Source organism: Candoia aspera, chromosome 1 (assembly GCF_035149785.1).
Source record: "Candoia aspera isolate rCanAsp1 chromosome 1, rCanAsp1.hap2, whole genome shotgun sequence".
In the NCBI taxonomy this organism is placed as follows: Eukaryota; Metazoa; Chordata; class Lepidosauria; order Squamata; family Boidae; genus Candoia; species Candoia aspera.
This window is the reverse complement of record NC_086153.1, coordinates 276,522,952-276,582,425: the sequence shown is the minus strand read 5'-3', so window position 1 is coordinate 276,582,425 and position 59,474 is coordinate 276,522,952. Positions and strand designations below refer to the sequence as shown.

The 59,474-nt window shown below is 42.6% G+C and overlaps 1 protein-coding gene across 1 annotated transcript; it reads right to left on the bottom strand.

Moving 5' to 3' along the window:
• Positions 1 to 1,381: 1,381 nt before the first annotated feature.
• Positions 1,382 to 38,302, bottom strand: TTC9 (tetratricopeptide repeat domain 9). Its single transcript, XM_063289838.1, has 3 exons — positions 37,481 to 38,302; positions 12,248 to 12,430; positions 1,382 to 3,583 (listed from the first exon to the last, which is right to left on the bottom strand). The coding sequence occupies exons 1-3, from the start codon at positions 37,905 to 37,907 to the stop codon at positions 3,504 to 3,506; spliced, it is 690 nt and encodes a 229-aa protein (XP_063145908.1). The 5' UTR covers positions 37,908 to 38,302; the 3' UTR covers positions 1,382 to 3,503.
• Positions 38,303 to 59,474: the final 21,172 nt, after the last annotated feature.

Sequence of the window (59,474 nt, the reverse complement as noted above, 5' to 3'; positions counted from 1 at the left end):
AAACACTGTAATGACTCACTTCTGTCTTTATTGGTAGCTTTGGCAGAAAAAGAAAGAACTTGAAAAAGTAAAAATTAGATGAATAAATTATTCCAAAATCTATTTTAGGACAATATTTTCTATGGCCAACAAATTGTCACCAAATAATATGCAAGCTTTTCAGGTCTTCAGAATTTGCAATCAGTTTAGAAGGTTAAAAAAAAACCCACTATCAGCATCTGGCAGAGCTTAATTTGAATGTCTGTTGCCTCCCATATTCTGCCTTATAACTAAACACAGACATTATGGCACCAACAGGCACCTGATTTCCTATCCTTATCCCATTCCCCACTTTATTTACCACCTAGCTGATGAAGAACCATGGAGGAATTGCACAGAAATTTGAACCAGTAAAGAAATATGTATTCTGCAGCATGGAACCACTGTTTAAAGATTGGGAAGGAACACTCACATGCAGTATTCAGCAATCACCTTCATTTTTCCAAAGCTTGAGTAAAAATTCATATCTCTACCTGTATTGTTTTTGTTGTGTTAACTTCTTTTCAGTGCTGCTTTGACTTGTTTTCCATTATCTTCTGCTGAAGTTTTGGTTTGAAGAATGCCACCCTCACCTATATTCATTCATATACATGGGATGGAGAGTATTCATTATTGTTTGGGGCATGTTGTTTCATTGGTTATGAACCAAACTTGTTTGTATAGCCCTTATGCAATCAACAATATCTTCCTCTGCTTTTCTTGTCAAATTAAACTTTCAACTTTCTTAGTGAAGAAATGTTTTTGTGGGTGCTTGAAAAGCTGTCTGGGAAAGAAGGTGGTGTGTGCAAGTAGGCAGCCGCCCCCACATACCCATCCAGTGGAGGTCTCTTACAGAAATGTGCTTGTGTCCAATAGCAAACTTGAAGTGAGTGATATTATTATATCTCCAGGTGTTCTTTCATTTCCACCTACAGTAAATATTAATAGAAAAAGCACCATGTCACATAATAATTGTCTGCATTTCAAGCAACAAAGCTTCCTCCAGTTCTCTTCTGTTCTTTTGAAATCATTAGGGTTTTTTTTTCACCTGGATATTCTTCTGAGCAAGTGAAGGAAGGTAAACTTTAAAGTGGCCATTTGGCAACTTTTCCAATGTGTAATTCCATCTGATAACATGAACAAATTCTGAATTCTACTTGTTGCTTTAGAGAAGGAGAAGTAGAGCCTTTTATATTTGCAAACTGCAACTTTCCAGGCCATTTCTTATGTTTAAAATTTCATAGCAATGGCAAGTTTTCATCTCTCCATGTTTCTGTCTCCAAATGTCTTCAGCCTGGCTCACGCTGCAGTTTTTGAATAGTCGTTGGCTGTTTGAAATGCCAGTGTGGTGGAGGATGTGTGACCGCTTTGGGAGATTTTACTGTGCAATTCACAAAGCTGTGGCTCTTTTCCTGGGCCTTGAGTTTGAGGGCAAGGGTTGCAGTGGCAGGGTAAAGAAGGCCCTTAATAGCTCTGATTCAGATGATTCATAACATTTTAAAACTTTGGCTAGATGATTCTAGCATGTCAGTTGCAGCATTTTGGTGCCTTCTAGATATGCTGAACCATTCACATCATCCTTAGCAGCTAGAGAATTAGGATTAGAGAATCTGAAGTCCAAGTCCCAGTTTGGAATTTTACTTGAAGACATATTTACAATATTTGAGGAAATCACTGGAAAGCATTATGGTTTAATTTTCTTTTAAGGTACATTTTCCAAATTCATATTAGTCAGAAACACAACATATATGAGAAAATCATGGGCTAACTCTAGGTCAGGAGAGACTTGATAGTTATAAGCCTACATCCTCTAATGTATAGATAAAATTATTTATTTTCCTTAGTTTTGATAAGACTTGCCCTAAAAAAAAATCCCTGGATTTGCTTTTCCAGAAATCCTGGAAAAGGATTTCTGCATAAAGAAAATGCAACCAAGTGCCTAATGACTCATTGAGTCTGGAAATTAATATAAGTTCTATGGAATTTCATTCTAATAAAAATAAAATCCTTCACTTACCACAAATGAACTTCCAGGAGCAAGAGGGTGATCAAGACCTGCCTGAGATCACACTGCTAATATGGAACAGGAGGCATCCTAGCAGCCTCCAAAAAAGAGGTCACCCAAAGAGAAGATTAGAAAGGCGTGACCTACAAAATGGAGGGTTTGGATTTTCTCCCCTCAGTAATGGGAGAAAATTATTTTAGACTTTTTTTCAGTTGCATTCACCCATTGACTCACTTGGAAACTCTTTGAAATGAAAATAAATTTCTGAATGTGATTCGAATGCCTAAATCATGCAATTGCAATACAATTGAAGGATAATCACCCACTGGAGAATAATATGGCACTCCTCAACTTCCATCTAAATTTTATTGTGTGGGATTAAAAGAACCTGTAATTCAGTAACAAATTTGTGAAATGAGATATTCTGGGCTTAAGAGGCAGTTTAGAAGCTTCATCTACTAAAAATGGGTTTCTGGCATTTGAACAGATCATGCCCTAAAATCCTCCCTGGCTTTTGAAGGATGTTTGGACATTGCTACCTGCTTTGTCTCTATTGGATGAACCAACGAATGCCTTGATTTTCAGGATTATAGCCTGATCTCTGTGCAACCTTGAGTTAATAGCAATGAATGAATAGAAGCAGGAAAGTACTAAGACAAGATGTAAGGATTGCAAGCTTAGTCCAGTGTACCAGTAATATTATTTAGCACTGTACAAATATTAGTTAACAAATCCTCACAACACCCCCTGTGAGGTAGGGAGACAGTTTTGTCCCCACTATACAGATGGAAAAACTGAGGCACAGAAAAGTTAAGGTGTATATCAAGATGGTGGCAAGCCCATAATTCAGTGCTTCAATTTTCTATAATCTGAAACTAATTATAAAATCATGCTTTCCCTTTATGTATTAGGGCCCAGCCATGCCTTCTAAGAAATAATATGTAGGATTGTTGCCTGTTAAACAATGTATTTTTGATATTAAGTAATTGTTCCAGTTTTCTTCCCCCAATAGTACAGCATCTCTTCACATTCTGATTTAGATTCTATCCCATGCCCAAACTCTAAACTTTGTTGAACATTCTGTTCTGGATTTAGGTAAAATGGACTACAAGGGAGTCTCATTAGTATTTCTTCCTTCATTAGCAATTGTCTTCACATTTGAAGAGAAAAAGAAGGAGGGCCTCTGGAAGGCTGATGTGACAAAAGTAGCAGAATATAAGCACAAGGCAAAGTGAATCCTTCTCTATTGCTCTCTTCATCCAAATTCCCGGAGCAATTGTGCTAGAGGACTAGAATGTTATCACTATGCCAGCAAATAGCCAAAGCTAGATCCAGGATCTGTTCTTAGATCAAACGTAACGGAGGCTGGGAAGGAGAGAAAACCTGTCAAACTACTGTGAAGCCAATGGGGAGGACAATTCACCCGGTGATCATTTCTGGGAGGGCGTGTCCATTCAGGCCCGCAGAACTGGGTTTCTTCTTACAACGTTTCTTTTTCCCTCTGGGAACATCTGCTAAGCTTCATTTCTGTCAGCTGGATGTACCGTACAACATTGGTATCTGCAGGGAAAAATGAATAAAATGCATCTACTTAGTATAGCTTTCTTCTTGAAATCTGCCACAACTACATTTGTAGATCATACTCTCAACTGCTCAGAAAATAAGCTAGGGAAGGCTATTGTAGGGGACATCAGCAACCAAACTGAACATGTGGCTAGTTTTACAGCACTTCAACTGCTTTCTCTCATAGAACTCAAATACCAAGTCAAGATATTATGCTAAGCTCAAACCAGACAAACCTATGATGACATTAGGTGAGGTATGTATAATTTCCTTGTAAGCCACCAAGCACTGAATGTATTCCAATCAGCATAGCCTCACTCAGTCATCTCTACAATGTCCCCCAGCCTGTATTGCCCACATAGGCAATGTGTATGAAATAACCAGAATGGCTGTGCTTTATATATATTCAGAGGAAATAGTGTGATTGTAAATGCCAATGGTGCCATAGAGATCAGCTCAAAGTATAGGATTTGTCTATCAGTGGGTATTAGCAATGACAAGAAGCTAGCCATTGAATTTTGCCTTCCTGGAAGTACTTGATGAGCTTTAGTTAGGCCAGATGGATTCTTCATCTGATCCAGTTGGAACTTTAGGAACTTACAGTAGAGAGCTGCCTCAAACTGATTGAATCAGCATTTGCTCAAGCTAGCCCAGCATCGGCTATACTAGAAATGGATCTCCAGGATTTCAGACAGCGGCTTTCCCTACCCCACTTGGAAACAATGAAGGCTGAGATTAAAACGTTCTGCCTGCAAAACAGACATTTCCACAGAGCAATAGTTCAGCTTCCTCTGTGGTACACCTCACTTCCTCTGGGAGAGGGAAATGCATGGACTTCGGCAACTATATGTGAGGCTCAGATTGTGGGGCACCAGATCTTTGCTGATAGTCCAGTCCTTGAAAAACATGAAGTCACCTGCCCCTGATCTAAGTTGGCAGATAAATATGAAAATTATGGAGATATTTAATTGCTACAATAACACTGTAGTGTCACGCTCCTTCAGTATGTTTGCAGCAAATGTATGAAAATGGGCTTGATTACTGCATCTAAGCATGAGTAAATACACTTGCTCAGAAATAATGAAATTTGACTCCCTAGTAGCTAACTCTTAGAAAAATTCACAAGAAAAAATGGGTGTGTGAGAGACAAGGACTAACTCAGTTTTCAATAATGTGCAAGCAAGGAACATCCATATAATCGTTCTTTATTTGAAGGGTCAGCACTATGTGATCCAAGTGCAATTGGGGATTACATAAAATATCAGAGGAAGGGAATCTCTCACCCTCAAAATGTTTCTGGACTACAACTCCCAGCAGTCTCAGCATAGACAGCAAGTGAGAATGGTGGGAGTTGTAGTTGAGCAGCATCAGGAGGTCTATAGGTTGCCTATCCTTACCTGAGAAAAAGATACATATTCTACACATTCGAAGTATAAGTATCTCTTGTTTTAAAGTCTCCTATTTCTGTTTTAATGCATATATAATTTGCTGTTATGTTGTCCCCTGTTTTTATCTTATGTCATGATGAACCCTTGGACTGATCGGGAAATCCAAAAGATATAGTCAATAAATAATGAAATATAAATATAATTTGGAGAGCAGCTAGGAAGCTGCACATTTCACCCAGCTTTAATTTATCAGCTCCCTTCAAAGCATTTTTACTGCTTGCTTTAAATAATCAAAGCTGAAAAATGGAAATGCAGCTACTTTATATATTGTGCATCATATCAGTCATAAAAGGCCAAAGAAACCCTAACCTTCACAATAACTATAAATGCCATCCTTGCTATTAAGACAGTGTTCAAACCTTGTAATGTGCATAATATATTCTCTGTCACTTGAATCTCCCCCTCTTGGCACAGATTTGAAACCTTGAATGTATGCCCAGTGAACATAGAGTGATAATTACCTAGACAGGCTTAGAAATCACACATGCTGAAGCTTGCGGAAACCACCAGATGAATTTCTAAAATGGTGGGGGAAGAGATGTGTGACAGGGGGCTGGGCAGGGGGGCTAAAGAACCATATATAACATGCCAAGTAGAGATCATGCTTTTTTGTCAGCACAGTAGGAAATGGAGCCAATGACCTGTGGCATAAATTGATGTATATGAATAATTTCGCAAACATATTTTCTTTTCAAGATCTGGGGACAGAATAAGATTAAGATTTCCTTAATCAAGGAAATGTCATAATGTTTCTTAGCAAAAAAAACTCAGTCAACTTTTACCGTGGATTCTTGGGCTTGAATATTACACCAAAACCCTAGGCAAGGGATTCTTCATGGAAACAATTTCTGCAAATCTTTACCCAAGCCCGTTTTTCTAAACAATTGCACTAATGGAAATGCCATAAGCTAAGTGTTGTTGTTTTTATCTCTTTCTACACATTAACAAGATTTTCTTAAGTGATAGTGCTGCAACTACCACCAAGAACATGGATTCAGTCATTGTGCTAAGCCATCCGTAGTTCGCATGGATTTGGCTTAACATGATGTTGCCAGCCATTGGGGTTGATTTAACCAACTATAGTTAAAACGTTCTCTGGCTTAGCATGATTATGAACACCAGCATTTTAAAAATGGTTGGATTCAGACATTGTTCTAAGCTGTGCTGTTGAATTTTGGCTTCCCATGATGTGTGAACCTATCCATGTGGCTTATTAAATCAAAGCGCTGTTAAACAAATGATGGCTTTTATTTCTTTCCCATTCTTTAGCATATTATGTGATGTTTTCATTTTTTTTAAAACAATGAAATGTCTTTGTGGATGAATGACAGTTCAAGAGTCTTTGCTGATCCAGGGATGTGCACTGAGAAGCCAAAAAATATACTGTAAGTATGTTGCATGGCAACAGTGAATCTAAGTAATGGCAGCAACCAGGATAATTTCAAGCTATACTGCTATCCTCGGAAGGGAGGGGGGTTACATGTCTTTTTTGTTGCATGTGGGAAATGGGTGGGTTATAATCACCACTCTATTACTGTCCTTGTTGTGGCCATGTACTGTAAGATTAAAAGTCAGTCTAGCTGAAAGTCTTCCCTATTTTTCAAAATTTTGGGGGGTGGGTGGGTGGGACGATTGTTTGCCTAGAGGTTTTTCTCCTCAATCTCACAATGGGACCAGCTGGTCTCTGAAACAGATGGTTTTATGGATCAGGGATAGGTCATCTGTTAGTGCCAGGGGCACACAGGGCAATTTGAGGGCATGTAATGGGTGTCTTCATAATATTATTACCATGGGAAATCAGCCTGTTCATAAAATAGTTGCCATAGGAGGCATGGCCAGTCACAGAAGTGCCATGTAATAGAATAGTCATCCAAGCAGCTCTCTTGTCATTCCACTTGGGCCTTTCTGGGACTTTGCTTTGTAGAATAACAGCTTCCTGTTTACCTTTTAATTAAAAAATACTTTCAAAAAGTCAGGTGAGGCAGGCAGATGTCTGGGGGCACAGTAGTGCTCATGGGCAACATACTGTATACCTCTGGCTTAGGTAGCATCCTGACATTTAATCTAGACTCTCTGTGTTTCTTATTTGGCTGGAAGGACTTTGCATCATGAAGGCAGAGAAATAAAACCATAGCCACAAAGAGAAAAAGAGCACTTAAGTGGAAAGAGACTGCTGAGAATTTTCCCCCCAGTGCAGATTCCTCTCATTTGTGAAATAGGCAAACTACCAAGAAATATTTCCAAGAGATGCTGTACAGGGATGATAATGTTATGGCCATATACTGTCATATGGATTAGATCTCTCAAGTAAGGAATTATCCTGTCACCACTGTACTTCCTCAGTCTAAGATGGCAGAAATGAGGGGATTCTCCATATGATATGGATACCCCATTTAAAAATGGGCAGGAGCTGACAGACTATGCTTTATACAGAGGTGAACTCTGTGCTCTCAGAACTTTTACCTAAAATCATGAATGGCTTCTGCCAATCAGCACTGTCTATCAAGCTACTTCAATCAAGCAGTTTCTTATGTGGAGGACATGGCGGTCACTTTACACCATAGAAATGTTTTTCAGCAACCACCATATTGTTCCCATTATTTATATGGGTCAAAACCAGCTTTTTCCAACAGCAACTTCCAGTCTCCCTTCTCTAAATCATCACATCTCAAAAGTTTGGGGAGAGCAGACAGGGCATTGGACTTCTTCAATTATTTCATGCATCAGTGAAGATTAGGAACACCAACCAACCTCCCAATCTGATATCCTGGCAGTGCTTATCAGGAAGCCCACCTGAATATCTTCCATGGCCTCATGGAAGCCTCTTGCATCTTTCTTAAAAGAGGATGGCAATGAAGAATGACATAGTGTTTTGGAAATTAAAAAATGCACCATATATTCCTTAATTATCAAAATGACACAACCCTTCTCTTTCCTCCCCTAAGTGCTTTGAATTGCCTTCCAGGATTCCCATGATAGCACTTCCCTGCTGCCTTCAAATCTTTCTTCAAGCCTTGTTTTTTTTTGAAGCCGTAGCATATCTACTTCAATGCCTTGCTGGAGTTGTGTCTAGGCAAGCCCCAGTGAAGCCACCTATGGTACTTCCCTATTTACACTTTCGTAGATTCCTTTCCTTGTGCTGTTTTCCCAGTATCATCTTGTAAGCACTGTGGAACTGAGACTTGCCTGCTTGTCCTCTGGAAAGCCCCACGTACGCCATTCATGGAAAAGAAGAACCACCCCAACAGACCTGAATATGAGGGTCAAGCCAATTCTTGCTCCCTTTGCTTAAGGGGGGAAAATGATTGGCATTTTATAATAGCAAGACTGAACTTGTCTGAACAGAGGAATCCTCACAAAATAGTCAAGGCAACTTTTTCCTTAATCACATCGTATGTGTCTGGCCTATCACTTCTGAATGGTCTCCTGCCCTACTATAGACTGCCTATTCTAATAAAAGAATGGCTCAATTATCTCAGATTCCTCTCTGTTCCTCTTCTGATTGAGGTTAGGGGGTAAAGTTAGAATGTAGTTCAGGCAGGTTAGTTTTCAGCATTGTAAGCTCTTGGCAGAGAAATAAAGAGCTTTAAAAGATATGCTTTACCAGCAGCAGCCTTTTAGAACAGAGGATTCTTCTGTGAAATACATTCCTGCTTGCTCAGTGAAGTGAGCTTCCACTGGCTTGTGCTAATGGATTCTTATTAAATTCATCAAATTCTTATGTACCCAAGCATGTAGTCTCCCCCACACCACAAGAAAAATGACATTATTTCACAGAATGGGTGTGCACAAAGGAGGGTGGTGGCAGCTATCACAAATAATTTATGTAATGTTTTGAGGTTCAGTTTTGTATCAGCTTCCAAATATAATAGTTTTACTTGATTATACCACTCTGTCCTCAAAACATAGAAATTCGTTAAATGAACAAGCAAACAGAACTCAAAAATACCACTTTGGAAGCAGCAGCTTACAATAATGGGTAGGTTACATGTTATAGATGAGTTTGTCAAAGATGGATTTCAACAATTCACCTGTGTGAGAGCAAGACGGGAGAAAAATCAGTGGAGCTTGGCAGATGTCTTACTGTAGGGAGATGGTCCTGGAGAAACTATTCGGAGATGGTTACAACAAAAACATGCACAAAAACATGCATTGAGCCAGGGAAACAGGAAAAGCGTTAAGGAGAGACCCAGATTAATTCCTCACTGACTCCCTGGGGTATAAGAGGGAGGGAAGGGAAAACAGGTCTGCAAGATTCTGTTAGTATAACTTATTTCAATAAAATGTAGTTCTAGTCATCTTTGGAGTCTGTTTCCTGATCTGGTCAACCTCGAAGGGCTGCCACTTACTCTGACAAAGCCATATGCCCCCCAGGGCCTTATTTAGAGCAGGTATCATGTTCCAAGGATTAATAGCTGAGTCAGAAACAGAAGGGACAGCTGCCAGTGCAGCAAACTCCTGAGAAGGTTGGTTTTGAATTCACCTGAGTACTTTGGACTTCTGTGGGAATGAATGGATTTTGGTGATAGGAGGTGTGAGCTTTGTCTGAGGAGTCTCAAATTCTAATTACCTTTAGGAACCTTTGGGCCTAATTCTCTTCCTCTGGATGGCCAACAAAGGGCTTTTCATCAGACTTGGGTCCTATGGAATCTCTGAGGCAAAATCCCACTGTATTGTGCCATCACTGTAAGGGTTCCCTTCTGCATCAGGATCGCCATCCTGGGCACAGAGTAGAGCTGAGTGCAGACCTTCTCCCATTGGCTCTTGTCCCAGTAAGTACACTAGGGGGAGCCTGAGTTATACTGCATCATGAGCTAACCCTGTAAAAATATAGCTGCCATCTGATCACTGTGTCCTGCCATGGCTGGTCTATTCTGATGGGTGCTACCCTGCTTCCTTCAGCTCAGCGTGGGGCAGCAGATAGTGGAGCATGCCCAGCAATCAGTGACTTGGATGCATACATGGGATATCAAGTCCAATCATTAAAACTACTGATTTTTTTCCTGAAAAATATTGAGCGACCACCTTCACTTCTGATACATACCTAAAAAACCAGGTAAGGGGTCCAGAGGGATAGAATGGTCTTTTCCTCTCCCATCTGCTTGTTTGGCAGTTTTAGATCAAAGATCATCCTCCCCCCTACCATTTAAGAGATACTCACCCCAGTCCCTAAACACAGGTGAAGTCAAGCAGTGAAACATGTGAAAGTAAAAATGGTGGCAAAATGTGCAATGGCTGGTAATACTGGTGAGTACTTGAACTTTCCTTGGAGCTCAGGGGGCGGGGAGAATGAAAATACGCTAGTACTCCCCTCTAATTAGTTTTCATTTGGATGAAGCCAGACATTTCCTGTAGTTAAGTGAGATGCAGAGTAGATACGACAGCCTCTAATCTAACCAGGCTGGCTGAAAGGGTATATAAACATATTGGCAGAGCAAATACAGGGTATGCAGCTGTCTGAGCCGAGTGAAGAGTGCTTCAGGCAGCATCATGCCAAACATGACAGATGGAAGCAGAATGTCTTTTGGGATATGAAGAGGACAGTGCAAGGCAAATGTCCAGCTTGCCCTATGAGTGACAGAGAGTGGTTTGTTGAGGCTCAGCACCAAGGTCTCCATAGTTCAACCCTGAGCTACAGATATTCTATTCAAGTGGTTTGTTTGTACATATCTTTTGCTGGAGAGGACCTTGACCTTAAACCAACTTTACATTAGTCTCAATCTATGGAGCCTTATGAGCAGATAGTTCCCAACTCATTAGCTAAGTCTTTGTTGATGTCATTCTGACAGCCATGATAACCTGCTAAGAAGTGGGAGAAATCTGAGTGAAATCTGACATTTGGGTCTTCTCCCCAAGAAATGACTGGCATTCTCCAAATGCACATCGCTACCAATATGTTTTTAGGTAGTGCAGCAAAGTCATCCTGCGCAATCCTTAGCACCAGTTGCTGGAATGAGATGAAGGATACAATCTATTCAAATCTGTCTTTATTCCTCTAGTTTTTGAACTTATGAGTTAGACCCTTGTATTTTTCCGTGCCATTCCCTTGACTCCCATCTGACAAATGAATAGAATTCCATCTCTCCCCCACAGCACACACAACAACCCATTGATCAAAGTGGGAGGAACAGGAAAGAGAATGACAGCTTGATCACCACTGCTCCACATCTTTCCTTTCTCTTTCAAAACAGACATAAGACAGGTTTTATTTCTGAATGCAAAAACCACCTACACACAACAACCCATCAGAATTTCAGTGGTCAGGTCAGACTGACTTCAAGGAAGGACCTTCCCACTTCAATAATAAGGACAAACAGGAGAGCAATCTTGGCACCCACTTCCCAAGCTCTGGAATCCTTCTTTCTCCAGAGGATCACCTACAGTTCCTTCTTCTGGAAGTAATGAATAACTCTTACTTTGATGGAAATGTAGTGGCTGGGGCATTTTTCAAAATGTAGACATGCATACACACAGACATACAATATTTATATGCACCATTTTTGTTTTTACAGTTCTCAAGTAACTAGACTGAAAAGACCTTCTTCTAAGGGCTTTAAGGAACAGGTGGAAGATCTTTTCTTTGTTCTGAACTAAATTCCCCAATGATAATCTTTCAGGGGCCACATTGTGGTGGCATGTGAGGTCAACTTCTCTCTCCCCTTCCACCTGTCCTTATTCTCTCTTTTACTATTGGTCTTATTATTTCTCCTCCCCTCTTCCTGTCCACCCCATAGATAGATAACTCTTTGCATAGATTTGAACTGATAACTGGCTTTTGAAATTAGGGTATGGGGCACAGACTGATGAGTCTTGCTTTAAAAAAAAGTGGCTCCCAAAGTGCAATTACTTAGGTCTAGATTTTTGTTTCAGAGATTCATGTATTACAAAGTACTTCAAGGATGGGACCTAAGAATGGTGGCTCAAAGTGCTGCCCCTTCTTTTTCTGTGCTGAGATCATGATGATGTTGCATGTTTTCCTGCCTCTACCAGCAGCAACCATAGATAAGATGCAGGGAAATATAGGATTGCAGTTCTGAGCAATTGCACTTTTCATATATAGTTCTATGGATGACAAATGTGAGAAGAGGAGCAGAAAAAACTACTAGAGTGTGGACAGAGGAGTCTGTTCTGAACAAAATACATTCTTAGAGAGGAGGAGGAGGAAACAGTGCAGATGAGAAGACTGCAACAGCAAATCATCTCTTGCCAGTACCTGTTGGCTGTCGAGACCTTGCTTCTTTCAAGTAGTAAAGGGCCTTGTTGTAGTCTCCAAGGTGATAGAATGCTACTCCTGACCGGTAGAGTGCCTTGAAGTTCTCTCCTTCTTTCTTCAGTACTTTCAGGCAATATTCTTTGACCCGTTCATAATTCACCAGCTCAGCTTGAAGTAGGCAGGCTACAAGAGAAAGGGAACAGCAGCTACTACAGCGTAAGATTGTTTTAGAGAACCACTCTTTCAAGACCAACATGGAAAGGATGCAGGGCTAGATGAAAAGGTGACAGCTCAAGAAATGGTATCCTCAGCCGTGGCAACTTTAAGATGTGTGGACTTCAGCTCTCAGAATTCCCAGCAAGCTGGCTGGGAATTCTGGGAGTTGAAGTCCACACATCTTAAAGTTGCCACAGCTGCGAAACACTTGCCTATATCATAATTAGAAAGGGACATAAAAGTGATGTGTATGTATGTATATATGTATTTTACAGATGAGCCAGGAATTCCCTGTGTGCCAGGAACAAAAATTGTAAAACCAGGCAAATGGATTTAAACTAAGTGTGAGAAAGTAATACAAACAGAATGCTGATTTGTATTCCGCAGTTTAAAAGAATATTAAAATAAAAAGAGAAGAGTTTTTATGAAAAAAAAAAAAGTGAGCTGGAACTGCAAGGCTGCTGAACATAAGTAATGCTTTATACCCAAACCTACTATAGAGTTCTCTCTTTTAATGGCATACTTTTAACTCTCTGGCTCAAAAACACTTGCACTTTATTTTCTGTTACAATTTGAAGAAATGTTCTGTAATCAATATCCACACAAGATAGTAATAAAACATGTAGCATATATTGAAACTTGAAATGTTGATTTGTAACATTTGCATACCCAACTGCGCATTCCTGTAGTAGTTATAATGCCGCTAAATAGTTCTTTGGATTGTTTAAAATACCTTATAACAACGTCAGTATCTTTTCTATATTGCAAATGAAGGACTGCGGATTTTAATTACTTAAAGACATTTGGTAAAAACATGGGACAAATTGTACTGGACACTCCCAGATCAGCCCCTTTGTCACTAAGGGATACATAACACCTGCTGAAGATACAAACCCACTATACAGGCACTGTGGTTATTTCAGGGCGGAAACCATTTATTATTTATTATTTATTATTTAAATTTATATCACCGCCCATCTCCCCCAACGGGGGAGTCTTACAGGTTCAGGGGACTGACTCACTTGCAGGACTGTGGCTGTGTGCAAAAATTGTCCTTTTGTTTGCATCATGTCCTGGTATCTTCACTTTGCAGAATGATAAGAAGACTGAAAATCGCTGCTGTCAGCAATGGGCTCAACAGACAAAAATCTGGCAACCCCGTCTGTTCTCAGACAGTTCTTTTATGTTCTTTCTTGTCATGTGTTTGGCAAGAGATTCAGCTTTTCCTTGTCATGCCTTTTTTTCTTTCACAAAAACTTTATTGTACTGAAGCCACACAACCCCATCAGTTTTGCAGATCTGCACATGCACAGGCATCTGTACATAGTTATTAGACTCCCTGTGCTGTGAACTCAGTGAAAAATCTCCATGTCTGTATTTTGTGTCAGAACAAACAAACATAGCAAGAACGGGCTCATTCTGGACTTCTCTGTGCAAGTATTTATATCATGTCATTTCCAGTAGAGACTCTTTTCTTCTTTTCACAGTGGTGCCACTGTCACAAGGGCCATAGAATTGACTAGTCCCCTTCCAAAGTCAGACATAGGATCCCTGCTCCCACTTTTTCACAAGCTGGACTGTCTTTTCCAAGGTGGACAAAATCCTGACCTTGAAAGGAAGGGAGAGCAGAAGCAGCCATGGATTTGAAGAATCTGCCCCCCATCCTCACCATAATGTCATTATTTGAAAGACCGCCTCTTCCTGACTACATCTGCCCATCCCATCAGGTCTGGCAGAAGAGGTATGTTGTGGGTCCTGTCTGCTAAGGAGTTACATCTGGCAGGACCCAGGAGATGGGCCTTTTCTGCTCTGGCACCTGCCTTGTGGAACATCATCTGCCCCCCAGGTGAGATTGGCCTCATCTCTGCTGACCTTCTAGAAGTCCCTCAAAACCTGGTTGTGTCAACAGGCCTGGGGTTCACAAGGGAATGATGATCTGATGAGGTGGCTCCGTTGTTCGTATTATCTGACGCTCTCTCCCAGCCTTTAATAATATTAAATTTTGTACTCGTTGAATGAACGTTTTTTAAAATTGTTTTTTATGGTTTGTTTGTATGTTGCCCAGAGTCACATTTTGTAAGATGGGCAGCCATGTAAACATGATAAATATAAATAAGTAAAATAACATCTAGTTGGCAAAAAAAGAAAAAAATGGCTCTTCCTATATTTTTGTCCTGTTGATCTGCAAGCTTGCTGAGGACACTGAGGGTCCTCTGACAGTGGAGCATTCTAACTTGGGCATTGGATTGCCCTGCCAATTTATAAAATGGTTAATGTTTGCATCTGTATACAGATTAAATGCAAGGGAGTTTCTTCCTTCAGATTTAGAATTTTAAAGACGTATAAAGTACGTATAAAGTAAATGGGGAAAGAACAGAGAAACAAACCAGATTCTGTATGAAGGTCTTACAGTAACTACCTTTAGGGGTAGCCAGTTGAACATTCCCACCTCTCTCTCTCCCACCCCCCTCCAATGGCTACATGCAATAACAACAGGCCTATGGGATCCTGGAGCTTCTGGAACAGACCCTGTCTCCATTTATTCATTAATCAAGTGTAGCCAGACATGCTCTAGATCCTTCTCAGATGTGAGTATATGCCTAGGAATATTTTCCTCCACTGTTTTGTTCAAGGGGATCCAGAATTGCAAAACCAAGTGTGATAAACACATATACCCTCAACCTGTTCATAGAACCCCACAAAGCAGACCAAAGGCTGTCTGGTCCAGCACCCTAGTTCTATAAACTGTCCTCTCCCTGTACCTAAATTGATCCTCTAGAAATTTGTGGTCCAGATTATGCTGCCACTGATTTTGACATAATATTGATCAATGTCTATCAGTCATTGACTAAATTCTGGCATGTCCCCATTGAACCAGTTGCACAAGTTAGCCTTGGCAAATTCAAGTCTTGCTGATTTCATGAATTGTAGATACAAAGAGCTTTAGCTGGATTTGATCCATAGGTGCTGTTGCTGTGAGCATCCGTGGAAACCAGTATCAACTTTGCAGTGAAAGAGAGGCATAATTTTAGGGCTGATGCTGTTATGCAGCAAGAGGAGGTGACTGCTGCTTACAGTACCTTCTGCTTCAGACGTACCTTCAGATGGAGTGGGGACTGGGAAAGAGGTGTGATAGATGAAAGAAAGAACAAATGCCTGAATGCTGCAGCAAAATCCTTTCAATCAGTGGCCCAGGTCACCCAACTTCTGTTTTGAACAACAAAGAGTCATAGCCTGATTCTACATGTACTTGTCACATGTGATAGAAATTTGTCACACATCACAAAGCGCACTAATGGGGATTTGTTCCCAATGCAAACAGCAGCCTAAAGTGGCAGATTTTCATCAGGATGGCTGCAGAGTGGGAAAGGATTAATCCTTCTTGACTAAGCAGCCTCACCAATGATATCCCAAACAAAGAAACATCTGGGGACTGGTATTTCCATTCGAAACAATGCATCTTAAATGTACAGAGGCCCAGAATGTAATGTCTGCTTTGATCCTGAATTTATCCTCTTCCTCCAGCAGGGTAGGGGACAGCAGAAGCAGGGTCAGCAGGGATGACACAGTCCAAAGGGAGATTTGCCAAGACATGGTTGTCCAAAGTTCACACTCTCCTTTTGCTTGCATCACCTCCTTTGCTTCCAGATTAATACTGGAATAATCATGTAGTCAGTAGGGCTGGGAGCTCCTCTCTGGTCAAATATAGCTTTAGAGCAATGTTTCTCAACCTTGGCAACTTGATAATGTGTGGACTTCAACTCCCAGAATTCCTCAGCCAGCATGCTAAACGTTGCTGAGGTTGAGAAACAATGCTTTAGAGGGGAGTGGATATAATGGGGTGAGGGGTGGGGGAGAGAGATTTCAACCTATACAAATAGTTGCTATCACCATTGAAAAATTTACCCATTGGCTTCAAAAGCAACACCCCCTCCCTTTTTAAAATTCAGCTATATTCCCTCCTGTCCCTGCTTCTAATGGAGCTTGAAAGGAAGGCATCCACTCCTTTCTGTCTTCCACCCCCACTTCTCTTCCTATCTCCACACTTTCTTCTTGTTAAGGTGTGAATCTGAAGCTAAAATCCTTGACAGCCCTGAGACTGCAGTTCTATATTTATCTGTCAAATAACAGGTACAGCGGTAACAGCAGTTGCCCTTTGCCCAAGAGTTTTGCCCAGTACAATCGGGGAGCAACCTCTTTGCATAAGGTGGCCTCAGAATGATGCATAACAGTGGCTTAGAGGGATAAATTACTGAAAGCGTGAAGGGTAAAAGACAGCAAAGGCATCTGCAGGTTTAACATTAACTGCCTCACAAGAAGCTGCCTTTTTCTGAATCACTTCACTGACACACCTAGCGCAGAATTACCTCTACAGTACACTCCTTGGTAGGAGGAGAGTATTGTCCATGCAGTTACTCTGAGTCCAAACAGACTCAATGGCATCTAATGCCACAGCAGTTCTGCAAGATTTCAGACAGAAGCCTGTCTCAGCATTACCTGGAAGCTACAAGAAATTGAATATGGACCCGTTTGTAAACAAAGCACATGATCAAGCACTGAGTTATACATTTCCTTTAGAGGCCAGTGTATCATTCTGATCAATCAGTTAATCCCATCAACTTCATCAGATCTTTGCTCATGAAGTCATGGAAATTTCCCCAGTGTCCTTCATCACCACATCAGAAGCATGTTGATCTATGTAATGAGTTTCAGTCTCAGGGTGAAAGGTCTGCCATTCATTTCTCAAGCAAGCTAATTCTTCAGGTGTAGCAATTTATGAATACTGTCTTGATGGTCCAATTTTTATGTAAGGAATCTTCATGTATTCAAATGAAAGCTGTATCACTTTCTTGCTATGCTTTATGTGTCCTTTCTTGTATGATTTGTTAGAGATTGCTGGAAAGTGTTTGGACCGAGAGATCAGAAAAAACACACACCAGGCATTTCTATAAAAATAAATGTATTTACAGAAAGCACAAAAACATATTTACAAGCTTATGCATTCACATGCACTCTGAGAGGACTGGGAGAAAGGCTGTGTAGAATGGAACCTGAAACTAACAAGCCCAGGGAAATTTCTTCCAGGTAATTACCTTATATGGTCATTCTTTTCACACCCAAACTGAGGATACTTAAGTTTGACCTGTTCACCCTGCCAGAGTGATTTGTTACCATAGTAACATAGTGGCTTGGTCCTTGCAAAACAATCAAATGCCAACATGATTACTAGCATGTTACTAAGCATTCAGTGAAAATATCCTTTCCACCCAAAAATTACTAACAGTGGAAATGACTTCATTGCATCTGTCTGTGAAAAAGTGCCCCACTTCTACAAGTTTGCACACAAAGATTTTTCCACAGCCACCCTCTATGTTCTTATTCAGGGACAAAATCTAGATTTAAGACCAGAATTCCATTGATGGCATCAAGTTTCTGAAACTTACTATAGCTTTCCTCTCCAAGAGATAATATAGTACAATTAAGGTTTAAATTTAATAAGTCAAATTGTTTCATTTGACAAATTGCAGAAAATTATTTGTACTTGCTTCTTGTACTTTTACTCATTTAGGACTAACCTTTCCTGGATTTTGAAGCAAGCTTGGACTTGGTTAGTGCTTCGATGGGAGGGAATATCATAGCTAGACTGGGAAGTATTTTTAAAAAATCCCAGAAGAAAGCGAACAGTTTTCTTAGAATACAGTGTCAAGAAAATGACGTGGATGTGTCACCAGTTGAAATGTATGTATGTATGTATGTATGTATGTATGTAGTATGTACTGCTCTCACTGTTGACCACAGGAAATAATACAAAAAGAGTAGTCAACAGCGAGACATTTCTCTGTATTCATGGACAAATACCACTTTGATGAATGTCTTCTGCATCTGGCATCTAGCCAATCTCATCTTCCTCTGTTTTGTGATCAGAGATGCTTCTTCTTTCTTTTGGTTGTTGTTGTTATTGAATAAGTGGTTAAAAGCCCTGGAGGGTTTCCTCTTTTGCCTGCGTATCTTTTCTTTTTAATTTCCCCAGTAATCTTTGACCCAGCTTTTATATTTCAAAAGCAATGTGTGTGCTCTGAACCTCCAGTAGCTCTTCCTTTTCATTCTTGAATTATGTTTTTTCCCTTCGTGAGTTATTCATTAACTGGGAAAGCTTATTCCGTGGCTTCCCCTTCTGCTCCTTCCCTACTGCTCTTTCTTAGCAAGCATCACTCCAGACCTTCCTGCCTTCCGGGGGCTCTCATTTCTTCTCAGCAGAAATTGACCCTGCTGGCAAAGGGGCTTCTCTCCAGAGACACTCCTGCACTTCCTAAATGTGTTCTGGGAGCCTGGGGGGATTCTTGGGAGCAGATCTGAAGGAGCACATGGTAGACCAAGGATGGAAGTTTCTTATTGGGTAGAAACGAGTGCAATTAATTACTGATTATTTTCACCAACTTTTACTATGAATCTCATTTTATAAAGTAGATTTCCTCTATCTGCCATTGTCACATGTTTCAAACTGCTTTTATTAAGCATTTAAAAGAAAGATGGGCTTTTTTCCTAAAGGAAAAGAACCTTAAAGTAAAAGAAAAAGGCAGTATAATCTGCTGTAAAAAAAATAACAAGATAATGCATAACATAATTCTTAAATGATACTCTGAGAGTACTGTGAAAAGATTCCCAAATATGGCATACAAGTAAACAAAAACTTATGCCACTGACAACTAACATTTAAAAAGTGACTGTTCTTTGTTGCAATAAGTTGTCCACATCTTGCAAAAATTGACTTTAATCCCAAGAATGTATGTCACAAGCCAGCCTACATAGGGAATTCATCTTGTAAGTCTAATCTGGCCCTCAGAGGTTCCCCATCCAGCCCATAGTGAATTTGGGAGGTTTTTCCCCAAGAACTTAAATAAAGTGAAGGTATTTATGATAATCTGCAGGTCAGTGTTTCTCAGCCTTGGCAGCTTTAAGACACGTGGACTTCAACTCCTAGCATGGCTGGCTGGGGAATTCTAGGAATTGAAGTCTACGCGTCTTAAAATTGCCAAGATTGAGAAACATTGTTGTAGGTTGTCAGAATTGTTTTGTTTTTATTGCAACAGGACTAATCCTGCTCTTACAATAGTATCCATAACTATGGACCCCGATGGTGTGATTGCAGGGACTCAATCTCAGCTTATTCCTTTTCACCACAGCTCAATCCAGTTGATGACTTTCCCAGTAGCTTTGTGTAGATGTTAAATAGCAGAGGAGATAGAGATGAACCCTGCAGCACCCACAAGTGGGCATCTGTTTGGATGACCTCTCCACCCTAACCACCACCAAGTGGCACTGCCTACTCAGGAAGGAATAGAACAACTTCAGAACAGTGCCTCCAACTCTCTGCCCTTGCAGGCAGAAGGGTTCCATGGTGATGGTGGCAGAAGCCACCAAGAGGTCTAGAAAGGTGAGAAAGGATGCATTCCCTTCACCCAGATCCCAATACTCAGGGCCGCAACTAGGGGGGGCAAGAGGGGCATGTGCCCTGGGGCACCATGCTGGGGGGGCGCCAAAATGAGCACGGGGGGTGTCAAAATGGGTGCAGAATCCATGTTTGCCGCGGGATGACACAGACCCTAGTTGCGGGCCTGCCAATACTGGTCATCCACTAGATGCCTGGTACACTTTCTATCCCAGGCCCGAGCCCAAATCCTGATCCAGCTTCCTCTAAGGTGGCCTTAGAGTTCCACCGCTTTTTCAAAAACGTTCCCTCTCATTGTAATACAATAAGAAAAAGTCCTTTAATAAAAGGGAGATGATTTGTTGGCTTTTGTAAAAATAGATATAGTTTGAATGGAACACTTTTGAAATATAGTTCTGAACCCTATTATTTTCAGTTTGGAAAATGTTTTGAAGTAGCATTTCAGTTGGGCCCTTGCTACACTAATCCAAAACAAACAAGCAAAAATAAATCTGAGGAAGAAGATAGTTTTATAAAAGGAAATTGCAATGTACAGTCCAGATGACCAAGATATAGAAACAGAGGGATTCCAGACTTCTGGTATTGACTTTTTATATCTTGTGAAATAATTCTGTTTTTCCCTTGGTGATGTAAATGATGGATAGCCAACCAGTAAATACAACATGAAATGTAATACTTACAAACACAGTTTGTTAAGTATTACTTCTAACTGCTCTTCCTTCCATACATTTATTTAGAATTGTATTGGCATAAAAGATGGATAAGACTTTTCTTTTTATGCATTTGAAATTAATCTACGCGTTATATCCATTGGATCTCCAATATGATTAAACTGGAGGATAAATGTTATCCCTTGATAACAAAGTACCTTTCCCTACTTGTACCTAACCACAATGCAAACACGCCCTAGTAATCTCTCTTTTCCCATTATGTCCCTATGATGCTGTCTTCATCTCCTCCCCAGCTGCTGTCATTTTGGACCATTAAAAAAACATTTCAAACTTGGGAATGCTAGAAAAAGATGTCAGGTTCAGAAGACATTTCTGACTGTTGATGTAGATCTAGAGATCCCCTGTCAAGAAACTGGCAGGCAAGCACTTCCTGTTTCTACCATGCAGAGGTAGTATTTATGTAAGTAGCGTTCATTTGACCAGGCTATGTGTACTGGCCATTATCAGTACCCTAATAAAACCTGGAAACCAACTACATGATTTTGGCAAATACAGAAAGGATTTTATACCCTAATGCCCCACCTGAAGCATGAGGCAGACAGCCAAAGAGCATTTCCTTCTCCAGCTGGCTGTTCTCCAGCATCCTTCTGCTGGGCCAACTGGCACCACTGCCATGTGTGAAGGATTTAAGGGTTTCAAGGGAGACAGGTGCAAGTAAGTCCAGCACTTGCTACAGCAGAACTGTCTCTTCTCCCTAGCCTTGACCCAGGCCATCTATCATCAATTGCCCAGCAGGAATGGTTCTGATGAGCTTAAAGAATATATTTTCATTGTAAATGTATTTGTGTTGCAGTGAAGTGCCTTTTGAATTTATATAGAGTAAAAATATTTGTAATACTAGTCATTTATTTATTTATTTATTTATTTATTTATTTATTTATTTGATCAAATTTTTATCACTGCCAATCTCCCCCCACAAGGAGGGACTCTGGGAGGTAATGATCCAAAAAAAAAAAGAGGATCCTGAACCTGCAGGAAAAACACTAGGAAGAAGAAAAAATGTCACTGTTCTGCCTGTTGCAGTATTACCATTTGATGTTAAATGTACTTAACTGTTTTATGTGCTGTGGTTTAATATTTTTATCATTCTTCAATCTAGCATTATCATTTGCTATGAGAAGATACTTTATCCTGAAATACAACGTAACCTGTAACATCCATCCCTTCATTAAATGAAAAGGGGCAGGTGCCAATTCAGAAGTATGGCTGACTATTTTCAGACCAGGTGGTAATGACTCTTGATCCCAGTTCCTGGATCTAATGGGAGGACTCTGTTAGTGGCTGTTGGGCTGACAATGCTTGGCCTTCTAGGTTTCACTTATGTAGCGCATCAGAACCAAGTGTGTGAGTTTGGGAATTTTGGGACCACACCAACAATTCAAGGACTAAAATACATCCTAGATAAGGAATGTAGCACCTGGGAAACATCAGGTTTCATTGAAAAAAAAACAAACCAATAGATCTTAAGCTGCAAAGGTAGATTTCAGAAGGCTAGTTCTCATGAGATGGGTGAGAATGTTGAATGCATAGATTCAACAATGGGAAGTGGTATTGGGTTATAATCTCCATTTCCTGCTCTCCCAAATTCTACTTATCCATCTAAGGTTGTAAGAGAACCTACATATGTGCATACTTCATATATACAATGTCAGCTCCAATGTAATCTATTCAGATGTTGCAGAATTTGGTGCTGAATTATAATTTTTAGTGCACCTGAAAGGAAAAATGGCAAAATATATGAGTAATAGTATTAATTGTATTTAATTCAATTAATAGTAATTCAATTCAATTTAAAACAAATAAAATTTAGGTTTTGGCCCAGACAGTCCATTCAATGGCCCACTTCAGCCTTCAGTCTGAAAAAGATTGCATACTCCTATTTTAGAGTGTTTCGATTTTCAATCAGATGGGAGGAGTCAACAGTAGAGCTATTTAGGCAGATTTTAACAGGAATGAATCAGATTTAAATGATTTGACATAGCAAGCTGGATCCAGATTTGGGTACATGCAACTAAACTACAGTATGGAAGTGCCTTCTTCTCTTCCCATAGTGGTAACTCCTCCAGGATCCGGGGGAAAAAAAAAACTCTACAAAACAGTAGGTGCTTCTGCCCAGTTTTCAAGGACCTGCTCTTTGCCTTCAGACAGATCAGTGCATTTAATAGGACCCCTCAATGCCCTGTGTAGCATTTCTAGGAGACTGGAGAAATAGCTTTAGGGAGCTGGAAGAAGGGAAATCTACTTTCACCAATCCAGCTGCATGCATCTAAATGTAAATTCACCCGACAACCTTCAGATTAGGATGCAGCCTTCAGCCATATGGAATACAAAGACTTCCTTGAATTTAAGCACAACTACTGCAATATGAGCTTAGAGTACAGAAGGGGAAGAGGCTTAAAAAGATTTGTCTTGGTAAGGAAAGTAGATGTTTGGCAAGAACAGGCTGGTGTGTTCTTTGTTTACTATGCTCTAGGGATCTACACAGATTGTGTCTTGGGAGTAGCATGGCAAGTGACTCTGCTGAGTGTTGTTTTCCACGCATTTCAGCAGGTAAACAAACAGCTTTTCACAAAGACACCACAAGGCGCCAGTACTTTTTCCTCTGATAGAAATTTCATCTAGAAATGTTGGTCAAAACGTTATATGTAGCATATGAGACAAAAGTCCACTAGTAGCAGTAGCTAATTACTATTGAGCAGTTGCTTTGCTTTAACAAGACTGTCCATTTAAAGTGTGAATGCCATCATTAGCTTGTTCTGCAAATGAAATCATCATCTGTAAGTCAGATGGCCAGTATCACCACAATGGTAGAATTATGGGTACAACATGTCCGCCACAGTTTGGACAAGCTGCAAAGATCACTTTTATTGGGAATATGGCAATTATGGAAAGATCTTTGCTCTCCTTTTGGAAAATGACACTGTTTGAGTCTTTGCAAATGACTACTGACAAAGCCCACTGTCTGAATATATAGCTTTTATCTCCTCACCTTCCAGCAACATTCCCCTATCCTTTTTCCTATTTTTTTTCTTTAATCGAAATAGCTATCTTGCCAGTAATAAAAGGACATAAGCCGCAAACATCATGAGTGATGAACAGCATCAAGGTGTCAAAACTACTTGGGGAGATGCTGCTGGTTTGGTTTGAAATGGCCCTCTTACTTTTTGGAAAATCTTATCCTCATGACTATGCTACATAGATAGAAATGGAAATGTGCTGTAGGTTCTAGTACTGTACCCATTGCTGATCCTAGGAAGACCTCAGCAGGTTTCAGCACCTGCCTGACCTTGGCTAATCTCAACAGAGACCACCAAGAAACACAAAACTATAGTCTAGACAGGGAAGGCAGCAACAGCAAACCACTTCCATACTGTTGCCAAGAAAACAACTTGGATATGTCCACAAAATCCCTAAGAGTTGAGTTCAAGTGGAAGAAGACGATCTTTAATCCTAGAAATAGAATGGTTTTCTCCCATTAAGTAGGCTGAATCCATAGGGCCATATCTGATAGGAGTGGTTTGATGCAGACCCACCACCACGTTCCAGGGCTCTAAGCTGCCCAGAGTTGTGCTGTTACTCTAATTTTCCCAGGGGACATGTACACACAGTTGACTTGGGCAGTTAAGCATGGCAAATTATTTAAGGGGATTCACCTGTCCTGTGAATTTAGCTACAATTGTAGTAGTAGTAGTAGTAGAAGAAGAGGAGGAGGAGGAGGAGGAAGGAGGGAGGGGGAAGAGGAAGAGGAATATATGTAGATTTCACAAGGTGTTTGGAATAATCAGCATCCTGGGCACCATGAAGATGAACCACAATAAGCTCTTGATTTCACTCTTACAATTTCTACTCTGCATGAGAATCCCACTTCACCTCTAGGCAGTCTGATAATTATGAACCAAGCCACCCCATGATGATGCTGGATAATGGAAGAATAGTTAATTATAACATTCTAATTCTTATAGTATCTAGCTATTACAGTTAAAGAACACTTACATGGATTGCCTCTGATCCCTATCCACAAAAGGGATCTTGCTCCAGGTCTTAGGTAGGACTGAAGGAAAAAGCTGGAGGCCTCATCTTAAAGAATAGTATTTAAAAACTAAGGTTTTTATCTTTAAAAGAAGAAAGTCTTGTGGCATCCTAAATACATGTATTACTGCCTTGCTAACTAGGTATAACACTGATATCCTTGCATTAATTATTTGGTGAACGTAGGTAGGCTGCAGGATAGGCTTACACATGGTAAACTGAACCCTTTTACTCAACCCAATTTTCTGGGTTCACACAACACAGTGAACCATACACTAACCACACAGGTTTATGGCTTATTGTGGGGAAAAATGTAATAATAAACATCAATTTTCTTAAGAGAACAAATAGAGAAAGCAAAAAGAACAAAGATCTTCTTATGGTCAGAGACATACAAGAATCCAGAAAGGGGTGGGGAGATACTTACTACCATGTAGATTATGGATCAAGATTTAGAGGGTTTCTGCCTCACTTTGCTCCCGATGTGTACTATTTAGGGGTGCTACTATCAAGAAGAGGATGAAGTTTATCCTTTCACTCTGAGGGTGGTCATAAAGCTTAATGAATTAATTACATTTGTTTCAATTTTGACTTTAATTAACAGATTAATTTTGCATGCTGCAAAGATACGAACCAGCCTCCAGCATCATCTTTCCAAGAAGGCCTCTGGGTCCAAATGGGCTTCAAATGGGCACCATATGCTTGTTAAAAAATTAGTGGCTGCTGCCCAGTGGTTTATTTACAACAGTGCCCATCTGCCCAGAAATAGGATCATAGGGGATGTTCTGTGGAAGATGGGCTAGAATAGTGCAGGTAGTGTTCTCATGAATTCATGCTTTGTCCCCATAGCAACAATTTTGTGAATGGCAAGTCTCCTCTACCTGCCACTCCCAACAATATCTCAGAATTGTAAAGAAGCTCACCAGGTTAGAAAACATGGAGTCTCAGGTATAATGACTACAACAAGACTTACTGGAAAATTTGTAAATAACTGCTTCAGTGTAAGCTGAAACTAAAGGATTGTCTCTTGGGTCCTCCAGATGAACACCCTCCCTCATTTAATAGCATGGGCAAGCAAACCAAGGAGCAGACAAGCTGGCTCCCCTCCCTCTACCATTGTGGCCACCTGCTTTATTTTTTACAGCCAGGAAACAGACAGGCAGACAGGTATAGACAGGCAGACAACTCCTGCATACAAGGAAGTGATCCTGAGACTATCAGAAGCCCCCATGAGATTGGAATGCACATGTGGACATGAGATTGTGCTAGCCTGTGCAACTCGATTCTTACTTTGTAATTTTAAGACACAAAGGGGGTTGAGTGAACATCTCTTTTATCACCCTATCCTATTTTCCATCTTTGAAATGTTTTTGTCATAGCAGGTGACCTTGGCTGATCTTGAGAAAGCTGAGCAGCATTGGGGTATTTAGGTGGGCAGCCACCAGAAAATACCAGGACTTTGAAGAAAACATCCCAGAACAGATCAACCGAATGTTGGTCTGTTGGTTACGACAGGAATTAATCAACCAGCTTGTCACCCAAGCCTGATGTTGTGGGCTAAGAATGAGTGACTGACCCAAAGTCACCCAGCTGGCTTTCAGGCCTAAGATGGGAGTAGAACTCACAGATTCCTGGTTTCTAGGCCAGCATGTTAACCACTACACCAAACTGGCTCTCAATAACTCAAGCCAGGGAACATATCTAATACTCCTTCCTCCTCCTATTTTCCCCACAGCAACAACCCTGTGAGGTGAATTGGGCTGAGAGAGAGTAGCTGGCCCAAGGTCACCCAGCCAGCTTTCATGCTTAAGGCAGGACTAGAACTCATAGACTCCTGGTTTCTAGCCTGTTGCCTTAACCACTAGACCAAACTGGCTCTCTGGTAATGACATCCTGTTCTCTACAGTTATTAAACAAACCACATGGATGCCTTCAGGTACCACCAGAAGTGAACTCAACTGGAGCGACATTCAACTCACTTACTAGAAGAAACTTTTTCTACATCAGAAAGGAAGGAGGTGGGAGAAAGGCAGTTAAGGCAGTGTTATTTCCTTTAACTTCAGCAAAGGATCGTTACCTTGTCGTGGTGCTGGAGCTTGAGCACCTCAATGATGCCATGAGCTAAACCGTGAAGGGCCACCCAAGACGGGAAGGTCATGACAGAGAGGTCAGACTAAATGCGATCCCTGGGGAAGGTAATGGCAACCCACCTCAGTATTCTTGCCATGAAAACTAAATGGATCAGTACAACCAGAGATATGTCGGTATACCATCGGAAGATGAGACCCCCAGGTCGGAAGATGGTCAAAATGCTACTGGGGAGGAACAGAGGATGAGCTCAACTAGCCCCAGACGTGATGACGCAGCTAGCTCAAAGCCGAAAGGACGGCTAGCGGCCGACGGTGCTGGTGGTGAACGGCGAATCCGATGTTCTAAGGATCAACACACCATCGGAACCTGGAATGTAAGATCTATGAGCCAGGGCAAATTGGATGTGGTTATTGGTGAGATGTCAAGATTAAAGATAGACATTCTGGGCGTCAGTGAACTGAAATGGACTGGAATGGGCCACTTCACATCAAATGACCACCAGATCTACTACTGCGGACAAGAGGACCACAGAAGAAATGGAGTAGCCTTCATAATTAATAGTAAAGTGGCTAAAGCAGTGCTTGGATACAACCCAAAAAATGATAGAATGATCTCAATTCGAATTCAGGGCAAGCCATCTAACATCACAATGATCCAAATATACGCCCCAACCACAAATGCTGAAGAAGCTGAAGTAGAGCAGTTCTATGAGGATCTGCAGCACCTACTGGACAACACGCCTAAAAGAGATGTTATTTTCATCACAGGAGACTGGAATGCTAAGGTGGGCAGTCAAATGACACCTCGAATTACAGGTAAGTATGGCCTGGGAGAACAAAACGAAGCAGGACACAGGCTGATAGAATTTTGCCAAGACAATTCACTCTGCATAACAAACACTCTCTTCCAACAACCTAAGAGACGGCTTTATACATGGACTTCACCAGATGGACAACACCGAAATCAGATTGATTACATCCTTTGCAGCCAAAGGTGGCGGACATCTGTACAGTCGGTAAAAACAAGGCCTGGAGCTGACTGTAGTTCAGATCACGAACTTCTTCTTGCACAATTTAGGATCAGACTAAAGAGATTAGGGAAGACCCACAGATCAGCTAGATATGAGCTCACTAATATTCCTAAGGAATATGCAGTGGAGGTGAAGAATAGATTTAAGGGACTGGACTTAGTAGATAGGGTCCCGGAAGAACTCTGGACAGAAGTTGGCAGCATTGTTCAGGAGGCGGCAACAAAATACATCCCAAAGAAAGAGAAAACCAAGAAGGCAAAATGGCTGTCTGCTGAGACACTAGAAGTAGCCCAAGAAAGAAGGAAAGCAAAAGGCAACAGTGATAGGGGGAGATATGCCCAATTAAATGCAAAATTCCAGAGGTTAGCCAGAAGAGATAAGGAATTATTTTTAAACAAGCAATGCGCGGAAGTGGAAGAAGACAATAGAATAGGAAGGACAAGAGACCTCTTCCAGAAAATTAGAAACATTGGAGGTAAATTCCAGGAAAAAATGGGTATGATCAAAAACAAAGATGGCAAGGACCTAACAGAAGAAGAAGAGATCAAGAAAAGGTGGCAAGAATATACAGAAAACCTGTATAGGAAGGATAACAATATCGGGGATAGCTTTGACAGTGTGGTCGGTGAGCTAGAGCCAGACATCCTGAAGAGTGAGGTTGAGTGGGCCTTAAGAAGCATTGCTAATAACAAGGCAACAGGAGACGACGGCATCCCAGCTGAACTGTTCAAAATCTTGCAAGATGATGCTGTCAAGGTAATGCATGCTATATGCCAGCAAATTTGGAAAACACAAGAATGGCCATCAGACTGGAAAAAATCAACTTATATCCCCATACCAAAAAAGGGAAACACTAAAGAATGTTCAAACTATCGAACAGTGGCACTCATTTCACATGCCAGTAAGGTAATGCTGAAGATCCTGCAAGGTAGACTTCAGCAGTTCATGGAGCGAGAATTGCCAGACGTACAAGCTGGGTTTAGAAAAGGCAGAGGAACTAGAGACCAAATTGCCAATATCCGCTGGATAATGGAAAAAGCCAGGGAGTTTCAGAAAAACATCTATTTCTGTTTTATTGACTATTCTAAAGCCTTTGACTGTGTGGACCATAACAAATTGTGGCAAGTTCTTAGTGGTATGGGGATACCAAGTCATCTTGTATGCCTCCTGAAGAATCTGTATAACGACCAAGTAGCAACAGTAAGAACAGACCATGGAACAACAGACTGGTTTAAGATTGGGAAAGGAGTACGGCAGGGCTGTATACTCTCACCCTACCTATTCAACTTGTATGCAGAACACATCATGCGACAAGCTGGCCTTGAGGAATCCAAGGCTGGAGTTAAAATCTCTGGAAGAAACATTAACAATCTCAGATATGCAGATGATACCACTTTGATGGCTGAAAGTGAAGAGGAACTGAGGAGCCTTATGATGAAGGTGAAAGAAGAAAGTGCAAAAGCTGGTTTGCAGCTAAACCTCAAAAAAACCAAGATTATGGCAACCAGCTTGATTGATAACTGGCAAATAGAGGGAGAAAATGTAGAAGCAGTGAAAGACTTTGTATTCCTAGGTGCAAAGATTACTGCAGATGCTGACTGCAGTCAGGAAATCAGAAGACGCTTAATCCTTGGAAGAAGAGCAATGACAAATCTTGATAAAATAGTTAAGAGCAGAGACATCACACTGACAACAAAGGCCCGCATAGTTAAAGCAATGGTGTTCCCTGTAGTAACATATGGCTGCGAGAGCTGGACCATAAGGAAAGCTGAGCGAAGGAAGATCGATGCTTTTGAACTGTGGTGTTGGAGGAAAATTCTGAGAGTGCCTTGGACTGCAAGAAGATCCAACCAGTCCATCCTCCAGGAAATAAAGCCAGACTGCTCACTTGAGGGAATGATATTAAAGGCAAAACTGAAATACTTTGGCCACATAATGAGAAGACAGGACACCCTGGAGAAGATGCTGATGCTAGGGAGAGTGGAAGGCAAAAGGAAGAGGGGCCGACCAAGGGCAAGATGGATGGATGATATTCTAGAGGTGACGGACTTGTCCCTGGGGGAGCTGGGGGTGTTGACGACCGACAGGAAGCTCTGGCGTGGGCTGGTCCATGAAGTCACGAAGAGTCGGAAGCGACTAAACGAATAAACAACAACAATTTCCTTTAAAGTTCAAGACAATTTAAGAAGAGGAGAATATGATTCAAGAATAAATAAATGATTCAAGAATGGATCAAAGGAGTATGTCAAACTGTGAAAGCAATCCATTATTAAGTCCCACGGAAATACACCAATTATGAGCAAAGGCATCTAGTTCTAACCTACTGACACAGCAATGCTCAAGTTCAGTTTCATTATAACATCAGGATTTGCCATGGCTCCTACTCATTCCCCCTGATTTCACAATTTCATTCTGACTGAGGCTTAAGGAAATCAAGTTCATTGCCAATTCAAGATTATATTCAGTCAAGGAATCACAGCTAAATAGCTGCTTCGAATTCATTTGGTCATAAATAATAGGATTTTATTTTGTAGGAGGGATCTCTCTTTTTAAAATAGTCTGTCCTAACCATTTCAGAAAGCAGCCATTCTGATATTTAGTAATATGGACCAAAACAGCTCTGCAGAGAATTTGATTTTCTTACAAGCTAGGATAGATCATGGCTATCCTAGATTTGACAAAGCCCATGAGGCCACTCTGTGGATCCGACCAAAGATTCCCAGTGATGCTGACAATTGGAAGTGATACCTTATGACTTAAAAGGATGGGGATGGGTCAGGTTCTCCTTTCAAATCATAATTTGTTGCTTTCAATTCACTAATCATCAGATTAAGTCAAATCCAAAATCCCAAAGTGAACTGGAATGATGTAGGATGTTCAGGATTTATCCAAAGCCAAACAAGCATCTCGTCATACCAAACCATGCAATCCAGGGTTTCTAAACTGGCTGAGATCACCCAAAATGCTAAACCAACTGCCTCTGCCAACTCATTTTCAGTTGCAGGATAATTTGCAAATTAAAAATATATACAGGTAGAGCTCGCTTAATTACTGCCCTGTTTAGTGACTGTTTGAAGTTGTGATAGTGCTGAAAAAGTAACTTTTCGACCAGTCCTCTCATTTACGACTGTCACAGCATCCCCATGGTCACCTGATCGAGATTTAGGTGCTATGCAATCGGGAGGCATTTATGACATTGCAGCGTGCCATGGTCACGTGATCACTATTTGCTTGCTTCACAGCTGGCTTCCGAAAAGCAGAGTCAATGGAGAAGCCAGCAGTAAAATCACAAGTCGCGGTCACGTATTTCTCTTCACCACAGGTAATTTGCTTAATGTCTGCAGCGGAAGTGAGGGCATAAACCTGTTGTGGTCGTGTGAAATCTTGCTTAATGACCATGTCATTTAGAGAGAATTGCTGGTCCCAATTGTAGCCATTAAGTGAGGACTACTTGTACTTAGAGCTGGATTTTAGGTGAATTATAGCTTGAGAGGAAGAGTTGTAGCTCCTACCCATCATCTCTGCACTGCCACTGCCTTGTTGAAGTTTCCTTTGGCCTCGGTGGAACCACTGCACCCAACTCAAAGATCCCCCATTTCCCATGGTAGCCCCCTCACCCTCACAAGGTCTATAAAAGTTTACCCTCCCCCCATTTGATTTATAGAACCAGAAATAAGGTGGAAACCTGTAGAAAATAATTAGCTGGCTGACATTCAGTTCTGAATGGAAGCGCACACAAGTTTAAAATGCCACCCAAGTTAATCCCAAAAACACATGCTGGCTTTGCACGAAAGTCTAAGCAACTGCTGTGCTTGTGTGATCTGTTCAGGTTTGCTTAACACAATAGCTTGGTTCACAGGACACACGAAGACAATGGCCAGTTTTCACTACACATGAACCACTACCAATCCCATTTGGGCCCAATCTACCAATTTGTGTGACCCTGTGCCGTAGCTTTGGCAATACAGATGTAATGGGGTTATAATGCTTATATTTTATATGGTATGGAGGAGTAGACACAAGGCAAATAACTCATGCCGTTTGACTGAACAGAAGCTAATTTAGTCTGCTATCTTCAAGATATATCTATGTTTCATTGACTGGTGGATCAGACTATCCCTGCCACTAAGGATATGGTAAGGAACAGGTATGTTGTTCTCTAGCTGGCTGACTCTAAATCCCATTCACAATACCAGCAAATTTTACATACATGCACATACATAGCTATAGTGTGCATGCATGGTATGTGAACACACACTCACGCATACACACACACACAACCCTGCACAGACAGAAAATAAATGATGCGCTGCCAGGTTATAGCGCCCATCTACTGTTATCAGGAAATACTGCTCTTCCTCTTCACCACCAGCACTCCACACTGAAATCCTTTCGATTGCTATAAAATCTCTACTTAGGCCGGCACAAGGGTGTCCGGGAAGGTGTGTGTTAGACAGTCAAGACATTATTGTCACTGGAAGTCAGGCAGGATATAAATTTAATAAATTATTATTATTAACTGTGTTGTCAAAACCACATCCCTTTTTACATGGACTGTGCATGAGACACAGGTAGAAAAGAGTTGGGGTCTTGATTGTCTGATCACAGCCACCATCTTGACTCTTTTGATCTTCCTACAGATGCCCCTGGTCCTGGGCACCTGCTATATAGCAGTAAGGCCTAGAACAGTACCCAAAGGGACGTAATTGCATCCACTCATCCAGCACACAAAATGTGCTAGTAAGGTCTGAATAAATAAGTAGCAACTAAGCCTATAATGTGGGATGCAGTGGCACTGCGGGTTAAACTGCTGAGCTGCTGAGCTTGCCGATCGGAAGGTCGGCGGTTCAAATCCGCGTGACGGGGTGAGCTCCTGTTGCTAGTCCCAGCTCCTGCCAACCTAGCAGTTCGAAAACATGCAAATGTGAGTAGATTAATAGGTACCGCTTCGGCAGGCAGGTAACGGCGTTCCGTGTAGTCATGCCGGCCACATGACCACGGAAGTGTCCACGGACAAACGCCGGCTCTTCGGCTTTGAAACGGAGATGAGCACCACCCCCTAGAGTCAGACACGACTGGACTTAATGTCAAGGGAAACCTTTACCTTTACCTTAAGCCTATAATAATGAAGTCTTATAAGAAGGAGAAATACTGTAGTTTGTACTGTGAAGCAGAAGTTGTGAATACCTGGCTAGATTCTTTCAGCAAACCAGATCTTTATGCAAACCTTTCAAATCTATTTACTTTCCAGTTCTGATTGATTGGTACCACCAGTCTGATGATCATGCATATATTTTCATTTAGCAGTATCCATTCTTCAAAACTAGGGAGCACTTCAGCATCCACTGAATTATTAATAGTAAAGACCTGGCATCTATACAACACCATGTAAGCACTGAAGTGCAATGTGAGATGGAAACAAACCAATGAATGTCAAACTTCACCACCCTTTCTTCTGCCAAATGATACAGAATTACACTTGGATGAGCAAATCAGTGTTAGAACAGGTGCACAAGTACAAGGAAAACCAGTATTTAATGCCACCTGGTCGTCTCCCTCCAAATCACAGCTACAATTGTAGGTTGGAGAATTTTTTTTTATTGCATCTGTTAATGTGTGTCTAAAAAGAGGCTAAACGTTGCATTGGGTTGCCTTTGTGAATATCTCAAAGCTGCATTATCATAGCATCAACAGAAATTCACAGTTCATTGATTGCAACCTGAAGGCATGACTTGGATGCCTGAAACAATTGTTGTTGATCAAAACACTGTCATCTGACAAGCTTCAGAACATCTGTCATCTGAAGAGCTTCAAACACAATTCCTCTCTATAGACCTTGTTCATGTTGTTTTCAGCAGTAAAACATGAAGCAATGACATCTCCATTGATGCACATATATGTGAAGTATAGTCTTTAGTTAAGGCTTTCCAGCTTGAAGGCATTGACCAGTGCTGGACTACAACTCCCATGATTCCTAGTCAGCATGACTGGATGGAGATGATGGAAACCGTCAGCCCAAGTCGTCTGGAACTAGTGGAACAGGTTGGGAAAAAAAAAAACCTGCCTTAAATGTATGGAAAAGCATCATCGGCTTAGAAGCAAAGGAGCATCCCTAGTGCCCTTCCACACCCACATTTTGTAAGTCCAAATTGCAATTCTACATTCAGCAAGAAATGGTTCGTTTCTCCTGAAGAAGGAGTCAGAGAGGGCCGTGGCCCGGCTTCTTTCCACCCATCTTGGAACGACACATTCAGAGAAGGGGTGAATGAGCCCAGCAGTGTAAAAGGAGGTGCTGCAGCAGCTGAGAGACTGCACCACCTTACCAGCACAATAGGCTGAGTCTGTGCTCCTGACTGGGCTTCTGAGCCATGAATCTGCCACTGTGGTCCTTGTCTCCAGGCCCAAATTCTGTTATTAAGTCAACCTCTCCTGAAGCCTTCAGTTGTCTTTGCCCTGCTCAGATTGCTACAGGCAGGTTCTGGCAGATCAGATCTTTCTGGTCACCATCATTTATTATTGATATTTATGTGCATATTGGGAATAAGAAGCCCCCTCTCCTCATCCTGAATGACATCTGTCATATCTGGGGAGGGAAGACTTCTTAGTTCCAAGATGTATATAATAATATGACACTGGGGCAGACCTGGAGCCCATGTATGATGGGACAAAAGCCAAAAAGAGTACAATACAAACACATTTCTCACACACAGACACACAGAAAGAAACGTACAAACACATAACCTCCAGAATTTGGTTGAGCAGTGTAAGAGAAAGTGCTTTAGAAGGGAGATTTAAACAGAAATATATCTCTGCCCCCTTCCCCAATCTGGCACACTGCAAGTACCAATCAAAGTGAATATTTGTAGCTCAGCGCTGAACTGTGGAGTCCTTGGTGCTCTCTCAGCCTTGTTTTCTTGCAGACATTTCATTGCCAGACTAGGCAACATCTTCAGTGCGAGACTCCCTCTTCGCACTGAAGATGTTGCCTAGTCTGGCAGTGAAACGTCTGCAAGAAAACAGCAAGGCTCAGAGAGCACCAAGGACTCCGCACTGCAAGTATTTTGAACTTTCATCACTCTAGGTCTTGGAGCCTAGTCCAGTAAAATTGGAGGGCACCCGGAGGGGTAGATAGCAACCTTCACGAATTCTTAATGTTTCAGTGCTCTGTTATTACAAAAAGTGCTGTGTAGTTCTTGGGTCTCCATACTTGAGAAATATGCAAGACATGGAAGAGAAACTTGTATGGCTATAACTTAAGTCACACAGAGAGAGATGGTGGTCATACCACACGGTAAGACATAATCTACTTAGCCATCATTTCGTGAATAAACCACAACTGGCTGAGAGCTATAAACAATGATTTAATAGAACAATGGCTAGGTTCATACAACACACTAAACCTATAAGCAAGCTAGCACCTATCCAACCAAGCAAAAGCAAAGATCCATTTAGTCCCAAAAGCATCTGTTCTGAATAATGTTTTGCCTCAGGTCTGCTGCTCAGTTTATGCATTTCCACACCTTTTCCCCTCCCAACATATGGAGGGTCATGCTGGCTGGGGAATTCTGGGAGTTGAAGTCCATCCATCTTAAAGTTGCCAAGGTTGAGAAACACTGCTCCAGAGGGTGTGGGATTTTTTAAAACAATTTAAAATATTTCCCCTATGTTATCTCAATAATCTTTAAAGAAACTCTGCAAGGTATGCCAGTATTGTGTTGACTGAGAGACGGATGGGCAATCTTCATACAACAGGCTAAGCCATAGTTTCCTTACCCAAGATATCTGAATAAACCAAAGGTGGTGGGAGTCAAAGTTGGTGGGTGAAAATTGAACCAAGCTCCTCCTAGCTTAGCAGCCAGATTCCTAAATACTAGCATTCTAGTTGCTACTGGCCATGGATAACAGACAAAAATGAGGAGGCTGCCTCTTTCTGGATTCTCTAGAAAGTGCTCAAATTGCTCACTGAAATCAAATTAAGCATATTTCATGCCCACCCAGACTTAACACTGTTAAGTGGCTTTTTACCATCACTAATTCTAAAACAGGCAGCTCTAGCCCATTATAGTACTAATGCCAAACTATTGAACTGAACTGATGATAAACAACTGGAAGAAACAGGCTGAGAAGAAAAAAGTGATATATAATTGTGATAGCCTGATAGCTGTAAAAGCAGAACAGTCTTGGAAAAGGATCTATGGACTGTAATCTCTGGAGAAACAATCAGTCATTTCAAAGTTGTTGTCATCAAATTAGCTGTCCACAGAATTTCAGGCTCCTAATTACATTGCTCTTGAAAGTCACAAAGAACCCAGATTGCTATATAGTTGCCTTGTTTCCAGGTGGATACAGTGAATGCTGCTGTTTCTCTTCCCTTCTCCCAACAATGTTTCTGGAACATTTCTCTCCCCTACTCCCACCAACACCAAGGACAGAATCTCTCCAGATTCCTCCTCTATTTGATGAAACTTCTGGTTTTACCCCTTAGTCTTCTGCTGTTCCCCAAACAGCCAAATCTGCATAGAGATAGATGGATGGATGGATGGATGATAGAATGATAGATAGAAAGATAATAGATAGATAGATAGATAGATAGATAGATAGATAGATAGATAGATAGATAGATAGATAGATAGATAGATAGATAAATCTCCCCCTCTCTGCCCTTCCCAATATTGTTAGTTTATTTATAATTTTACCATTGCCCACAGAGTACATGGACACATATTTCCCTCGGGGACAAATTCTAGAAGGGCAACTGTGTTAGCCTGCTGTTGCAACTAGGAGAACAACAGACTCTTGCAACGTTCTAAAGACAAAGCAACTGATTATATTCTGCTGCTTCGGGAGATCACAAACATGATCAGCAGTTTCGGTAGATCCAGTAGAAGGTGGGGAGATTGGTAGCACTACCTACTGAGAGTAATACTTCACGGATCTGATGAAGTGGGCTCTAATTCGTAATAGTTCATGCCAGAAGAAATCTGCCGCAAGACTTACTTCTTTCACCTATTATCCTTTTCTCTTGAGGTAAACCGGATTGTAAGAGCCTTGGTGACAAGGACCCAACCTTTTGCTTTAAAGTTTCATGCACAGCAATAGCTATTTATTATGCCCTAGTTATTTAGTGATGTAGAAAGGTGCACTGCAGCAGATGTGCTTTTCAGCTGTTAGCGCGCGCGCACACACACAACACACCCTGGAGCAATGACAGAAGCAACCTACAAAGTAGACCGCTGAGAAGCCAATTCATCCTAAATAAATACGGCATATTTGCTGTCTGGGTGGAAGGAATCTTTCGAAACATCTTGGATGCCTCTGTCCCCAGACTCCATGGCAGCAGGCGGCAAGTCCCTGCACCCGATTTCAGCAAAAAGCAGGGTTCCATCCCGTTGCAGAAAGGGGGAGGAGGGAGAGGAAATGACACCCGTCATTGTCATTGTCCCCATCTTGTCACTAGATCTGGTTATCAAACTTGCGAACAACTGCGGCGAGAATAAGTATCCCCGGCCCACTCTCCGCGGCCACCTTTGCCCCTCAGCCTCCAAGACGAAGTTAGTTCCCGAGCGCGGTCCGAGCGGTCCGGGCCAGAGAGCTGCGAAGCGCGTGCCTCCCGTCCCCTTTCCCAGCCCCCCTGCTCACCAGCCGCCCCCCCACCCCCGGCAGAACCCCGAGCGAGACCGCCTGACCTGCCAGGCTGTTGTAACAGTCGATTTCGATGCTGTCTAGCAGCTGCCTCTGCTCGTCCGAGAGCCTGCCCAGGCCGGTAGCCCCGGCGGAGGCGGCGGTCGAGCCGGCGTCCTCTGAGTCTTCCTGGGCCAGCAATAGCCCCTTCAGCTCCAGCAGCGCCCTGTGATACTTGCCGATGGCTTCCCGGCACTTCTTCTCCTTGTAGCACTGAGCTCCTTGGCTTTTGAAATCCAGCGCTCGCCGGATGAGCTGCTCGGGCTCCGCAGCCGGAGAAGCGGTGGCTGGAACAGAGAGCTGGCCGCAGCCGCTGCCCCGATGCTGGGCGCCCGCCGCTGGCCCGCCGCTGCCCTGGGCGCAGTGCCCGTCCCCGGCTGCCCGGCTGCCCGGGTTCTGCTTCCCCGCAGCAGCGGGGCTCTTCCGCTCCATGCCAGCCGCTGCTTGGCTCCTCCTCACGCTCAGGGCGGCGGCAGATCGGGCGCTGAATCCGGAGAGCGAGAAGCTGCCGCTGCCTCCTCCTCCCTCTCCCTGCCAAAGAAATCAAGCGGCGGCCCAGGCAGCTCCCGGCGTGCTGGGGCTGGTGCCACCCCTTGGCTCGGCGCGGCTCCTTGCTCCCATCCTCCAGCCGCCTGGCAAGAGCGGGGCACCGCCGCCGCCGCCTCGCCCCTTCGACCTGCCTCCCGTCGCGCGGGGCGCGTGGCTGCTGGTTCCCGCGCCGCTGCGTTGTGAGCGGGGGGGATTTCGCTGCGGGGCAATTGTTGCTAAACCGAAAGAATCTGCCCGCACCCAGGAGGGACAGGCAGGAGCCCAAACGTTCGCCCAGCCCGATCTCCGTCCGACTCTAAAGACACCGGGAGAGATTGGAGGGGGGGGGGGCGACAGGGGGTTAAGAGGAGAGGGGAAATCTATCAGGTGACGTAGGCAGAGAGAGGGGAAAGCAGAGCGCGGCGCGTCGAATTGGGAAAAAAACCATCAGCTCTTTGCCTGGGAGAGAGCAAGGTATGTAGGCTCTTAAAGGCACAGGCATGCTGGAGCCGAAAGCTGGTCCGGGGAGAGAAGGACGGGCGGTGGGCACAGTTAACTGTCGGTGCTGTACAGTAGTAGACAGTGCCGCTTGAGTAACACCTGGCGCCGCTCACGGTGCACGGCTACGGCTTAGAGCGGAGGACATAATGATGGTGAAACAGAAGTACGACACTGGGTGAATGGGGAGGGGGAAAAAAAACTTCAGTAGCAGGAGAATGGGATTGCTGGGCCCTAAGGTTGGGGAGAGTTTCATCCACCTTGGGGTTTCTTCTACCCTCCCCTACCCCTATCGCCATGGTTTGGAGGATGTGTTTTCTCCTTCCTTTCCCACTGCTGCTAAAAGCAACCTGATCTACAACAGTCACTTGGAAGATGATCCTTTTGCAGACCATTAACTCTGTGGTGCCCCATGATTCAAAACAGTGGTGTGTAAAATCATTTTCCCCCCAACTTCCAAGAGGTGTCTCCTGCCTTGCCGTTCTTTGTTTTCTTACTGTGAATCAAATAGGATGGATTTCCAGAACTGCTGATGAAATAGGACCTATGCAATAGGCAAATGTACACAGCCATTTAGTCTGGTCACCTCCACTTCAGTATGCTGCACTGAGCCCACTCTGCAGACATGCAGTGGGCATGTAGCTCAGGGCCGATATTCCTCTCCTGCATAAATGTAATAGAGTTGTGCAAAATCATCTCTGCAGACTCTGGCTAAGATGTGAAACCTGGGAACTTACAGTAAAAAGTGGTACCTTTTAGGAACACAGGCTTTATGGATACAGTCCACTAAGAAATTGGCCTGCGAGAGCCTTACTGAAATAATTACACCGCTCCCAAACATTTCATTTGAAAAATGGCTATGACATCTTCCAGGGATTGTGCATTATGTCTTGAAAATTCATAGTATAATAATTGAAAAATCTTTGTCCTCCTAGAAGGAAGTAACTTTAGAAAGAAGGGAAGGAAACAGTGAAGCAGACCCAGCATTAAATTAATTTGACATAAGTCTAATTCACACAGACTTAATTTTCCCAGTCTAATTGTGTGAAGATGTCTTGGACTATAATTTCCACAAGGGCTATGTTGAGGTTTTCCTACTAACAGATTAAGCTGCTGTTGTACCTAGTCATTTTGGCCGGGTGAAAAGGTTGCAATTGATTGTCTCCTCTCACGTGCTTCATGCAAATCACCTGGGGGAGGAGGAAACCTGCCTGGACTTGTTCTTACCTCCTCTTTTTTCTCTGCCGGCAATGTAGCCAAGCAAGGCTTGCTCCAAAGGGGGAGCTAAGTCCTTTAAATATGTTTTGCTTTTGTTTTTGCTTTCTGTAAATAAATTATTTTTATAGAAATGCTTGGTGTGTGACTTTGTTGACCTCTCCTGGGCTAAAGGCTTTCCCAGCATCTGCCAACAGGCTAGCCAGCATGAACTAGCGGTCATCCAGTACAAGTGGGGCCAGCTGGAAGACACTTGCCATTATAGAAAGTACCCACCAAGAGCAACTAATTTTCCAGACAGGCAAAAGACTGTACTTCTAGAACAACTTACCAAGCCTTGTTCTACTCCATAGCGTTTGTTGGAAAGGGTTTGTTTTGGAGATATCCAAGTCAGCTCCTTTATTTATTTATTTATTGTAGCTTTAAACCATGACTGGATGGATGGATGTGATTTAGAAACCATGCAAAGTTTTATATATGTGTCTATCTCTGTATCCATTTAAGTCTTTCTGGGTTGCCTTTCAGCTCAAAAAGGCCCCAGAGTGATTTATAATTCAAAAACTTTAAAACAATTCTAAAAACTTAAGACATCATCTCACAAAGAAATTACAGAGCCAGCCAATGCATTCATTTAATGCTGACTTACTGAATAAATTACAGTGGGTTAGCTTATACAGCATGCTAAGCCACCGTTTATGACTTACAGTGGCTGAGTTAATACAGCACATTAAACCCGTATTAAATAAGGCACATTGTGGTGTTGCACAAAGGGTGAACTGATCAAAATGGCCTGGTTTTATTCTTTCCTCCTACAATTATTTGCTTTTATCCTGATTTGTGCTATAACCCATGGTTTGTGACTTCATGCAGCACATGAAGCAGGCCACTCGAGCTTGTTCGAAAAGCCATATATGAAACCAGCCGTTAAATTAAGCCATTAAAGAGCCAGTTTGGTCTTGTGGTTAAGGCTCCAGGCCAGAAACCAGGAGACTGGGAGTTCTAGTCCTGCCTTAGGCATGAAAGCCAGCTGGGTGACTTTGGGCCAGTCACTCTATCTCAGCCCAACTCACTTTATAGGGTTGTTGTTCTGGGGAAAATAGGAGGAGGGAGGAGGAGGAGGAGTATTAGGTATGTTCCCCGCCTTGAGTTATTTATGAAAATAATGAAGGTGGGATAAAAAAATCTAAAAAAAAACCACCTAAATTTCCCTTCAAGTCAAGTTCAACTTCTGGTGACTTCATGGCCAAACCCATGCAGGGTTTTTTTGTTTTTGGCAAGAGTAAAGAAGTGGTTTGCTATGGCCTTTTTTCCACATATTTTTCCAACTCTCAGTCTAGCCCACAGCACTGGGATTTCCTGGTGCCTCCCATCCAAATGCTAACTAGATCCATTCCAGCTTAGGCTTTCAAGAGCAGCCAAGGTCAGATAGGTGCCACCAACAAATTCAGCAAAACCAGCTGTAGCTTCCTGCAAACAGGAATCCTGAGAGGCCTCTGAAGCAAACGATAAACCATAGCATGGTTCCTATGGGAAGAATGTATGTGTGGGTGTATGGAGATATGAGTTAGATTGTTTGCAAATAGTGGTAGGTGTGATTAAAAGAGAGTCAAGGATTGGCGTGTATGAGTGAGGGAGAAACTAAAGACCAAATGTGTAGTCGTATCTCTTACAGCCATCAGATGTGGGTGTCTCACTGAAGTTATGAATACAGAATTCCTGCCAGGTTGCAATTAGTCATCTTTTGGCAACAGCAAGCATTTCAAGTATTAATGCTGCAATCAGTCTCTTTCTGGAGAGAATTTAATAGCATTTTGATGAATTCCAAGCAATAAAACTATGGCTACCATGTCTGAGTTGCAAAACTCCAGGTGATCTCCAAATGGCAAAAAGAGACACAGAAAACTCCATCTAGTGGCCATCTGGAGTGTTGCAGTTTAGGTATGGTAGCCATAATAAAAAGTACTCAGTTTTACCCTGTTACTTTTACCAGAGTTGATGAGGAAGGGAAATGATCCGGAGGAGTTTATGGGCTTTTATTGTCATGGTAGACACCTCAGCTCTGATTCTGCCCACATCTGCCAAGGCAGCCACTAGGAACATATTTGTACATTTCTGGTGGAGATGAAGAAGAAGGCAGCCCACAGAGTTGCATTGAGTTACAGATGTAGATAACGTTAGGTGGACACAGCCTAGAAAAGGAGCTACAGTCAAAATAAGAGGAGTGAAAGCCCGTAAAGAACTGATAAAGAATTTGAGCCCCAGCATTACTAAGAGACTACAAACAAAAAAAGACAAGATGAATTCAGGAGTCTCTGCTTCTTATGTTCTTTGTTAAGCAGTTCTCCAGCAGAGCCATCCATTTCTAGCCAGGATGATGACAAAATGTTGAAACTTGCATTGTGATGTCACCACCCAAGCTCTGTCCTTTCATACTTGGGACATGAGGGGTGGAGTTTCCATTGTGACCCATGTCTTCTCACTTGCCCACTCTTCACTGTCCCTTTGGGCACTGATGCTCTTCATTTAACCAAGAACATTATCAGGTACCAACTACCAACTATAGAAAGAATGAGAACGTATTTTCTCTCCCGGCACTGCCATTCATACTCTCTTTCATGTGGCATTTTTATATGTCTGCTACAGCAGAGGAAGGCCACCCACACCTCACTGGCCATAGGTGACCCCCAGCACTTCAAGATGGCACCACCAACCTTTAAGTGGCAACATGACTGATTGACAGCACTGTGATTTGGGGGGGGGAGTTCCCCCTAAATAAGGGAGGGAACGGAAGTGAGAGGCCTCTTAGTGGTAAACCCCTTCAATTTTCATCCTTAATGGTCCAAAACTGTGCTACTTTTATACTTATATTTGCATCTATATTTGTATTTAAGAAATACAGTTTTGTAGTGTATTTTAATTTGTATTTGTTTTTAGTTTTATTGTAAACCACCCAGTCGCTTTGTGCGAGATGGGCGGTGACGAAATTTGAAATACAAATAAATATAAATACTGAAATGTGGCCATTTTGTAGCAGCTTTAGTAAAAGAAGTCTTTGAATCTAGCTGAGGCTTGGGATCTAAATTCTTGCTTTTGTCATAAGTTTGGCCAGCACCCACTATGGCGAGTTAAAGACTGGGTGAAACCCAGGAGTCTGCCTTACGCCTGTGTTTATTATGCTCGGTGCTGTCTTGATCAGTTGGCTGTGGCTCTACAGAGCTCAGGGAGAGGCTTTTCCCATCGTCCCCTACTTGACAGATTTACTCCCTGGGAGTACTGCCTCGTCCTCTACCGGTGAATCCTTCCTCCACAGAGCTGTGCTGCCTTGTTGTCAGCGCCAATATTTCTCACACATTCATCTACAGATAACAAACAGAGAAAGAGAAATCAGAAAAACTGAGCAGAGTATGAGGCTAGTCTGGCATGCTAGCACAGGGATGATGATGGTGATAATCCAGCATTCTCTAACACAGAGGTATTCGCTGTGTTCACACAACAAACCAGACTATGGTTTATTTAATCAGAGATTACTGCAGAAATTGATTGATTCAATCTTTATTCCATTTCAGTCAGGCTGAGCCTAAGTATCTTACTAAGTCAGTGGCAATTAGCTGGGCAAACGTGACACATTAAGCCCTAAACTTTGGCTTATAGTCCACAATGGTAGGATTCACACGAAGCCAAATCACAGTATGACTTAGAAGGATGTGTAAACCCAGCCAATGGCCAGCTCAAATTATTTGGTCAACTTTGAATTTGATTTCCCTGGTCAGCATTCAGTTAGAATTATCCATTAGAAAATATGCAAGCAACTTTATTACATCATCAACTGCCCTGCCTATGATTAAAAACAATGGTTTGTCTATTGCAGGTTGTTTTTTCTACTCCAACTGTACAATAGGTATTCCCATTTTAATTTTTGAAAATAGTAAGAAATTACCAATATTGTTGTTGATGTTGCTGCTTTCAGAGGGAAGAGGTACTAATTTTCAAGGGCTTGGGTATCTTCCAATATTAGTTGAGTACTGCTGATACTTATTTGCCACCCTTACCACCATTTCTGTCTGGTGAAAGGTGCTTTCTGGGATCTTTCCTCAAACTGGTACCTTCTCCATCATTCCTGTTCCACTTAATGAGGACAACAGGGAGACATTTGAGAGCACCAAACTGAAGAAGGTTGCAGCTTTTACAGGCTGATTGAGCCTCTCTACCTAAATGCTCATGAGTATGATTGCTTGTCTGTCTGTGTCTGGATATACTGAGGTGTGTCTGCCCTAAATCCTTCAGAAGGAAAGTTACCTTGATGCACTTTGAATCACCATGCTTTGGCATTGCTCAGTACTGTGGGGTCTAGGAAGGTTACGATAAACTGTTTCACCTTCTTTTGGCACCGCTTAATTGCACAGGAATCATCTGGCTAGCCCACAAAATGAGAATATCAAAGGTGGAAGTGGCTCAGAATCAAAGAGCTTGAATCAAAGATAGATTCCAGTTTAGAAATATTTACAGTTTAAGATCCTTTACCTCAAGTGCCCCAAGCATACATGGCTCAAGTCTATGAGCTCCAGATTTTATTACTGCACTAGAGAATCACTGTCTACCTTTAATCAGGAGTGGACCACCTTTTTTTTTCTATGGCAGGAGATAGACTCGGAGAAAATAAAATGGGGGGCAGCTGATGGTGGGAGGGGGCTAAAGTAACTGGGCTTAAAGCCCAAAGTGGGCATTTTTTTTTATTGCAATGCGATTTCATTTCTTTCTTTCTTTCTCTCTCATCATTTCATGCACACATGGCCTTGCTTCACCTGTTACACTAAGCCATAGTGTGATTTGATGAGGCTTGACTGTGTGCGCTGTATGAACCCAGTCACTGCACTTCTAATCCATGCCTTGCAGCTCAGCTTGTCTTGTAAGACCAGCCAAAATCAAGGGACTGCAGTTTTGAATCAGACTGCATGTTCATGCAGCAGAAAATGATGTGCAGTACCACATAAAATCAAACCAAAGCTCAGAAAAGATGAGTGCCCAAAACAGCTCCTGTACCAATGTGTATAACATCTTCAGGGTAAAGAGGAAGAAAAGTGATTCTGCTTTTTAAAATCAGGACCATGAGGAAGTATTAAATTACATTCCCTATGTACAAAAGTCCTCTTTCTAATCAGCGCCCTTCTCTAGTGATTTTTGTTTCAGTTTCAGTCCTGGTCCCAAATGCCATCGTAATGACTGTGAGCAATAGGGACATAACTCTGGCTTTCAGCCACTGACCATTTGCTCTAGGTTTCATTCTTATCAACTGCTCAGAGATTTATTATCTAGCCGCATCACATGCACTGTGGTGGGGAGGAGGGCAGGGGCAAATGAAATGTGCATTCTGATGTCAGAACATAAACAGCAAGACTTAACACACCTGTGTGCAATGTCTGGACACAAGTACAAAAGGCTGGCATTTGTGTCATGTTCCCCCTTCCTTTATCAGCACCTTTGATTACAATTTTCCCATAAAAATTTATACATGGTAATTCTGTGCTTCTAGTCCTTTATTTACTGCTTTACTTAAACTGAACCATCACTGGTGTGCGTGCTACTTTGCAGCAGAAGCAAGACCCCACCACCACCAACCCCCCCCCCCAAAAAAAAAACAGAGGTGGAAAACTGGTTATTGTCCTAGGGAGGTTTGGCAGTGGAGGGAGAAGTAAAGCAGAGTATGTCAGCAAATTCAGATTCATGTTCTAATAATTAAAATAATTTAGGTTTTAAAGGATTAAATATCACCTTGTAAAACTCTTACAGGCAAGAAGGAGAATTAGATGGGTGCAGGAAAAACAAATGAGATGACTGTAAGAAAGTTATCCTCAAACATTCTTCTGCCTGTCTGCTTACGCTACCTGTTTATGTTCATAAGATCCAGTGTTGCTTAAGGACACAATGCACATGGGACTGAAAGCCTGATCCTGTCCCTACATGCTTAAGAAAATCCATCAGAGTAACTCAGAACACAGTAAAGGAAATAAAGAACATATTTACTGTATATACTCACAGGTAAGCTGAGAATTTTAAGTGCCAAAATACACCCCAACAATTGGATATTTTTTAAAGTACCCATATACACTTGCAGATAAGCCCATCCATGGATATGCCAGACCTCAATTTTTTAACCAAAATACCATGAAAAATGCACGACCAGCGGATAAGCCAATTGTGAGAATTAAAACAACAAAATTTCAAGGGTCAGCTTACCGTGGGTGGCATAAATTAAATTCAGTGACTTTGAAACTGAATTAGCAGGTAGATGACAAAGCAGAAGATTATGCAAGGCTATCTTCTCATGTTATGCTAAGCCATAATGTGGCTTCTTCTGGCTGATTTATCAACCCAACCCAGTTTGTATAAGGGTTAGCATGTATGAGAACACAACCATGTTTCAGCCAAATAACCTGGTTATAAGGTAGCCATGGCTAATTATTGGCTTGGGGCAAAGTGTGAACCCAGCCATAGGTTCATGCTGCCATTTCATCTGTCAGAAATCTGAAAATGCCTCTAGGAATGAAATGGTGCAAGGCAATATTTAAAACAGGGGTCCTGGATAGGAAGGTCAGAGCAAAGAGATTAAATAGAAGTGAAAACCCACCCAGATTCCTGGGCTGCAAAGCTTCTCCTAAATGCTTCTTGTGGGATTTCAGAAATAACTCTCGCCTTCTAGAACCTCCCACCATTCAGCTTCATTGGGTGACTCAAGTTCTACTATTCTAAGAGAAGAGAACTTCCACTTTTCCCACACAGTACCCTCTCTCACTTACCTTTTCTCCCTTATCTCTTCTGGAAGTGCATTTATAAATTTAATTGTATGTTTATGTAAATCAATCAAGGAATGTGACTGAAGTGTGCATACATATAACATACTCATTATATCTACTGGGGCAAGCAATGCTATGCAAAGTGCAGAAAAAGTGAGAAATAAAGCCAAGAAATAAAAGACATGAGGGGAAAAAAGATAATGTAGCTAAACTAGCTTACACCAGCATCATTCATTATATCTGTCCATGCCTTTTTGAGCTCTGCGAACCATCCTTGTTTCCACCATGTCCATTCATTGCTTCATATATTGCCTTTTCATTCTTTAAATTTTCACACATTCTCTTTTTGTGAAACTCATCGACTCTTTTCAACCAGGACTTTCTTGGACGTCTTCCTCTTGACTGATGCACTATATTCATTCTGCAATTTAACAGCCATCCATTGTGTCTGTGTGACCAAATTACCCCAGTGTACTTCCTTCATACTGGTTGCTTACTTTTGTACTCAGTCCATCTTCATTCAGTACCCAGTCATTCTTGATGCGATCCCTTTTTGTTTTACCAAGGGCCACATTTGCACTGCATTCAGCTTTTATGTTTCTCCTGATATACCAACTCTCAGTGCCATATAACAGACTGGGCAAAAGCATACTCTTACATGCAGCAATGTTTGCTTCTTTCAACAAACATTGATTCCTCACAACAGACCACATATGATCTACTTCCTTTCTACCAGCATTTGCCCATCTCAAAATTTCTTCATCCAGGTCCTCATTTCTAGCAAACATTTCCCCAAGGTATACAAATTCATTTATTTGTTCCACTTTTTTCACAATTTATATATAATGTGCAATTGAATTCTCCATTTTGGTCCAAATACAACTACCCTAGTCTTTGATACATTAATTTTCAGATCCAGATTCCTTGTCACCTTATACAGTCTAGCTTACATTTACTGCAAATCATTTGTATTCTTAGCCAAAACAAGGCATTACTTGCATACAAAAGACCATATACAGACATGTTCCCTACTAACACAGCTCTAGCATCACCATATCATCCAATATATTATTCAGAAATATATTAAACAATCATAGGGACATCATACACCCTTGTCTTACCTCTTGCTCAGTGCTGAACCATTCGCTAAGCATTCCTCTTATTCTCATACATAGTTAACTTCTGTTATATACTGCTCTTATTGTATTCAGCAACCAACTTCAACTCCATAATCATGCAAGATATTCCATAATTCAAGCCAATTCACTTTGTCACACTTTTTCACTAAACATACAATAAATTATCTATATTCATACATTCTCAGTATCTTGAAAGGTGAAAGGTCCCCTGTGCAAGCATCGAGTCATGTCTGACCCTTTGGGGGGAATGCTGCTTTCACGATGTTTTCTTGGCAGACTATATTGGGGTGGTTTGCCACTGCCTTCCCCAGTCGTCACCTTCCCCAGGGAGCTGAGTCCTCATTTTACCGACCTCGGAAGGATGGAAGGCTGAGTCGACCTGAGCTGGCTACCTGAGAATCCAGCTTCTGCTGGGATCGAACTTGGGTTGTGGGGAGAGTTTTGGTTGCAATACTGCCACCTCCCACTCTGCACCACACAAGGCTCTCTCAGTATCTTATTGAAAAGCAAAAATCTGGTCTGCACACCCTCTACCCAGCAGGAAGCAATACTGTATTTCCTGAATTTTGCTGTTACCTCTTATACTCTTTCAGTCAGAATTCTGTCAACACCTTCCCAGGCACACATAACAAACTAATCACCATATAGTTTCTGCATCTGCTACTTTTTCCTTTTCTATAAGGGATTAATAAGAGTGTTTTTCCAGTTTTCAGAAGCAAATGTATCTCCCACACACACATTCAACAAATCACATATTTCAACATATTTTAACATTCTTCCAGTTACATCATCTACACCTGCAGCCTTACTATGTTTCAGTGTTCTCAAAGTATTTATAACGTTCTTTTCCTCAGTTTTTACTTCGCTGCTAACATTTATAGCATTTGTTTTAATTACACACTTCAACCTAACTTCTATACAGATCTTTAAAATATTCCTTCCAGCATTCTCTTGCTTCAGCCTCATCCCAAATCACTTTATAATTCTTAATTTTAATTTCATTCAATCTTCTGGAGGATCGTTATTTAGCCCTCTTCAACCACTTTCAGAACATATTTTAATTTCAATCAAAATCTCTGCATTTTCTCTTTCTCTTCTAATCTTAAGCATTCCTTGCTCTCTCTGATATTTTTGCAACTGTCTTTTTTCTCTTCTGACATTATATAACTTACATCCTCATTTTTTGTAGCACTCATTCTGCATTTGTTCTGCTAAATGCTTCCCCCCACCCACTCACTCCATAACTTTTTTCATCACCATCTTTCTTCTTAGTTACCGTCCATATTCATTCAGTACCCATTCATTCTTGATGCTATCCCTTTTTGTTTGAATTTGTTTGAAATGTTTCTCTGGCATTTTATAGCATTTTCTTTTTACTCTGTTTTACAAAGCTTTCACATCCTCTTTCCTTATTCTGTGGGACTAATCTGTTTACTAAAACTTTTTCATACAGGATTTATTCTGTCTCTTTTCTCAGTTGTTCTATTTTTAAAAAACTTCTTTACTTTTTTCCATGTTCATTTTTATCTCCAAGATCTGCTCCTGAAACTACTAAAAAATGATCTGTTCCACATTCAGAACCTGTCATCACGAGTCTAGGCTTCACTAAATCTTTCAGTATTTCATCATAAACAGTCAAATCAATCATGCTTTTATATTCACTTGCTTCAGTATGTACATACAAATAGACTTTTGCTTAAATAATATATTCAGAATAAATGGACTTTTTTCTAAGCAGATGTTAACCAAGCAGCCACTGTTTTAATCAATTCTTGGGACTTAAGTTGGCCCAATCGCTTTTTTCTAAAGTCTCTTATGTTGTTCCTACCTATCCATTCACGTCACCTAGCAGAATAATGGCTTCCCCTGGATCATATTCAGTCAGAATGCTCTATAATTTCTCCCCAAATTTATCTTCCATTTTCATCACTTAGGTAAAGGTAAAGGTTTCCCTTGACGTAAAGTCCAGTCGAATCCGACTCTAGGGGGCGGTGCTCATCTCCGTTTCTAAGCCTTGGAGCCGGCGTTGTCATAGACACTTCCGGGTCATGTGGCCAGCATGACGACTCGGAACGCCATTACCTTCCCGCCGAAGCGGTACCTATTGATCTACTCACATTTGCATGTTTTCGAACTGCTAGGTGAGCAGGAGCTGGGATTAACAACGGGAGCTCACCCCGCTGCGCGGTTTCGAACCGCCGACCTTCCGATCGACAGCTCAGCGGTTTGAGTGTAATATGAAACTGTCACCAATCTATGGATTCTTTCTTTCATACACACCTAGAGTAACCTAGATCAGTGCTTCTCAACCTCAGGAATTTGAAGAAGGCTAGCTGGCTGGAGAATTCTGAGAGTTGAAGTCCACACATTTTAAAGTTGCTGAGGTTGAGAAACACTCCTAGAAGACCCCAACCCATACTTTCTAATATACATATTAGCCCTTTCATTCATAATTAAACCTACACCTTTATTTTTCTGTCTGTATTCCTCAATTCCACTCCACCTTCATTCTAATTTATTACATCCTTCCCCTTTTTCGTTGTTTCACAGCCACACAACATATTCATTTTTGGTTAATTCATTGTTAATTTACCTTTTACTCCTCTTATATTCCACAATCTCCCATCTGCCATGATTGTTGTCAGATGGGCCCATAGTTATTGAGTACCACTGCCCATCATGCTTTACTTAATCAAGGCTTTTACATGATGTCTCTTGTAATATGAAAAAGGTATAGACTAAGGTAACACCCTTAGTTGTACCCATGCCATTCACGTAACTTTCTCTGCTGATGGTAAAAACAGTACAGGTTGTTTCTGGCATGTTTTGGTCAGTATGCCACAAGTTCAAGCAAACTGGGACTTGCCTCAAGACTACCTCACAAGCTGACATACTGTTGCCCACATCCAACAACTAGGTCGTATATGCAATAGACTGACACCCAGGATGGGGGGGGGGGGAACCCTAAAACTGAAATATGGAAGATATGTTTGTAGTGCAGGGATATATCATTTGCACTGAGAAGACAAGACCCTGATACATAAATATACGTACATCAGCAAATTGCAAATGGTCTATTCTCAGGGAACCCATTCTACGTTGATTTTTCTGAAGAACTATGTTTCAGTCAGGGCATCCCTGCAAGATGATTCTAGGATGTGTTTGAGGTACATGCTCAGTTAACATGGCACGTTTGCCCTTAACCTGAGAGTTAAGCTATTACATGCACAACAAAGGAAGACTGAGCAGCAGCTTAATGTCAATCTGCTTGTTGTGGAAGCCTAAAGTCCCCATATTCTGATGTTATGTATCGTTAGGCCATAATGTGGTTTGTTTCTGGCATAGGTGTCATGTGAATTAAGACCATGTGATTCATAAAAATCATGTTTCGTGGCTTAGTGTGGTATATCAACCCATCTAGTCATTTTATTTTATAAGTCTTGGATAAGCAAACTCTGAATTAATTAGATGGATCAACCCAGTCATTGTATCATAGGTAGGTCATCCTTTTCACCTTTGCTGATGTAAATTCTGTTGAATGGCAAAGGGAAGTATAGCTAAGGAAGGCAGAAGCATCATCTTGCCCTAAAGAGCTAAGAACCATTTTCTTGTTACTACCCTCAGACACCTGAGTGAAGCAATGGCACCGGAGGCAAACACTGTTACACTAAAAAGAGCAGCCATGTTCTTTGGTGGGCTGTGCTGACTGAGAATTGTGTTATAGGCATTAGACTGGTGAAGGCTGCCATTCACTGAAGATCTTGTCTTTTGCAGACAGTCAGCCTGGCCTTTTATGGTGATAAACTCACCCAATGAACACTAACAACTGGAGAGGAGCCAAATTATTGTTTTATTTTTCAAAGCTAGCAGGTTATAGTGAGTCATTAGTTTCTTGCATCAGATGAGCCAAGAGCAAGAGATACAAGGTGATATAGATTATTACTAGGGCGAGAATTTCTATGACATGTCATATTTTTTCTGGAACCTTTATTTGAATTTATAAGTAAATTAAAACATGTTTTAGAGTAACCTGGTGAGAATTAGATGCTTTTTATTTTGCCTGAAAAGTCATATTTTGACTTTTTAAAGGTGTTATGTCATATTTCTCCTTAATTTTGTAACAAACGTCATATTTTGGTCATTGGCAATCCTCCTGATAAGCCAGCAAGTTCGAGCCAGCAAAGAAAGTGAGAATTTGCCTGTTTTTTTTCTTTTTCTTATTCACTCCCCAACTAAGGGAGGTGTGTCTTTGTGCGTGTGTGTGAGAGAGAGAGAGAGAGAAAGAGAGAGGTGGGAACAAAGGCTTCTCCCCTGACCAGGCCTGAAAAAACAAGGTGAGAATTTGCCTGTTTTGTTTTCTTTTTCTTATCTGCTCCCCAACTCAGGGGTGTGTGTGAGGGAGGGAGGGAGGGAAAGGGAAAAGGCTTCTCCCCTGACCAGGCCTGAAAAAAAGGTGAAAATTTTATATTTATTTATCAAATTTGTCACCACTCATCTCCTCCGACCGGAGGGACTCTAGGCAGTTTACAACACAGAATAAATATACAATAAAAACTCAAATAAAAACACAGTAAAATTCCAATAAAATCCCATTAAAACCAAAACAATTTCTTAACTACCCCAGCTCATAAAATCCAGATGGCTATGATCTCTTCAACCATCATGTAGGAGGAGCACTTCAAGGCACCAGCCAACCCCAAGTATGTCGATTCTCCTCCCTGCCCCAAGCCTGGTGGCAGAGCCAGGTCTTCAACTTCCTCCGGAAGGCTAAAAGCGATGGGGCTAATCTTACTTCCGGGGGCAAGATGTTCCAAAGGGCGGGTGCTACTGCCGAGAAGGCCCGCCTCCTGGACCCCGCCAGATGGAATTCTCTTATTGACGAGGTCCGCAGCATGCCCTCTCTGCATGAGCAGGTGGGACAGGCTGATGATACGGGGAAGAGGCGGTCCCTCAGATAACCCGGTCCCATGCCATGTAGGGCTTTAAAGGTGATAACCAACACCTTGAATTGGACCCAGAAGCAAACTGGTATCCAATGCAGCTCACGTAGCAAAGGTGTTATGCGCGCCCTTCTAGGGGTGCCAAAAATAGCCCGCGCAGCTGCATTCTGGACCAGCTGAAGCTTCCGGATACTCTTCAAGGGTAGCCCCATGTAGAGCACATTGCAGTAGTCTATATGGGAGATAACAAGGGCATGAGTGACCATCCGAAGGGCTTCCCGATCCAGGAAAGGGCGCAACTGGTGCACAACACGAAGCTGTGCAAAGGCCCTTCCGGCCACGGCTGCCACCTGCTCTTCCAGCAGGAGCCATGAGTCCATGAGGACCCCCAGGTTACGCACTGGGTCTGTCTGGGTCAGTGCAATCCCATCCAGAACTAAAGATGACAAAGTCCCGGATACGGAGGAACCCTTAACCCACAGCCACTCCGTCTTACCAAGGTTCAGCCAAAGCCAGTTGTTCCCCATCCAGACCCCTACAGCCCCCATGCACCAAGAGAGGGCAGTCACAGCATCACTTACCTCACCTGGGATGGAGATATACAATTGAGTATCATCGGCATACTGATGATACCTCATCCCGTGGTGACGGATGATCTCGCCCAGCGGTTTCATGTAGATGTTAAATAGGAGAGGAGAGAGGACCGAGCCCTGCAGCACCCCACAAAGGAGAGGTCGAGGGTCGGATCTCTCCCCCCCATCACCACCGACTGGGACCAGCCCTGGAGGAAGGAGGTGAACCAGCGCAAAACTACGCTGCCCACCCCCAACTCCCTGAGCCAACCCAAAAGGATACCATGGTCGATGGTATCGAAAGCCGCTGAGAGGTCAAGAAGAGCCAGGATGGATGCACTACATTCATCCCGCTCCCGCCAGAGATCATAAGTGTGACCAATGCCGTTTCTGTCCCATATCCTGGCCTGAAACCTGACTGAAAGGGGTATAGATAATCTGTTTCCTCCAGAATGCTCTGGAGTTGTAATGCCACCACTTTCTCAACCACTTTCCCCAAAAAGGGGAGGTGGGAGACTGGACGAAAATTATCCAGTACAGTAGGGTCCAACGATGGTTTCTTGAGGAGGGGTTGTACCAGTGCCTCCTTAAAGGCAGCTGGAAACACCCCCTCCCTCAAGGATGTATTAACCATTGCCTGGACCCAACCACATGTCACCTCCCGAGCTGCTTTCACCAGCCAGGAGGGACATGGATCTAATTGGTAAGTGGTGGCATTTACTGTCTGGAGGATCCTGTCCACTTCCTCAGGTCCAACAGGATCAAACTGTTCCCAGATAACATGGTAAGTATGATCCCTTGGTATCTCCACAGACCCTGCCTCACACTTGGAGTCTAGCGTAGAGCGGATCCGAGCAATTTTGTCTTGCAGATGCTCCGAGAACTCCTCTGCATGGCCCTGCAGGTGGGTCACTGCACCCACCTTCCCCAAAAGGAATTGAGTGATTTTAAATAGGGCTGTTGGGTGGCATTCTGCAGACACAATAAGAGCAGAGAAGTATTAACGCTTTGCCGCTTTTATCGCCACCAGGTAGGCCTTAATAGCAGCTCTAACCAGTGTTCGGTCAGATTTGGTCTTCATCTTCCTCCACCGGCGCTCTAGACGTCTCTTAGTCCTCTTCAAAACCCTCATTTCCTCTGTAAACCACGGGGAGCATCGAGTGTGATGAGGCAAGAGAGGTCACACAGGTGCGATCCTGTCCAAGGCCCCAGCTGCCTCCCTATTCCAGGTGGTGGCCAGGGCCTCCGCTGGACCGTGCAGTAGATCCCCGGGTTTAACCCCCAGCTCCCTCTGAAACCCTACTGGGTCCATCAGTCGCCGGGGGCAGACCAATCGAATGGGTCCTGCCTCCCTGCGGAGGGGGGTGGCATAAGAGAATCTCAAGGCCATCAGGGCATGATCTGACCATGACAAAGGGGATAGCTGTAACTCTCCCCTCAGGTCACATTGCCACTGCTCCGACAAGAAAACTAAATCCGGGGTGAGGCCACTGTCTCGTGGGTCGTGAATAATCTGAGTCAGGCCCATGGCTGCCATGGTAGCCATGAATTCACGAGCTGCCTCAGAGGCCTGCTCCAGGGAAGGCAGGTTGAAGTCCTCCAGAACCATAAGCCTGGGGAACTCCACTGCCAACCCTGAGATGGCCTCCAGCAGCTCAGGCAGGGAGGTTGCCACGCAGCAGGGAGGCTGATACAGCAGCAACACTCCCAACTGCTCTCGTGCACCCAACTTGAAAAACAGGGTCTCACAACCGGCCACTTGTGGGGCAGGGCCCCTGAAGGCCACCAGAGACTCCCGGATGACAACTGCCACCCCTCCCCCGCCTGCCCTGGAATCTCGGCTGGTGCCATACTGTAAACCCGGCCGGGCACATTACCGAAAGGGGCACCCCCCCTTTGGGGCCCAGCCAGATTTCAGTAATACATGCCAGGTCTGCCCCCTCCTCAGTGATCAAGTCACTTATGAGGGGGGCTTTGTTGTTAACAGACCTGGCATTAAGTAGCAACAGCCGAAGACCAGGGCCCCTGTGGGTCTGCTGACCAGGGCCTGGGTCTGAGCACAGAGGGCCGGAATATGCCACCGGCAATAAACACCGGGGGCATCTTCCCCGAAGATGGCCTGCCCTCTGGCTCCTGCCATAACGTCCCCTACCCATCACCACCTCAATAGTATGGCCCTACAGCCCCCAGAGACCCCAAATCCACCTAGCCCCATTCCAGCACTTCCAGAGTCTCCTACTTGGAGTAGAGGTCCCTCCATCCACTCACACACCCTCACACATACACAGTTACCCACAGGGCAATGGCAAGCCCTCTGACGCACCAGCTCGCGCTCTCGGCACCATCTGGGCCCAGCCATCACTCACCCATGCATTCTTCAGTCCCAATGCTCCCTGTTCAGCCTCTCTCACCGATCGGCCAGGGGCATCTCATTTGCTCCCCCTCACCTCCTGCCTCTCACTCAGGAGGTGAGTGCTCTCCCACACCATCAGACACTTCCTGACTCCCCCCCTCGTCTCTCACCCCAGAAGGGAGTCCTCATACACACTGGAGGGGCCCCAACAGCTCTCCACCGCTTCCGGCAGGTAGGGAGGGGATGGCCCAGATCTCCTTGCCCAGCTCCCTCCACGTCCTCGGGACTACAACGCCAAGGCCTATAGCCTTAGGCCTAACCTGGGATCTCCCTGGTCGGTCAGTCAGTTCACTGTCTAGCTGGTAGTCAACCTGCTCCACCAAACCGGGCCTCCAGGTTCGTTCCACCGGCTCGCTGTGCTGCTGCGCTGCTGGGCTGCTGCACCACTCACCCGCTCTGCCAGGCTGGGCCTCCAAGGTGGGTCTGCAGGTCTGTCTCGCCACTGGTCTGCTGCGCCGCCGATCTGCTCTGCTGGGCTGGCCCTCCAAAGTTGGGTCGTCGCACCACTGAGCCATCCATCTGCCACAGCACCAAACCGTCCCACCAGGGTGGTCCACCGAGGCCGGTCAGCTGGCCCGCAACGCCGTTGATTCACCGCACCATCAGGCCACTCCCCCGTGCCTCCAGGCCACCAGCATCCCCAGGCCACCACTGCAGGCCACCAGCATCCCCAGGGGTCGCCCCACCAATGCGCCTCATGCCATTTGAGCCTCTCCCAAGTCCCATGCACCGCCAATCTGCTGCACCGCCAAACCTCCAGGACTCATCGCTTCGCGCCGCCGGGGCTCACCCAGGTCCGCTGCCCCTCGCCGCTCCATCCAGGGTGCTCTGTCCAACCCCGACCCATCAGGTATGAGGGCCGGGGAGTCTAGAAATCCCCCTCCAAAACCCCCCAATCAGATGAAAGCCAGGGGGGGACCCAGGAGTCTTCCCCTTAGAGCAGCGGTTGGCATCGGTGTCTGCTCCCGGTCGCCATCTTGGATTCCATTTCCTTGTTCTAAATTATCTCAATTTGTTCTAAATTACCTTAATTTGCCTGCTTTTTCTTTTTCTTATTTGCTCCCCAACTCAGTGGGGGCTCTGTGTGTGTGTTTGTGTGTGTGTGTGTGTTTGTAAGAGAGGGAGAGCAACCTTTTTTTAAAATGACTTCAGCAGGCAGAGGGTTCTCCCCTGACCAGGCCTGAAAAAAGAGTGAGAATTTCTCTATTTTTTTTTCTTTTTCTCATTTGCTTCCCAACTCAGATGTGTGTGTGTTCGAGGTAGTGGAGTCACGTGAGAGCTGCAATCTGATTTCAATATGCCTAAAAGTAGATGTTCAGCGAGTGTGAAAATTTGGCATCTTGTTCAAGAATTTGGGAAGCAGATTTTCAGTAGCGATGGTGATATTTTGTTTTGTAAATTGTGTGAAGTTAAGGTATCAACCCAAAAGCATTTTAATATTCAACAACATTGTACCACCGCAAAACACAAGAGTTGTTTAGCAAGATTTACCTTCACTGAGAACAGGCAATGTCTCCTTTTTGAGAGAGCTGCTTCTTCAACTGCAGGTTCATCAAATACCCAGTCAGAATGTTGTAAGGATCTCTGTACAATGATGGTTACTTCAAATATTCCCTTAAGGAAATTAGGTAGTAGTAGCCTCAGGCATTTTTTAGAGTACACCAGTCACCTGATTCCAAATGAATCAACTGTAAGAAAAAATTACGTCTCTGCCAGCTATGAAGATATGTTAGCAAAGATAAGATCTGCTGTTGACAACAAGAAGATATGGGTTTCAATAGATGAAACAAGTGATGTAAACAGAGGATATGTAGCCAGTGTTATTATTGGCACTCTGAAATGTGACAAGCCTGGTGAAGTATTTCTTCTAATATGTGAAACTCTACAAAAAGTAAACAATTCCACTATTGCTATGCTCTTTGATGATTCTATGAAACTACTCTGGCCGGATAGTGTAAAAAGGGGAAATATCCTTCTCTTTGTAACAGATGTGGCTCCATACATGACTAAAGCAGCGAAGGGACTTGAACTTCTTTATCCAAAAATGATCCATATCACATGCCTTGCACATGGTTTACACAGAGTGGCCAAAGAGATTCGAAGAACTATCCTGATGTAGATAAGATAATTTTGAATGGGAAAAAAATGTTCATTAAAGCTCCACTCCAAGTACAAAAGTTCAAAGAAATTGCTCCTACTTTGGCTCTCCCTCCCCAACCTGTCGTGACACGTTGGGGGACTTGGCTGGATGTGGCTATGTATTATTTCACAAATTATGCTTCCTTGCAGTGGATAGTTAAAGAATTTGGCTGTTGTGAATCTTCCTCCATCAAGATTGTGCAAGATTCCTTTTCTGAAACCTTGGCTGGAAACAGCATATATAGGATCTAATTTCAGTGGATTATCAAGAGCAATCACCTGCCTTGAAACTGTAGGAATGGAACTTAGTGATGCACTGAGGATTGTAAAACAAACTGAGAGTGATTTAAAGCAAGCAAAGGGGAACGTAGTTGAAAAAATTAGTGATAAACTGCAGAGTGCTGCAATCTAACCTGGATTATTCAACACTTTGCAAAATAAGTAACATTCTAAATGGACTTGAAGCAAAATTTGAAGACTTGAGCCAGAATTTTATCCAGATGAGTTTGCTTTTTTCAAATTTGTTCCTATAACCTCTTGTGATGTTGAATGGAGTTTCTCCAGATACAAGAACATACTGGTGGACAACAGAAGGAGCTCTGAGCTTGATAACCTCAAGATGCACGTGGTCATCCAAAGCAATTCTGCTGTTAATGCAAACTAATCCAGGCATGACCATTTTACTCTCAAAATGTTCATTTGATTCCTTCAATACTAGCACTTCTGCACTGAAAGTGAAGAAGAATAAACTTTTTAATTTGTGAGTGTGTGTGTAAGCACAGATTTTTAAAAATTGGGTGCTGATTTCAGAAAAATTGTAAAGTCATATTTTTGCTTTAAAAGTTGATTTAAAGTTGGTTTAATTGGTCATATTTAAATGGCTTTAAGGTCATAAATGCTTGCATATTTCTAACATTTTTAGGTCATAGAAATCCTCGTCTTAGTTATTACCAATGCAGGCCACAAGCACATTTGTTCATTAAAGAAAAAAGATGCGTTCTTTTGGCCTTTCTAAATGAAATGGTCACTTCCTGGCCTGAGTCACAGGGCACTAAGTTAGGAGAATGCCACATTGTTCAGGATGAGGACCACACTTGGCCTTTGAGTAGCATGCTGGTGGCTGTACTTTCAAAGTAGCTGGGGCCAGGACAAAGAATTAGGCACTTCCAGAACAAAACACTCAATTTGATTGAATTTAATTCTAATGAAACTGACATGAAATATAGTAAGGATGATTTCTTCCCAGTAATTATTAATTTCCTTCTGTTACATTAAAAATTACAGTCCAGTAGCCAGATTTGGAAGGCCTACAGGGCCCCTTGCAAGGCTTTTGAGCTATATCAGACTGGGCTGCCAAGACTATGGAGCCATATACCAAGTCCTGGTTGGCTCACCCATGGTTTATTGAATATATAAACTAGAGTGGCTGAGTTCACTCTCTAAACAAAACCAGACCAATCTGGTTTCTTTGGGTTTGACTGTGTTGTTCTAATCCAGCTGATGTGGCAGGTTTTCTTGTTTTGGCTGACATGTGAACCAGGCTGCTGAGTATCCATTTTCATTGTAACTGGAGAATACTAGGAACATAGTGGGCTGCTAAATGGCTGATTTTGTAAGTAGAAAAGTGAGCTGAGCTGCCCACATTCTTTGTCCATCCTCAGCTTCCATTCAATGGCTTTAGTTATGCTACATCTAGCAATGGCAGTCAGTATTATATTCACACTAATAATAATAATAATAATAATAATAATAATAATAATGCAA

Bases quoted from the DNA above. Each gene is read 5' to 3' on its own strand.
- TTC9 (XM_063289838.1), bottom strand. From the start codon at position 37,907: ATGGAGCGGAAGAGCCCCGCTGCTGCGGGGAAGCAGAACCCGGGCAGC. The intron at 12,431-37,480 runs GTCAGGCGGTCT...TTTCTCTTGTAG, and splicing joins CTGTTACAACAGCCTGGCAG to CCTGCCTACTTCAAGCTGAG. The intron at 3,584-12,247 runs GTACTGGCAAGA...TTTTCCCTGCAG, and splicing joins AAGGTCTCGACAGCCAACAG to ATACCAATGTTGTACGGTAC.